A 72,089-nucleotide genomic window follows, 5' to 3' on the forward strand; every position below is an offset into this window, starting at 1 on the left:
AAATTACTGGAAGGCAATCTGCGTTAGACTTGATTATAAGCAAAGTGATCTGTAATAACGGAAAGTATATTGGAAAGTATATTGTACTTGGTCCTTGCTATGATTTTACTTACTGGAGGCAAAACAATCCTATTGGGTTTATTTAATGTTTAAATTATTTAGTAGCAGACAAAGTATGGTGATCCAAATTACAGAAAAATCCCTTTCTCTAGTAAACCCTAGGTCCAGAGCATTCTGGACAAAGGTCCCATACCTGTATCAGAGACAAACAAGAGTGTGTAATGGTACATGGAAATGCCTGTACTAGCAGAGTCAAACCATGAGCAGCAGCTTAGAGAAACCTTAATCTTATATCAGTTAATTTTTTTGTAGCCATTAAATATATAATATACAGGTGTTTCCAACATTGGTAATATGCACTGTTCTTATGTTAAGCTGGCTAGCAAAAATGTTACTCTTCTACATCATATTCTAAAGACCCAGGAAGAACATTATTATTCCATTCCACAGCAGACGCAAATATGTTGTAAGAAAATAATAGTATGAACAAGAATAGTATTATTACTATTATGAAAAGTATATGTCAGGAGCCGATGCTTAGAGGAAATTGCTTTTTAATGATGCCGTTAAAAAAGGTAAAACTAGAAGGGCACAAAGCCCATTGCTTTGCGCATGCACACGCATTTTAAAGCAAGTATGTAAGTAGGCTTTTCCAGCAAAGGCTCTCAACATATTCAAGGCTGTTGATATAGCAACAGCTGCTTCCCTTGCTTTTTATGACCATGCTGAGTGCATTGCAGGCACTGAAAGTACATATAAATCCTAATCAGAATCATTCTGAGCCATAGCCTGCTGCTTTCATTACCCCTGGAGTGCTGTTAATAATGCTAAACAATAAAGCAATTGCACAACATGCAGGTGTAGCAGGAGTCCAGTTTACAAGCCATCTTATATGTTAATTCACATCATGAAATCCTGAGGTTAATGTAAGTAACAGTTTAACAGTTCAGAACCATTAATATTTAGTACAGCACACAAATGTCACATCTGGACAGCACTTTTTGTATATCTATAGCTCCAGTCATGTTTTTTAACATATTCCTGAAAGATTTTATGCACATTTCTTTCAAACTACAGAACTTTTTGTGGTTTTATCAACCACCCTGGCTCTTGATATTTTTTGGCATTGTTGCACAGCAGTATCAGGTGCTCAAAGGGTAGGGGCAAAGGGTGTTTTAGCACCTCACACTCACACAAAAACAGAGAGATTTTGCCGTTGGGCTCTTTAATGACTACTGAAGCAAATGGATCAAAACAGAACCTTGGACACCAAAACAACATACTTCTGGTACCACCTTTGGTGCCATCTGTGGATACACCTACAAAGCTGGGCTCTGTAATACAGAAACCTGTATGGCATTTCTGTTACAAATGGCCTTCTACAGTATTTAAACAAACAAATATTTATTTTTAACTGATTTGCCTTTTATCTGTAATAGAGAACAGAAATTTCACATTGCAAGCCATGGTCAAGCCAGATTTTATTACCCAAACCTGGCCAACAGACACTACAAAAATGGTTAGTTTGCTCGATGTTTGGAGCCCACCTGCAGAAACTCATATGTGGCGTATTTTTGGTTTAAACCTACCTGATCTGCTGATAATCCACAGGAAAAATCCACTTGAATAAAGACCAGTGTTGGTCTGAAACATTGCTAGTGCCCAGGTCAGAACCCTTAGTTCAATAAAGGCTTTTAAGAAGATATTGCCTAGGTGGTGCTGTCTATTCAAAGAATACTGGACAAACAGAAGGATGTAGCCATTATGCCACTTGCACCAAAAATCAAGTTTATTGTCTCAAAGGTGCTGATCAAAAATTTTCTGTTATAATGCACAGGGAAACCTATGTATTACTAAAAGTTGTATTTTTAAGGGGCAGATTTATCCATTATTTATTTTGAAGATCATTGATCAAGGCAGGGGTTAAGTCCTATTCCATATTAGGTCTAATAGTATATTTTAAAAACATTCAGACAAAATAGTCCCAATTACAATTTGTCAAGGGAAAAAAAGAGACACACAAACGAAAATCAAATTTTTGCATTTGCTTTTAATGAGGCTGAAAATCTTGACTGTTTTAATAAACCATCAGCACACATGCATAGTGGATTTTGGCATGGAAACACTTAAGTATGCATTTTGCACTGAAATCCTCTGTGTGTGTGTGCAGTGACTGATCCTGTGCATGTCAGTGCACACATATTTAAGTAAAACAGCTGACAGGCTTTCTCCAGAGAAGAAACAAAGCCAGAAGTCTAAGAATTAACCTTGGTTATGGTCCCTCAGGGGCGCTGTTGCCATGAGGCAAGTTGAGAAACTGGCTCTGCCAGGGGCAGCAAAAAGCTGTTCCTAGTAACTTGAAGAGCTGAAATTTTGGCTCTTCTAGTGCAGAGAGTGCAATATCCCACCCCCTTTCGACGGCATCCCCTAGGCCTCCTCAGGGTGGGAATGAAACACCCCTAGTGTCCCCATTATATTTGTTTAGCAATTTCCTGCACTGTCACCATTATTAACATGAAGACCCAAATAAGTATACATGAACTACAAGAAAGCAAATAACATTTAAAGTTTTTATTTTGAAAAATAAAATACAAAAAGTCATTAAAATTGTAAATGTACATGATTTTCTTAAAATTATGACCCCCGCAGTTTCTTTGGAAAATGTTATTAAATAATTAAAAAGAAATCTTTTTTTTCCACAATCAATTCTTTAGTGATCTTCTACTACCTCTTAGGACTATTTCAGTTATGTTACCTCCTTGTTCTTATAAAACCCCTAATAATTCTTCCAAGCACAATTTCAAGGATTGTTAAATTGAAGATGCGTGGCACTGTACAGCACTGCACAGCAGCGCCTGATGTATAAGCAGAGCCTCTATAAATTCTCACTATATGCAAAATAACTGGAAGCCACTGATGGGCAATTATTCTTAATCAAAATAATCCCCAGTTTGATGCTTCTAAAAAATAATTATGTTTCAGTTATTTGAGAATTGTTATAGTCTCTGCTGTTATCTGTGTAATATTAATAAATAAAAATAGAATTTTATCCTTATTTATATGCAATCAGTTCCTCAGGAAAACCCATAAATGCATTATACTGGAAAATGTATTCTACTAGAATTCTGGTTACATACATTTTTAACACAGTCTCATACTGTGCTTCTGTATAACTGCCATAAGTAACTCAGCACACAATTTTTATTTTCTAATAGAAGTTGATTGTTTCATAGCTCAGCCTTACACTGCTATGGTTGGTGACTGAGTGAATAGTATACTGGTTTTAGGTGAATAATGCTGAGTAGATTAATAAGTACTGCAGGTCAGTATTTAGCTACATAGTCACTGCTGGTGAAAACTGTTATTTACTGTGTGTGTGTCTGATATATACATCTGTTCACAGCCTCACAAGAGCTAGATATATATATATATATATATATCTCCACACATCTTAAAAGTGTATTTGAATCCAATTATTTGCAGTTCTGAAACAGAGATTTCTTAAGTACTGCAAACCTATACCTGATAGGCCTCTGGGAGAGAAGAGATAAACAAAGACTGCACAACATTTTTACAGATAGTTATTATTAAAATGTACAAAGAGACAAAACACAGCTGGTAAATACAGTACTACACCACTGCAAGGGGATGGGTGGTTCCAGCCACTGAGAAGTGCCTTTACTCATACAGGTGACTCCATATTAATTGGGGAGACATAGCATGATGCAGGATAGAGATGTCCGACTGTGCACCATTCACCACTTGCAGCAAAGAAATTGCACCATGTGTCTGTCACAAGGGCCAAATGGTCTGTACTGTAAAAAAAATATAAAACAAAATGTTGAAATTGAATCACACCGATATGATTTATATTTCTCTCTAAAAATAGGCATATTTTATCAAGGAGGGGCTGTTGCATCACTAGTATGCTGAATCTATTCATACCTATGAGATTAAACAAGAGTTGAGATCCTGGTTCTGAACATGGATAAGCTTATGGCATACGAGGTAGCATGACTAAGTAGTGGTGTCCAAAACCCATAGCCTTAAAGGAAAAGGAAATCTATACTCCCAGAAAGAATAGTTAACCAACAAAAAAAACAGTGCTGTGACCACTTCCTGTGGGAGACTGAAGCGACACTCCCATCTTTCATTTCGCTCTGGATTCTGATTTGTGAGGTTGTCTATGCAGCTCTCATATAATGACAGTTTTAGGTGGTAACATGCTTTCAAAACATCTTTCTTTCTGCATCATTTCACATTTTGAGGGAGGATGAATATTATAACTGAATATGAACTTAATATAAAATGTCTCCTTTAAGTGGCCTATTAATGAATCTTACCAAAATGAAATATATATCACTAAATATTGCCCTTTTAAATCTTTTAGCTTGATTACCTCAAGCCAGCATTTTGTGATGAGCTGTGAGCACCCTCAGAAATCACCTGACAGTAAATAATTCTGTCCAGCCTAATAAGTAGCACTCTACCCAAACAAAAACAAAAAGCTTAGAAATGAAAGAAACTATAATTCTCAGGAACTTCCCTATACACATTCATTAAAAAATTATTTATTTATAAGTGCATCTGTCTCTCCCAGCCAAGACCATTCCCATAATGCATTGCATGATTCTCCAATTCTTCTTCTTCACAAATTGTTGGAAAAGAAGCTTAGGCTGTGACATTGAACACTGTGACATTGTTTTAATGGTGCAGATAGTCAGGACAAGCAGTGCAAAGCACTTACATTTACAAACAAGATTTACTGACATTTTTAAATTATCATATATTAGAACATTCCTTGAAAACACTTTTTTTTCTTCTCTCTTTAAACTGACATTAAACACTGTCCCGCAACATGAACTTTGTTACCTTAGTGGAAGAGTCGGCAATGCTACTCCACAGCTGCAGTCTGCAAAAGAGGAGACGTATTTTAATTACAATGCAAGCGGTATATAGTTTAGAAATGGCTATAACAAAGTGAATATGTCCGTAGCTTTGGTTGTTATTAAAGGCTGAAAGTTGCAGTGCAGTTAACGCTGGTGTTCCATAAGTGAGCCAACAGCAAAACTTACAAGCAGTTGTGGTAATTAAAAGCATGCAAACTTGTCTTATGTTTCCACAGGAAAATATAAGATTGTTCTGTACGAATACCTTTCACTTACTTAAATTCTAGCCAGTCTTAGTGGTGGACATCATTGCATTTAAAATAGAAGTTGTATTAGAAGTTCTAAAATAAATTAGCTGTAAGCCAAAGTGTTTCCGGTCCAACCTGAAAGTCAGTCCCCAACCCTTTTAGGGTGATGTCCCACAGGGTGGAATATGGTGGCAGTCAAAAAAAAACAAAAAAAACTCTCACCACCTGTCACCACTTCCCATATAAATGTATGGGAAGCACTGTGCCTGAATCACTTGTATTGGTGACAGGTATACAGGCAGGGGTGTTCTGTCAGCCCCTGGTTTCTGCCTGATGACAGTGCCCACCAAAGGTCTGACATGCTAGAGCTTGTGAAACCCTTATGGATAAAGGGAATAATTAACATCCCATTCTAAAATATCTTATATAATTGTAAGTTGGCTAAAATGCTATTTTAGATTCTGGAATTTATTGCAAGAATTGCCAAGGAGAAAAAAAAACACATTTCATCCAATGAAATTAGTTCCTTCTAGTAATAAAATATGCAAGCTTTATTCCAAGAAAATTGACTTCTGAATTGTTGAAGTGAAATAGCACCACGTCCCAGCAGTTTCCTTCAATATGTGCTTTAAATACAGCTATGGAAATAATGCTCAACCTACATCATTTTTAGCAGATACACATTTCATATTTCCTGAACAAAGCATATGCAAATAGCAATTTACCCCCATATGTAATAAAAAGCACCAAGTTAGCCCAGGAGCAGTAACCCATAGAAACCAATAAGATGTTTGCTTTTAAACAGGTGACCAGTAAATTCTACCTGCTGATTGACTGCTATAGGTTACTGGTCCTCTGCAAACTTAGTGCATTATATTATATAACTCTTCTCTGATTAAAGATATGTTATGCAGTTATGTAGAAGCATGCAGAAAGCCAATGGCAGAGTGAATGGTTAGGTTTTTTTGTAACAGAATACATTCCACATATATATCAAAGGGAAAGTATACTCATAGGGGCAGATTTATCATAATGTGATAAAACTCACCCACGTTCTGTTCATTTCTATGGGATTTTTAGAAGTGTATTTATCAATGGATAAAAGTTAGAACTTAACATTTGATAAATATGCTTCTAAAAATCCCATAGGAATGAATAGCATGTGGGTGAGTTTTTATGTACTAAGCTTTAAACTCACAATTTGATAAATCTGCCCCATAGTGTTCAGCCTAATAATATCTTACAAGCAAAATTATTGGAACGGAATAAAATGCCCTCTTCTGGTTTATTTTTTTTTTTTTTTTTTTTTTTTAAATAACACTGGAGCTTATGAATTTTCATATTTATAATGCTGACCACACCAATATTGAGGTTTATAAAGCCCTGAATGATACATTGCAATTAGGTTAAAATATTCTGCTTTTGTCTGACCTGCCAAATAAAATCCACTATGGCTATAAAACTACATTGATACAACATATTTTCATCAGTGCTGAGTAGCTAGTGCTCTTCTTTGTGCGCTACAGTAAATTATATGTAGTGTGAATGGTAGGTGGAAGCAAACCACAGGAAAGAGCTAGGTGCTGTTGGGCAGGTAGAGCAGAAAATGTTTGTTTTAGAAGCTTTTTAGTATAACTGGTCATATAATTACTTAGAAGAATAATAAACATTGCACATTAAATGTGTATGTGCAGGTATGTGTCTGTATAAATTATGGTTACTACAATTTTAAAGCAGGTAAGTGGGTTACCAATGCATCATTAAGTTTGTTCTGACTAAACCTCTAATTGTTCCCCTCTGTATGTCAAATGCCATGGAACTATGGACTAACATTTATTTATACTAGGTGCTTCAGAAGTCTTCAGTCTAATAAAATAATCATATCATTTCATTTTTTTCAATGACAAAAACCAGTACTGTCTTGTGAACACCAGTCACACTTTGTGCCACAGGACCTTAACGATCCCTGGCATCCATAGGATTTATAATATATTCTAGGTAAATTCCACTACGGTTCAAGCATAGTTAAATCTTTGATATGCCCATCTCAAGTTTGACATTCTGAGTATACTTTTCCTTAACAAAGGATTCTCAATTTTAAAAAAAATAATTATCCATGCACATATATATTCTTGCCTCAGGGATTTCCTTCCTTTGTCTTCTTTGGCTAAAATGGAAGAAATGGATTTTATATATATATATTTATATATCAACACATATAAATATATACAAAACAGTATCTTTCTCTTAAAAGGGCATGGTAAAGCAAAAATACACCTTTTTACCTATAATTGAGCATGGCCTATATATATATATATGCACAATTTTCATTTCTTAATTAAGACTTATTTTTTGCTTTGAGCAACAAGATTTAATTAAACTATGGATATACATTATGTAAAGCAGTGTGAAGGCACTGTAGGAACATTTTGTTATTCTCTGAAAATCAGAACATAATTATGCAAATCCAACATAATTTCTTGTTTTTTGCCAGCATTATAAATACTATAAAACAGGGCTCTTCAGCTGGTGGCCCTCTTAGGTAGTTTTATGTTCCACAGTATTCTCAAGAGCTCCACCAACTTATTTGTATGGCTTGATCATTTTAATATAATCTTGCCCTTGCCCTTGCAGTGGGGTGAACATTGTAATTCAGAAAACCGTTCCAGGCCAGTGCTTCTATATTTTGAACTGCACGTGCGGTGTAATTGTGTGAAATCCTACACAGGAACAGTATAAATCTGAATTTGTGCAGCCAAAAGGGCAGAAGATGGTGGCGTGGCAGGTGAGGAGATTTGTCGTCTGCAGTAAATGTGCATATCCACAGCCAACACATGTCCCATATATGCCTTCCCTTCCAGAAAGCTTCAGATCCCTTCTAGTAAATCACATTAGGGGACCTGTCACCAAGGCTGTATAATAAAAGTCCTTTAAAAAAAAATGTATTAATTAAATTATCCATACCTGATATAAATGTATTTAAAAATCACAGCTCAGATTTTTAATAACAATTACTTTAACTTTCCATTCAGCAATTCCTGAAGACCCAGATGGCAAATGCATAAGATTCTGGGGTGATACAAAGCTTTTTGATAACAGAGTTCACAAAATGGTGCCAGCCTACTTGCTGTGACTGTGAACTGAAAAGAAAAGGGACCCCTTTAGACGAGATGATGGAATATGCAAAGGGACAAATTCTTCTAGGATTAAGCTGGATTGCTATGAATAATGTGTTTTACTTGCGGCACTCTGAAGCTTTCTGAAGAGGATGGCATTTTTAGGAGATTTCTCCTTGTGTGCCAGCGCTACTGACAACAAAAAGTATACTTTTCTTTACTGTATACCAAGACCACATAGTCTAAGCAGCATCACTTAGGTGTAAACCAACCTCAATAAAAAAGTGTAGCACTCTGAGCATATTTAAAAACTGTGTAAAACACATCATAACATGCAGTTTATATCACAATTCTAACACCATGGCATGCTCTATAAAATGAGGCTCAGCTATAAAGATTTTTAATAATTTTATGAGGCGCAGAGTGTAAAATTCTGTTGTAAACATTGGTTTTAGCTTAAAAAAAGAAACACATAAAAGAAAATGTTGCCAACCTCTATTTATAAAGTACCTCAGCACCTGTCACACTAAAAAAGAACTTGCAATGCAAGTCATAAAGTCTGTGTAATTGTCATCTGCAACTAAATCATGTGTTTTCAGTGTAGTATCAATCCCTAAAGATCTAGTCATAAAATCTGTGTACCTTTTAGAATATCTCCTGCCCCTCTTTGTTCCTAAATCTACACCCAAGCTTTGGGTGGGAAACTGAAACAACTTAAACTAGCTAAGTATTCATTTGATGAAAGTTAGCCTTGTAAAACTGAGAATGGTTTTAGACCAGGTAAATATTACAATGTTTTTGATATTTTTAAAATATGTTCAATGGCTATCAATGGCTAAGCATCAGTGATAAGTTCAGATAAATTATACACTACCTGAGGTACCTCTTTCAGGAAATCTGGTAGCTGAAATTCACCTTTATAAACCTTAAAAAACAGGATTGTGACAATATTTGTTTTGATTGTAAGACAACAGTGAGGTAACAGACAGGGGTGGAGAGAGTAGGAGAACAAAGGAGAAAAGGAAGGTTGCATATTTATTTATATAAAAACAAAGGGCCAAGGTTCTACCATATGAAGTAATATCAAAATAGCAATTATAAATTGCTATTTATAATTAAAATTATAAATAATTTCTTACAAAAGCAGACCTTTCAGTGAAAAACGATCAACATGACCTATAGGGAACTTTTAGTGTTTTTTAGTGTCAGTATCACTTTAAAGTATGGTGATCAAAATTAAGCAATAATTATTTTAATAACAATTTGACAGCTTTAACATAACTATACATAATCATGAAGCAGGAAGGTCCAGCCTGTTAAGCTACAACCTGAAATGGGGTGCTCTTTGCGAATATTGAATAAAATGTAATCGGTAATATAAACGTACCCTTCTTGTATTGTCAAGAACCTTCTGATCTGGCTTTCCATAGTTGGGTGGGTTTGCATATGGGTCATAACCCAGTTTAGCTAACATTGGTGCAATGACAGGCATATCTCTTAATACATCTGCCGGTATTTTTCCAACCCATTTTGACAAAGCTTCAACATTTACAGGCTTGATAACTTGGTCAGTGGATCTTTCAACTCTAAAAAGAAAAATGGGCAATTAATAAAAGCAATGCACAAGACCAAACTTTTAAAAGATGGTGATGGAGAGTTTCAAAAGATGACCAGTAAAACAAACTTTTGACTTTTAGTTTACTGCACATGGGATGACCTCTAACATAGAGAACACTGAAGAAATAATCTATAAACCCGAGTTGCTCTTGATTTGAAGAAGGCAGCTACTTAATGGGATTGTGTCATCTCTGCTATAGCAACTGCCTACAAGGCTTCGGATCACTTTGCTCACACTGGTGAGTATAGTTCCAATACAGGTCACTTTTTAGTGGAAGCTACTGCAAAAGAATAATTACAATCACCCCTACTGTATAGAATATTATTGTAATTGCTTCCATTTTATAGTTATGGACACTGCATATGACATTCAATTCACACACAGTGAGTAGAGTATCTATGCACGTCACTTCTTACTGAAAGCTGTGTGTAATGCAGCTACTAGCCCTTTGCAGGTGACTGACACCAGCTGTAAGCAGCAGTCAAGAGTATTATGAAAAGAGTTAAGTACTATTAGGCATTACTTGGCCTCAAGCCCACTCTCCACAGCCCCGTCACCAACCACCTGCCCCACTGCTCCTGGGCCTGCACATTGTGTGCCACAGAACAAACCCTCCTTGACAATCCTCCTTGAAGACCCTACCTAATGTTTCTCTTCTGCCTACCCCTTGTTCCAAAAAATCATTGTTACAAACAAGTAAAAAACATTTTTCAATATTTTTATTGTTTTTGCAACAATACAAAGAAAAATGCTTACCATACATACTAGTTCAGTAATTTTACATTACAAGGACTATGGCAAACGTGGGCTTCACATCATGGTGCTGTTCTGAGCCCCAAAATGCTTACATCTGAAAATCACTGTACCAAAATTTTCATGCCTTTCTCATTCAAGTTAATGCGAGCTGCAGGAAAAGGTTTTCAGAGCTTTTTAGCTGGTCAAAGTGTATATGGTTTAGAAGTTTCATGCTGTTTTTTAGGAGCATACATGTGCCATTTAGCTTATGTGTCTTCACAGCAATTTGAAACAACATAATATGATTACCTATGAAATAGATATTCTGAAAAATTTTAAATTCATCCATTAACTTCTCAAGGGTTGTGATTTAAATTTTCTTAAGTTCGTTTTTTATAAACAATAAAATAATGGCAGTTCTTGTGGATATGCCACAGTTTATATATGCTTATCGATCGCATACATGCACACAATAATTTATATCAAATTACCAAGCAGATTTATGGCCACATAAAAGCAGCATAAGCTGAGGAGAGTACTTATTGAACTTCACTGTGATTTCTAATATTTAAAAATGAAATAAAGTGATATATTAAAATTGACATGTATTACACTGAAACCTATGAATTGTTCTTGCTTTTTTTAAAAGTTACATATAAACAATTTATTATTTTGCTTATAAAATGATAAACAAAAATTCATATTGCGATACATTAGTATTTTTAGATCTTCTTTTATTAAGACATTCCATATATTTTTTTAGGTATTTAACACAGTAAGTGGTGTGGCTTATAACATCTCTACAGTGTCTACATTTAGGGGCACATTTACCTATCCACGAACGCTCCGAGCGTTCATTCGATCGGTTCAATTGTATTTTCCGCGACTTTTTCAACGCTTGTGCGACTTTTTCGTATTTTTAGCGCAAAGAAAGGATCGGTTTTGCCGCTGTTTACAATCGTTCGGTACAAAAATTTTGTGACTTTCGGATCACCAATACTATATATCGTGATACGATTCTTTCGTAAGCATTTTCATGATATTTGCGATCTTTTCGTTTCCAATCCGAATTTTTCCCATTCGGGATTCGAACTCGTGTTTTGATAAATCTGCCCCCTACAGTCAGATCTTTGATCTATGGCACATGGATTATGTGGCAACATGTAGCAATTGAGATTAAATACTACTATAGACAGTTTTTCAAGCACTATAGGGGTTGGCGTAATTCAAATGTTGCTTGATAAAGCTGTTGTTTTTGAAATCCTCCAATGTTGCCTTAAACTTAACATGGCGTTGCTAGGCCATGTCCTCTATGATTTTTTCTGCAGGCTGTAAAAAGGGTTCAATGTCTCTGCTTGTTAGTCATCTGTTCAAGAGCTAGCAAAGGTATGACAGATCTTTGGCAGTTTTTCTTTTGTTGCTGTAAACATCAAAGAAACAAATCTGAGTGGAGGATGACATTTTTTTTTTGAAACAGCCTCATCAACCCTCTTTGCTCTTGCTTTTCAGATTTCAAATAGGGCTGGCACAGCTTTGGTGCACATCTAGGACCATATTTGTTATGGTCACCACACAAACAGAACCACATAGCCATGTTTGGCTGTACAAAAAAAAAAAACTTTCATATGTAAAGAAAATGTTGTAGTCTGATTAATGTTTGGATATGTTTTGTTGTTAAATAATGTATTCAGAAACTCAGAAAGGTTTTGTTTAGATGGATTTAAATTATTGATGCAGGTTTAGTTCTGTCTCATTAAGAAGATAAAATGAAATACAGTATTAGTCTTTAGATACTGTGGTCACTTTCAGTCTACCTGGGATTTCATTTAGGAAAAACTATATAGTCTTCATATGCTTCATCAGGAAAACAAATATACTACTAACACACATTGTAATACTAATGTCACATTTGATGTTTCCTTTTACAGCAGAGAGAAAGCCAAAACCACTCAATTTCACTGCGCATGAAGACAATGACAGGAATGGCATCTGCCTGTCACTGCACATAAAAGGTGGATTTTTAGTTAAAAAAAATAGATGAAAAATCTTAGCGTCATGCTAGCCAAAAGTTGTGCCTTTATGACACCATTATTGTTTATTGGTCCGGTCAGTGTAACTGCACTTTCCTCTGAATAAACATTTTCCCAGTGTCCCCATCTCTATGGGAACGACAGCATTCCAGTCCTACAACTAGGTGTCATCATGCTCCAATATCTTCTTATCTTCTGATGATTAAATACAATTCAAACCTTACATACATTATCAAATAATACAAGCTTAAAAAAACAGCCTACAACTTAATCATAAATATCAGATCTATCATATAATAAATATGTCATTAATATGTCTTTAATATTAAAGGGGTTGTTCACCTTTGTGGACCATATTTCACTATACGGCGCTGTACTTTATTTATACCTGTTTGTCTGTAATCTCATTAAAAATTGCAACAATCAGAACCTCTAAAACCTTATACTTTACTGAAAATCAGATCTTTTTGTGTCTAGATCCCTAAACCGAACAGAAAGGCAGGAGAAAATCTTGGTTCGATTGATAAGGTCACGTGGTCATATGATGACATCACTTTGCATTTACTTTCATCTGATTAGTCTAAAATTCTTGGCCACACCCCTCCACTTTACATTTGGACTTACTTAGAGTTGCAATCCAAGCTGCAGTCAAAAGCTTTTGTTATGGGCAGGTTATGTGGGCAAATATCGAAACAATGCAGTTAGAGTAACTATGCGATTCAAACAGTGGGTCAAACATTTTTATTTATTGCAGGCAGGCTTGACAGTCCTACATATATCCTGCAGCCTCTCGGACCACCAATGATTATTTATTTATCCAAATCATTGCCTGGATCGGAAAGGTTTTATAAGATGATTGTGCCACATTTATGCCTGCCTAGCCTGCCTGTAATAGAAAACTTTTGACTGCAGCTCGGATTCTCTATGTGCAACACCATACGGCTCAGCTCTGCATTTAAAGGTTAAAGGTTTTCTATTACAGGCAGGATAGGCAGGCAGAAACTGCGGCACAATTAAGTTTAGTCTGGAAATGTGACCGTTGTCCCTAAGCCCCTCTGACCATCAATAATTATTAGCACTGCAATTGTAGGGAGGCTTAACACAGAACAGCCAATGGGAACACAAAATGCAAATTAAGGCAGAAGTAACCCACACACACAGAATGCTGTGATGCTTAGAATGCTCACACACTACATTAAGTTAACTAGCTGTGCACTGCTGGAATGAAATACTGAAGGGGTCTGTAAAAACACAGACAAAGTGAATCATTATCTTTGGAGGTGATTATCTTACAATCTAAAGAAAACTGGAAATGCATATATATTTGAAATATGAATCAATTTACATTGTTAACTGAATGGAAGTTTTTTGTGAAGGTGAACAACCCATGATAACTAATATTTAAAACATAAATCTTTTTGGGCATTCCTCACTACATAGACTATTTTCCCCTAGTATGCCTTATGCTAAAGCAAAACTTTTTGGACTTTTTCTCCCTTTCCGAGTTTCAAGTTCAAAATGTGTTACGGTCTGTTAAAACTTATACAATACTGTCATAAAAGTGTATATAAATGTAGAATGTAAGGTGTGTGGAAGTTACTGGTGTTGCACGGGCCAGCTTAAAGAAGGTAGATTGTGCAGTGCTTTTCCATCAGATTGTGGGCAGGTGGCAGGCCAAATTCTTTCCATAACCCAACCGTTCTCACCACGGCAGCTCCCTTTAAATCTGCCTTGTTATGGCTGGCACTCATTTATATACTCATGCCTGCCCCTCCCTGTGGCACAAGTGACATTACCAAGGGATGGGGAGGTGTTGGTATATAAGCAAGGATGACATGCCAGGTCGAGTGGATTGGAAGCGGATGGCTTTGAGTCAAGAACGGGTGGGGAATCTTTTGTAAGTCACCTTTACATTACAGCTTTTCAAATCACTAATTACTCAGTCTGCTTACCTTACTAAAGTTAGATAAAGGTTATTTGTTGCTATGGTGTCCAACTTGGGCTATTATATTTTTTATAGATAGTGCCAACCAGGAGCATTTCTGGAAGATGCTGTCCCTTTACCTGCATTGTGATTACCTCTTTCAAATGGAAGCAGGTCTAGGGGGTGCCACATCATTACAGCAGAAAGTGCAATTGTGGGTTTTTTTTGGCATTAAACAGAAACTGGCAGGCTTTTAATGCCCCTTTTAGCCTGACATACACTGCTGCCTGAGGCAGCCTCATAGCTGGAGCAGCCCTAGTGCCTGGTGCAGTACAAATCACAATGATCATAACATCAGCTCGCTCCACACACACAACAGTCAGTTTAGCAATGGCCATTACTCGGGTCTAGAGGGGCAAATTAAACAAAACAGCAGTCAAATTGTTCTGGTTGAGAACATATATAAAATAACATACTTTTTCATCCACGAGCATCAGACTGTAAGCCATGCTGCTATATTATACAAATTACAAACCCACCACAATATCTAAATGCATGCTTTTATTGTATAGAAGCCTGAGTAAATACTTACTTAGATAATGATACACCGCCTACTTTGCCAATCATGTCTTCATGATGCAACACAGCATCACTCCATGGTATATGAAGAAACTTTAGAAGAGTTCTCATCCAGCGTTCTGGATGCAAAACCAGTTGTTCATAATGTACTAACATGCACTTGTCATAACCCACTTCCATGCATTGATTATACATGGTTTCAATAGCACGATTCCACTTTGTCAAGCAATCTCGGTAACTATTCAGATCAAATCCAGCTATGGTGACTTTCCTTGAAATCATGGAATGTACAGAGGCACGTCCATCCCTTACCATCAGAAGAAATTTGGCATTGGGGAATATTTTGGCTAAATAAGTTAATGACTTTAAAGCAAATGGATCTTTATTACAAAGATAAGGGGCTGGTTCTCCATGTTTCACTATGATTTCCAATAAAAATGCCTGCATGGCTGAATCTAGCACTTCGTCCGTAACACCTGCTTCATCTAACCTTATTTTTTCCTTGCTTGATCGTGCCCACATTTGTTTGACTGCCAAAATGCGAGGGATAACCCTTGTTTCTTCTCCACAACGCACCTCTGGGTGGGCATCCAGCATGGCACGCATTAGTGTTGTTCCACTCCTAGGCACTCCTCCAATAAATATCAATGGCATGTCCTTATCATATGTAATGCTAGAATTTCCTTTGATATCAGTTCTTAATGTTGTCTTTGCAATCTCAGTTTTAACAGGCTGACTGCGTTCCTCTATGCGATGATGACACTCCATTGCATGCTGCCCTAAATAGAATACAGTCACTGAACTTATAACAAGACAGGCCAGGAGCAGGTTTTGCTTTAGTTTTCCAATCATCTTGAAAAAGTACTTCTTAATGAAGCTGATGGCAATGATAAAGTTTTCCTTAAAATGCCATGCTGAAAAATCTCTACCCCAAGGACGTCTCTGGCACCTGCAAAAGAATTGAATTTTAGTTATTTAACAAATCAAAATAAACAAAGGATTATTATTAGGTTCAAATAAAAGAACCAAACACAGAATGCACTCCAAAATTTTTGGTATACGACCTAGTAACAAAAATGCTTTGACTTTGGATCTTTCTGAGTAAAGGATCTTTCTGTAAAGCAGAACACGGTGCTTGAAATCTGATAACATACATTTGAAACACAGAACTGTTTATTTAAACAATACACCATATAAAAGTTTTCTTTATACCAGATTCTACCACCAATACTACCTATATCTGACAAACAACAAATAAGAATAAGACATTTAGGAGTATATTTATCATGCTGTGTAAAAAGTGGAGTGAAGCATTACTGGTGATGCTGCCCAGAGCAACCAATCAGCAATTAGATTTCAACAGTCAGAAAACCAAATCAAAGCATCAGATTGGCTGCTATGAGTAACATCACCGGTAATGTTTTACTCCACTTTTTACACAGCATGGTAAATATACCCCTTAAGGTCAAGGATTATTAATAAGGAAAAAGAGAAACTAGAAGAAGAATAGTATTATTGTACTTGGTGAGAGCAACAAAGAAAATAAGTATTTAAGACATTTCTGTAATATATCCTGTGAATGAAAAATACTGGAACACATACATAATGTTCTTACCAATGTTCACTAAGCCTGATAGGACTTGTGAATGAATATAACAAATCTTGACCAATTCACTGTAAACAGACTGCTGCTGTTGGATTTTAAAATTTTATGGAAGTGGACATAACAGTAATTGACAAGGAGAAGCAACAGTGAGTCAGCTATCTGTTCACTGTGAAAGCGTTTACATTTTTATGTCACAAAACAAGCTAGCAGCGCTGCAATTCAACTCAATTCTATTATCTTGGAGTGACGCACACTCTGTATTTATAGATTCTGTCAATGGAAGAACAGAAGGTCAAAGAGATTCAAATTACGGAAAGTAATAGTTGAGTCAGATCATGGTTTTAAATAATAAAAAATAAAAGTGAACATGCTTATTTTAACTAGTCATATAGGTACTTCAATATAAATTAATATAAAAACATATCTTAGCATTATACCAGGCAGTGAAAGATTCTGATATTCACAAAACCTATAACAGGCAGCTACAGCTTTTTTTAATTGCAGATACTTAACAATCAGACAATAAAGAGTGATGTAACAATGACCCAAGCTGGTAGTATATACATATGTAAACCCATTTGTTTTTGTTTTTTAAAATACCAAGCATTCTTAGCTTTTCTCTGACTTAAACTGATAATGGTATAAACAACTAAGAATGCAAAAAATCTTGCATAATAACTTGCCCAAATACTAAACCATTTCCAAACTCTACTTTGTATATTTAAATTTTATTAGTATCTAAAAAAATATCTTCTGAATAAAAATTTAACTTTCATGGTTCAAAGCTTTACATTTTCAAGACAAATTCTGCAAAAACTGCTAGGATTAGACCAAATCATGAACTCAGCAGTGCAAATTGCTTAAATTAATAATATACTGCTGTGTGCCTCTCAAGGCAACATTGGACGACTTCTGGAAATTGTAGAGGCGCGCATGCCATCCCACCAGGGCAGGAGGGCTGCCTGTGTTAGGAACTCCCAGAGGAGCTGGGGGTGCCACCTGCCACTGCGAAGGAGCAGAGGGAGTCGCGACCAGATAATTGAGTGCTGAGAGGACTCAGCAAGGCTTAATGTGAAGCCTGACTGTTCCAGAGTGCGGAACCAACCCTGGGAGGTGAGAGCCCTGAAGAAGGGACCAATCACATCCATGAACTGTATGTTGAGGAACGGTGTGCCTTTAAGCTGTATGTGGGGAAGAATTCACCCAAATAAACCTGTGTTTTGCCTGAAGACATGGTGTCCCTGTCTCTATGCTCCAGATCCTCTGCATGCCTGCCTACCATTGCTAATTTCCCCAAAATTATGTGTACAGGCAGTCAGCATGTCACAATAAATATAAAAATATGTTCAGATTATACTCCTTAAAAAAAAAAAACATACTATGTAAGTATAATTCAAAGTAAAGTACAAAAGCAAACAGATATATTTAATGAAGGAAACATAGTAATGCAAGCCTTCAGAGCATAAAAGCCTTTCTTTCAACTTTTACAAAGGTCACTAGTATCTTTTTCATAAGAAAGAAACTCAAGGTACCTTTTAATAAAGCAAGCTCTGTCCTTTTTACTCTATTCAGAAAATACCCTGTATTTATCTACGCTACATAAGGACAATGACATACTAAGTGCTTTTTGTGCTAAAAACACTGTATCCTAATGCGGTAACTGTACAAGCTATGTAAAATGTATTTTCCTACTATAATAATTTGTAAATTGCCCACAAATTCGCTAAATTTGATAATTTTTTTCAAATCATGCTCACTTACGGGAAGATTTATCAAGTTTAGAATTTAATGCATAAAAACTCACCCATGTTCTATTCATTCCTATGGGATTTTTAGAAGTGTATTTATCAATGGGTGAACGTTAGAATTCATATACGCGTATACGCTAGATATTCAATACGCTTCTTAAAATCCCATAGGAATGAATAGAAATCAAATTTTGATGAATCTACTCCTTAGTTTCACAATTAGAAAAGATACATGACATGAATTACTGTTGCAAAGATTTATTAAATATGTTTACAGAATCTGAACAAAACGCCAGACTTGTTCAAAATAAGTACATATGTTGTACTGAAGAAAGAATCAAAGAAACAATCCTAAATGGCAGAAACCTTGGCTATGTGATGTTAAAAGTAAATATAAAACCAGACTTCATAAACCATAAAACTTCAAAAGACTCTCACGTGATGAACAATCTTGTCTTGCAACAGTAAGCACCATAAGAAAACTAATTCATAATTTTTACCTTTCTTTCTGCTTTAATATTTTTTTGCCACACAGTACCACCAGCTGTCACCTATATAATATGGCTACTTTGAAAAAATATGTCGCCAAAAACCAGAGGTCCTCTGATTTCAACCATTATCTATATACAGGATAGTAAGACATTTTGTACATTAGAGCAATGGCACACGGGGAGATTAGTCACCCGCGGTTAAATCTCAGCTACAGTAGGAGACTAAGCTCCCTAAAATTCCCTCCCACCAGTAATAAAGTAAATCACCAGTTGAAAAGTACACACACTGTTTTCTGAAGTCGCTTAAAATTTCCTGCACAGAGATTGCCCTTAAGCTACTAAGAATGCCCTCACCTTTAAACAACACTAACTTTAATATGATTCAATAAAAATTTTACTGCTTCTTTATACATTTTACACAAGGACTACAACTACCTGAAACTTAACTGCTGCATTCCAAGGTTAGAACTCCCAAATGGTTGCCCTTTTATTGGCCACCACTGGGATGACTTACTTTTTGGCTATAGTTTAAAAGAATATATGCACAGACCAGAGCTGTAAATAATCCACTACCAACCTTAAATGCAACTGTAGAGAAATAATCTAGGGCCAGATAACGACGTTTTTTTTAAATGACAAGTTTAAAATAGAAAATAGTGATAAATATTCACCATCTATGCACAAAAAAGCATGAACAGCCATATTATTGCTAGTAGATGCCTGGAGGTCCTCTCTCAATAGCCTAGCACAGTGCTGTCCAACTGGCGGCCCCCCACCTGTCTGGCTGCTTTTATGGCTTAACTTTGTATAAGCTTTAAATGGTATCAGTACTGATCTTAACTGCCCCCCTGCATGGTTCTCACCTCAGATTCAGGCTGTAATCCCCCTATATTGTTTAAAAATGTAATCCCCTGTACTGTTCAACCCTTTTAATCTCCGCATTGTTTACCCACTACAGTGTTCACACCTCAGGCTCAGGCTGTAACACCCACCCACATTTTTCACCTGTTCACACCTCAGACATTGTATGTACTGCCTGGCCTATGCTGCCTGTGTGTAGGCAGCATAGGGTAGGCAGAGTATGGCACATAGGCAGCATAGGGCAGGGAGGGTATGGCACACACAGGCAGGGTAGGGCAGGCAGAGTATGGCACACACAGGCAGCAAAGGACAGAGAGTATGGCACACACAGGCAGCAAAGGTCAGAGAGTATGGCACACACAGGCAGCATAGGGCTGGCAGAGCATGGCACACACAGGCAGCATAGGGCAGAGTATGGCACACACAGGCAGCATAGGGCAGGCAGAGTGCTGCCTGTGTGTGCCATACTCTGCCTACCTTATGCTGCCTGTGGGAGGTGAACCTGGCAGGGGTTTGTTTTGGGAGTTTGTTAGCAGTTGGAAATAGCGATTAAATGGTCCCTAAGGTGTGTAATTATATGCTGGGGGTTGCTGTGCTATCCACAGGGGAGGCATATGGATTTAAGGGTACGTCTTAATATGACATAATATAATTCAAATATGAATGGTGGTTGATATCCCTGCAGTGAGGACGAAGCATTTGGGTTTTTGCTGCACTACCACCATTGTGCTAAAATGGGTGTGGTTTAAAGGGGGTGTGGTTTAAAGGGGGAGTGGTCAAAACTGGCTTCCATTAGAGGCCCTCCACCATGTATGAGCTAGAAATTTCATCCCTCGGCACAGCAGAAGTTGGACAGCACTGGCCTAGCACTAAAGATAACACTTTTTTTCCCAACTCATATTGCTCCTGCACTGACCATATATTACCCCTGTTTTTTATTTTATTCTGGCTATGAAACCAATATTGCTGTCATACGCTTAAAGATAGGCTCTACAGAACATAAGCAAACGCTTTTTGCCAAGGACCTGATGTTAATACTTACTAAACCATTTACGTCTCTACCAAACCTGTTTGCAATAAATTTGTCTCTCTCTCACTTTAAGATTTGAAGGTAAATTTTGCAAAGTTTTAAACATGTATTGAAATCAGTTTTTCAAAAACACAAACATATTTTTATATATTTTATTTTGACAGTTCACATGGGGCTAGTAATAATCTTCATTCTGCAGGGTGTCACAACCATGTGACCTATGCTCTGATAAATTTCAGTCACACTTAACTGCTGAGCTGCAAGTTGGAGTGATATCACCCCCCTCCCAGCAGCCGATCAGCAGAACAATGGGAAGGTAGCAAGATAACAGCTCCCAGTAGATATCAGAATATCGCTTAATAGTAAGAAATCCAAGTCTGTCTTACGACTCCTCCAGTTACATGGGAGTAGGAGAAGCAATAGGTTACAAAAGCAGTTCTAATGTGTACTCACACAAAATGCACTGAGATGGCGCCTACACACCAATATTACAACTAAAAAAAATACATTTGTTGGCTCAAAAATAAAATTTTATTTGCTATGTAAACGGTGTAATTTAGAAATAAAAAGTATACCATAAAAATCATGACAATATCCCTTTAAGAAGCCCAGATAGCAGGTAGTAAATTGAAGCTGAATTGATCAAGCCTATAGTACTAACAGCTCTACCATGGCTTATAATGCACGAAAGACCAACCTTGCTTACACCAACAAGGAAATTGCCACTTTGGGATAATGTTAGCAAGTAAAGCTAAAGTAAAATCCTCCCATTTGCCTGCTTTACTGATTTGCGGTAACCACAAATTTACTTCAGGCTTACAAGGCACAGACTTCCAAGGTGGCAAAAGCACAACCTTAAATATATGGACCAATTACTTGGACTACAGGGAAACATTGTACAAATTGGTGAGCTGTTGGTTCATGGTCCCAACTAAACTGAACAACTGCCGTTCCCTCTGCTTCAAATGCCATGGAAACAGATGTAGGATGCTCCATATATGGTGACAATGTAGGGAGATTACCAGATTATGGTCTAGAATTTATACTGAAATTGGTAAAATTATTGAGAATATTGTAACAAAAGATTAGAGTGCGCCGCAGAGGCCCCATTGAGGAGTGCCTATGAAGTGCTGAGTGCTCTGGTCAAGTTAGCAGCGATTTTAAGTGATGCCAAGTGATGGCTGATTTGATAGACTGAGTAGTTTAATCCATCTGGCGATAGTGTGTTTTAAAACCTTTGTCCCCTTGCGAGTAGACCCATAGAGTACACAACTAATCCAGCCTAAAGTGGCATCTGACCAGACCAAATCACCTATGCCACCCTCTAAATCATCAGATACACAATAAAGCAAGGAGACAGCAATGGTCTCACCCAAGAGAACATATAAATGATCCAAAGAGACTCAGAGTCAAACATCAAAAAAGTGCAAACCCTCAAATGCAACTGAGGAGCCTTATAACCAAATAACACAAATGGCAGAGTGGCTACATGATTTTTAAACAACCACCCTAACATGACAGCTTCTATAGATAAGCGAACTGTCCAACGTATACAAGACATGGTGCCTAGGCCACCCACAACTCATGCTCCTAACCCTTCAACACCACCACCAGTGGACCTTCACAAACCTTCATCGTAAGAGGAAGGACTACATAGATCTCAATCAGAAGTGGTAAATGCTCTACTGTGAGATATGATTCAATCTCGTGGTACCCAAGAAGAACAGAAATCAGGATGTTGGACACATTGCATTACATTAAGGATGTCTTTATGGAAGTAGAGCTAAGATGGTCATTGCGTATGGGGTGAGATTAGGATAGGCGCAAAATTAAAAACCGACAATTAAAACAGATGTTATGCAAGCAGTTTTGTGCAGGGAGCAGATAAGGATATCTAAAACCAGAGTTATTATGCTACAGCATACCAAAACATTTTGGGGTGTAATATATATATATATATAGTAGCAGAAGACAGTGCTTCACCATATCATTATGGTTCCTACCAGCTTTCTCTCAAGCAGCAGCACATCACTATGTGGCGCCAACGTGATATTGCACCATCTTGCCAATGAAGTAGAGGGCTCCTAACTAGGGATGCACCGAACACAGATTTTCGGGTTCGGCCAAACCCCCGAATCCATGTTAAGGAATTTGGCCGAATACCAAACCGATTCCTAATTAGCATATGCTAATTAGGATTTTGAAGAGTCAAATGTCGCAAAAAGTGCGGTGAAAACTTTTACACTTCCATGTTTATGCGGTGGTATTAACCCTTCCTTAATTTTGTGCATCATAGTGCTATTGAACTTAGCACAAGGCAATAGTAACTACGCCTTGTAAGGTGAAATTAAGTGCACTTGCAAGTGATTTCTGCTTTGTCTTGATCTACCACTTTCCTACATTTCTACTATTGCAGTATTGTTTCTAGAAAGGACCCAAGGAAAACATATACAACAGCTGTGGTCTAAAAGTTTGCATATCCATGCAAACATATGCAACATAATAGCAGGCAAAAAAAGCAAAATCTCAATGCTGATCTTGTCGTAGTTTACCAAAGAGTCAGCCTTTTGCTTTGGTTTGCTAAACAGATGATAATCTAGCTGACAGCGTGGCAGATATTTCTGAATTTTACAAAAAGCCTGTCCTTAAACAAATTATTTGTTTAGACATTCTTTCTAATGTAGCTCAGATCTGACTAAGCCCAGCTGTCACCAAATTAAACTAGAAACATTCAGAGTTCTTTAGTCTAAAAGGTCTATAAGCTTTTCAAAAATCACATGTGTTTAATTATACAGGTATAGGATCTATTATTTGGAATGCTTAAGTCCGATATAAATTCTTTAAACATTAAATAAACTGAGTAGAACTGTTTTGCCACCAATATGGATTCATGCAGCTTAGCATGTTCAAGCTTCTGTTTTAATATTACAGAGGAAAAAAAAGTCATATTTAAAAATTTGAATATTTGCTTAAAATAAACCACCCTGTTTAAATGAGTAGAATGAAGACCAGCTACTATTACAAATGAAGGAGGCCTCACAACTAGGTCAAGTTGTTATCATGGGGGACTTCAATTATCCGGACATTGACTGGAGTAATGGGGTGGCCAAGCAGAAAAAGCTAGCAGGTTTGTAAATATGCCAAATGACAACTTTTTATTTCATGCAGTTCAAGAACCTACTAGAAATGATTCTCATTTGGACCTGTTAACTAATAATGCTGAACTTATCTCTAGCATTTGCATGGGTGAGCATTTAGGGAACAGTGATCATAATATTACTCTCTATAAGGGAGTAACTAAAACACTAAGTTTTTTAGACATGCTAACCTGCTAGTAAAAAGTCATCTCTGCAATGTATTAATTGCTGTGAAAAGCCTTTCACAGTGTTAAACACAGAAGGGAAATGGAATATCTTTAAAATGTTGCTTAACAAGTATACATGTCAGTATATTCCCCTTCTAGGCAAGAAAAGACATTGCAAAGCAAAACCTTTATGGTTTGAGAACAGTGTTAGTATTGAGGTTGGTAAGAAAAAAAAGCGTGCTTTTAAAGCATTCAAGCAAGCTAAAATAGAGATGGAAAAGGGTACTGCAGCAAGGAGAAAAAAGGAATCCAAAATTATTTTTTAAAGTATGTAAATAGTAAAAAATATTAAGCAAGAAGGGATGGGAACCTTATTATCACGGGGAGCTTAGTTGGTTAATGAGAACAGGGAAAAAGCAGAAGTTATGAACTAATTTTTATCTGTCTACACAACTGAGGAACCAGCTAATTAAGGTTTCCTTTTTAACTGACCCAGTTCTAGTAATATAACTACTGATGCATGAGTCACTCAGGAAGAAATTAAAGAGACTTGAACATGTAAAGGTAAACAAAGGTCCAGGACCGGATGGTATTTATCCCAGGGTACTAAACAAGCTTAGCTCTGTGATTGCCAAACCTCTTCACTTAATTTTTCAGGATTCATTGAGGTCTGGCATGGTGCCCAGAGACTGGTGAATTGCTAATGTGGTGCCGTTATTCAAAAAGAGATTCTGTTCTCAGTCTAAAGCCTGTTAGTCTGACATCAATGGTAGGAAAGATTTTGAAGGGCTAATAATGGATAGGATACTTAAAGGAACAGTAACACCAAAAAATGAAAGAGCTTTAAAGTAATAAAAATATAATGCACTGTTGCCCTGCACTGGTAAAACTGGTGTGTTTGCTACAGTAACACTACTATAATTTATATAATAAGCTGCTGTGTAGCCACAGGGGCAGCCATTCAAGCTGGAAAAAAGGAGAAAAGGCACAGGTTACATAGCAGATAACAGATAAGCTCTGTAGAATACAATAGTGCTTTATCTGTTATCTGCTATGTGCCTGTGCCTTTTCTCCTTTGAACGGCTGCCCCCATGGCTACATAGCAGCTTATTTATATAAATTATAGTAGACTTTCTGAAGTAAACACACAACCTTTACCAGTGCAGGGCAGCAGCACATTATATTTTAGTTACTTTTATACACTTTCATTTTTTGGTGTTACTGTTCCTTTAAATACAGTACAAATCACAATACTTTGAGTTTGTTCAAGCATGGTTTAATGTGTAACAACGGGTATAGAAATGTATTCCACTAAATATCTAAAACATTCTGGATGTCAGTGTGGAACTGTCACCCAAACAGCTGAAGCTGGAAATGGGCTCCTACAATAAGACAATGATCCTTAGGGGCATATTTATCAAAGTGTGAAATTAGAGCTCACTGCAGAAAAACCCACCCACTTGGGCACATGTTACATAGCAGATAACAGATAAAACACCATTGTATTCTGCAGATCTCATCTGTTATCTGCTATGTAACCTGTGCCTTTCTTCCAGCTTGAATGGCTGCCCCCATGGTTACACAGCAGGGTATTTATATAAACTATAGTAATCTTTCTGAAGCAAACACACAACTTTTACCAGTGCACAAATATTGCAATTCCTAACAATAAATATGCAAGGTTTAAAAAAATTGCAAGCCATGTTTTATAAGACACATAGGAAGCAGGTTCCTGCATAAAGAGCAAGCAGGGTAATATATGCTTCCCTTTACAATGGCTGTGCCATACGCTCGTAAGTTTAGTTTCAAAGAGGCTATGGGAAAATTAGTCACAGAGGAATTCAGGGACAGAATAACAGATATAAGGAGTAGCAAGAGAGCAGATGTCAATGGATGATGTGAAAAGGTTGTGACCAGAGGCATTTGGAAACACAACACAAGGAAAGATATGTAGTGAGGTAGAGAGAAGTGAAGGGCTTTGTAAGCCAGCAGAAAGATTCCCTTTGCTTAATGGGTACCCATAATAAAAGTTTTACCAGGAGAGGGTCTAACAGGAGAGTTTAAAGGGAAATTATACCCTGAACATTTAAGGTCCCTTTTGCATTGAAATATACTTTTCAGGTAGCCTGTGCCATTGGAAAATGCTAAACAGAATTTTTAAATTTTTAAGTACTATATGCCACACCCTGTGTTCACACACCATCACATACGGCAGGGAAAAAAATTATTGCACATATCAACGTTTTTCTCAGTAAATATTTTTTTTATATTTACTGAGAAAACCATTGACGTGTTCAATACTTATTTTCCATTCTGTATATGCTAGTTTACATCAGCCAATGAATGGACAGAACTCTGTCCCTTACTCTCACATCTCTTGGTACAATTAAAGGAAAACAATACCCCCAGAATGAATTTTTGACCATGCCTATTTTTGCGACCACACCCCCTAAATACCACTCCCATTTTACTAAATTTGCCAGGTTATTTAAAGTTTGAACACATTTCTGGGGGTTTTGTTTTATATGTTATTACAGTTTTGCTAATGAGGGTGAAATTGCCCTATAAGCTGCGAGTCTCAGTTTCCCCCAGAGACGTCTTTAGTTTATTAGTTACAATTGTATCTAAGTGCAAGTGAAGCTTGTTAAGATTTCTAGGCTCTCTGCCAAAAGCTACTTCTTAATTAAGTTTTTATATTTTTTAGCATTCAGTGCAGAGGATCAGAGGCAAATGAGGGACTTTTCATAAGAATTTGGGACTACAGGCTAAGCTGTTAAAAGAGGGACTGTCGGAAAATTGGGATGGTTGGGAGGCATGTGTTCCGTGAGCTATTAAAGAATCTTACTAAACTATTAAATATATATATCAGTAAATATTGCCATTTTACATCTTTTTCCTTGATCCACCATTTAGTGATGGGCTGTGAGCTCCCTCAGAGATCACATGGCCAGAAATAATGCAGTTTTAACTGTTATAGGAAGAAGTGTGGAAGCAAAAGACAGAACTCTGTTCTTTAATTGGCTGATATGGCCTAGCATGTATGTGTGCTTTGGTTTGTTTGTGTGCACTGTGAATCCTTTAATCCCAGGGGGCGGCCCATAATTCTTAAAATGGCAATTTTCTATTTAGAATTACCTTATAGAACATACTATTAAAAAAGTATATTTTTATGAAAATGGTTTATTTAGTTGAAGCAGGGTTTTACATGAGCTGGTTTATTCAATATATTTTTATACAAACCTACATTGTTCGGGGACATAGTCTTCCTTTAAAGCTTTATTATTTCGGGTCATGTGATCTCAGAGGGAGCACACAGACCATCATAAAATGTTGGCTCAAGGTAAAATATGTAAAACGGCAATATTTACTGATTTTTACATATATATTACCTTGAAAAAGGTCCCAAAAGGGACCGAAACGTCGGTTGTACATGCAATTATAATACACAAGAGATTTTTTGAAACACAAAGACCCTTGGTGCTGGCTGTTTTATTTTGATTATATATATATATATATATATATATAGCACAGAATCCGTAGGGTAGGCACTCACGATTTCCAAAGGTTAAACTTGCCTGGGTGCAGTCCTCATGTATATGTACAAAAATCTTTAGAAAGTAGGCCGCTCCACACAGGACTTATGATGAATATAACAAATACTTATATATATATGCCAATTTCTTAAGATTCTTTAGTAGGCCACCTGTAGCATGATATACATTGATAAGTATTCATTCTCACCATATAGTTTTCCCTTAAGCAGTGGTGGAATTGGGGATGGGATACAGTTTCATTGTTTAGTGATATATGTTCTTCATGTAATGGCACTATTCCATTGGCTCTGCAATTAATCACAAACGTGAAACTACCAAACAATATGTTCCAAACGTAATACATTTTTACCCAAACATCTCACATAAATGGCCCCTTTTTTACCCATATGTAAGAGCTCTTAAACATTGCTTTGGTAAATATGTCCTAAGAGGCAATAACTTCCCTTTGAACAGCTCTTTCATACTTGTGTGGTGGAAAATCCTATTTCACAGCTCAACTGTTGCAAGACTTTGCCCTCTGTTGGCTTGAACTGCACAGTAATAAATAATTGGCATTGAATTTCACTTTGTAATAGACTGTGTAATACTTAAAATCCGTTCAGCGGAAAATCAGTGTCAGTGTTCAATTTTACTGCATTTGTGAAACAACCCATTTGTTGCTTTGAGACGAAGCAAAAAAAAAAAAGCTTGGCTGTCTAGCAGTGTACACCCAAGATGCATGTGTGGGTTAGAGAGAGGACCCACAACTGCACTGGAGAGGTGGCAATAACGCCAAGCAACAGAGAACCTATATATCTGTGGAATTCACATGAAAAAATAAAAATAGGCATACATATACGTATGCTGATTTTCAGTACATGACAATTCCAATTTATATCTTTGTGCCATCGGTTGGTTCGCCTTCAGGCAGGTATGGAAACTTCATCTGCTAATGCAGCATACTGGCCAGTGCATGGTGCATAGGGAGATGATCTGCAGTTCCACTTCACTGCCTGCAATTATAATCAAACAACAGCTCAACAGCCCAAAGGCCAATAAGTCAGAAACCAGTCAGCCAGTATATGACCAATTATATAACCACTGCCCAAAGGGGCAGTTCACTTTTAAGTTAAATTTTAAGTTTGGGGGGGTTTAACCCCAGCAGCCTAAAACAATTGTTCTGTGAGGCAACACTTGTATTGTTCTTGTTACTTCCCATTACTTCAATATTTCTCCTAATCTGTCATTTACATTACTGCCTGGCTACTTGGGTAAACTGAACCATAGCAACCAGATAGCTGCTAAATTTCCAAACTAGAAAACAGCTGAACAAAAGCACTAAATGTAAAAAAAATAAAGACCAAACTGCTAAAAATACAAATATCTACATCAGACTAAAAGTCAACCTACTAATTACCAAACTAACAAGAATATTTTCTTTGCCATCGAGTTGTTGACATTTTAAAGGCTGACACAGCAGTGAACCAAATCAAACAGATTCATAATTTTGATACTTTGAGCTGCTCTATGTTTTATTTGATGCTACAAGCATTCCAGATTCAATTGTACTTGCATAAATTCACCAATGCAGGCAGCCCATAAGCTTCTTTTCTTAATTGGTTTAAAGAATGGTGTTTGTTTCGCCTTATTTTGCAATAGTGAAACTGCAGTATATTTTGCAGCTTGTGAAATTAAAAAAATTTAGTGTTACATTTCCTTTAAGTAAAAAAGCTATTCTACCCTGTACCAATAACTGCCCTATCCTGCAAACCACTTAGGGAATTCGCCGCAGAAGAAAGAAACGTGGAAGAAGGAAGCGCTTACTACAGCTACCCCTGGGGTACAAGGTAAGCGAATTAAGTCTCTTGGGGGTGCCTAACATTTTGGCACCCCCAAGTGACTTCCCCTTTAATGGGAAGCGACAAGCAGATTTCCTTCCAATGGTAGATATTGTGTTGTCAAACAGGTATCACACAGGATTGCAGAAGTAAGCACTACGGCACATTAACTGGTTTATAGCACGTGCCATAGGCAACACTTTTTCTGAATCATATGAATAGAAAGTGGATACAGACAGGGAAAAAGCTTTTTATCACAATAGTCAAAAATATTGGAACATGTTATGATTTACAGCCATCATGAGCACAGATGCAACATTTCTGAACTTAGCTTGTTGGACAGCTAGTTATTTTATAACATCTTATGTTCATCCCCCATAGACATCCCCCAATAAGGCTATTCACCATAGACTCTATTTTAATCAAATAATTTAGATTTTAAAAATGATTTCATTTTACTCTATAATAATAACACAGCACCTTGCACTTTATCCCAGGTGAGAATGAAATTAATTTTTTGTAGGTAAAACAATCCTACTGCAAGATCCTTTATCCAAAAAAAACCCAGGTCCTGAGCATTTTGAGAAACTTGACTTCCAAATTACTAGTCTGCTTACATACTTGCAACATTTACCTGTGGGTTACATATTACATTGGTAAGGACTACATGCCTTCAAAAATATTCATGACTAACATAGACCACAGACAGCTAAGACCATAAATGGCAGCAAAAAGGTCAGAATATATTTCATAAGAAAAGTATCTAATTTTACATAGCTGCACATTCATATGACTCATGATTACAACTCTCCAAAAGCTATGCAATTTTTAAGGCTGAATTCTAATATTTACATTTGAGATAATACAGAGATAACAATACACAAGGACCTCTGAAACAACACAGATCTCCAATACGTAACTCTGCACATGCCAGTGAGAGCAGCAATACACATTCAGATTTTAGTCTTCTTCCAACCAGATATCGGTCATACGTTTAAATGCAACGATCTTAAATTAACATTCAGACTGAAATTGTAGGATAAAGCCCTTAAAATACAAATCGGAGGACGTTCTGAATATTAAATTGTTGGCAGACACCAATCATACAAAAGTGACTTCCATTGCAGGTCCCCCAAGGATATCATCCAGATTTTATCGTTAGTGACCAAAATTTTCTAACCAGCCCAATCGTCATGGTACGAAAATTATTGGGGCGATAATTCGGAGCCCACACACAATCGTATGAAACCTACCAAATTGGTACGTGTGAGGTCAGCTTTACATTTATTTCTTGAAACTAGAAACAATACATTTAGGGGGTCATTTTTTCTATCGCTTTTTATGGCACATAAAAAACACAAATATGAATTATGGTTCAAAAACTTGAATGTCTGGTATTTATTAAGTGCAGAAAACTCGAATGTCAAAAGTCAATGGAAGTTGTCATAGGCAAAGTCAAGCCATATGCATCATCATCATTAATTTAAATAGCGCCAGCAGATTTCGCAGCACTTCACAATAAATTAAGGAGCTGGTATATTTTTTAATTTTTTTCATTAAAGGAGGAGGAAAGTCATTTTTGCATTTTACTCCCAATAGATTAGCCACAATAGTGCAAGTTTGAATGATATATTTATTCTGCAGAAAGCCTTACCATACCTGAGTAAACAGCCCTAGAAGCTGTTTAAGATAGCAGCTGCCATTTTAGCTTGGTCTCTGTAGCAGATCTAGGGGCTGGTAGCTCAGATCACACATTCTTATGAATTCTTATGGGAAGGGGAGAAGGAGGGGGAGAGGGAGAGAGCTGTGCAGACTCCGGCCCAGGAATGAAGGATTTTTCTGAGAGAAGAAGTCTGATGCGGAAGTACATGTGTACACAAAAGAAGATAAGAAATCTGGTGTTTCTTTTGATAGAGGACTTAGTGCAGCTTTTCTGTGAGTGCTTACGGTTGTATTTATTGAGACCTTTCTGATAAAGCTTACTTAATTTTTACATTTCCTTCTCCTTTGATACATTACAATTACGTAGCATCAGCCTGTCACTCCTCACAAAATGCATTTTCTCCACCAGAGGGACAAACATTGTGCATAACATAAGCTTTACTACAACTTTCTAACTTAAAATTAAATCTATAAGGTTCTGAAAAAAATATAAAACTAGGGGAAAGATCTTTTTCTGGATTAACACAACATTGTACTTCAATTTTAAGCAAACTCCACATTTATAAATCCCCCCAACAGGGTTTTTAAACTGTTGACTGAATCCAAAGGATTAGGAAACCTCCAAACCCTCCTTAAAACTCTTCATCTAAGCCAAAACCTTATACAGAAAGTAATATTAATTTCAGTCTGTCCCAGTGCAGATATATCAGAAGTCCAAATTAGGACTACTGCCCAAAATCACTGCTGTTAAGTATAAAGCCGAGACATTTATTAGTTACAGAGATTTACACTTCCTCTTGTTACAGGCTGGCGTTCAAAAACTAGCTCTGCTTCACTATTAACCAAGATATAATTCAGCTAAAAATGCCTCACCTAAACTAAATAATAAGTGTGCCAAACTATTTTACTTTCTGCTGAACTGTACACAAAACAACTAAAGTGCTGATACTGAAATTGTTGTATTTTCCGAATGTATTTATATTATGAAAAGCTAATTTTTTTTCAGCATAATAGACAAAGAATTCATTGGTATTGACTTGGATCAGACATAAAAATATGAACTTATCTTGTATTCCTAATATGAATTTATATATGACATAAGCCAGATATACATGGAACTGAAAACAGGATCATTCAGGTGAAGTTATTCACTCCCGTCGCAGCATGCAAGCTAGGCTTTATGCCTGAAGTGCAGGAACTTGCTTAAGATCACAGGAAGTCGACTACAGCTCTCTGGACATTCCTTCCCTAATGTTTGATTCAATAACCATCTGGCTGCTTTAGAAGACTGAATGGTAGTTATGCCAACAGAGCAAACAACTGTTACTAGCACTGGAGTCTAGAATTTGATTCTGATCTGGGCAGTCAGCAATGTGGGATTTCCACTCAAAATCGACTTTAGATTGTTTGTTATGTGAATGTGATAGGGACCTTAGAATGCAAGCTCCACAAGGGCAGGGACTGATCTCTTCAAATCTCTTCAAAGCCCTTTAAGGCTCTGGTACACGGGGAGATTAGTCGCCCGCGGCAAAACTCCCTGCTCGCGAGGCTTTTTCGGCGATTTCCCGAAATCACCCCGCCGCGTCTGCCATCCCGCCGGCGACTTACATGTTCGCCGGTGGGATGGCAGGGGGAAGGCAACTCGGGGAGATTAGTCACCCGCGAGCAGGGAGTTTTGCCGCGGGCGACTAATCTCCCCGTGTACCAGAGCCCTTACAAAGGATAAAGTGATGGTAAGGCTTCTTCTGGTAAAAGCGCAGTACCTCCACCTTAAACACTTTCACTGAACATCCAAAATGATGCAGTGCTACCCACAGAAACTTTGCAACTGATGAATACAACTTGGCATACAAAATCATGAACCAGTCGTCTGATGAGCATGCTTTGCAACAGTACATCAACAGATACACACTGTTTGGCATCAACTCATCCAAGACACTGGTTCTATAACCTTCCACTAGATAAAAAGTTGCTTAGTACTGAAAAAAAAAACCTGAATGCACAGCTATACTGTGCGGTTTTCTTTCCAGTAACTAGTTACCTGATATACAGTGACTGTCAATTACTTTGCATGAACAGTGCTTTACACTTAGCCATGCTCATTAGTATCATCACATAACCTGATGAATATTGATGGATTATTAGACCTTTATCTAAATCAAACCTGGCACAAAAAACTGCAATAATATCACAACCTAATCTTGCTCAGAATTAAAGGGGAAGCTTATATTTATACTCGTTTCTAGCAGAAACTTCACACATTTTTCAGATGGTTTTCATTTTTTATTGTTTTGTTTTTGAAATTATTTGCTTGTCTATTCTGTCTTTCTCCAGTTGGTTATTGGCATCACTGAACCCTGCAACTAAAAAAAACTCACATAAGATAAAGCTACATTTCTTATTGTTTATCTTTCTTCATAGGCCCTTTCCTACCCAATTCTTTTCCCCTTGAGTTAACTTTTGGTATGATGTAGAGGGTAATGTTCAGAGACAGTTTGCAATTTGTCTTTAATTTTTATTATATGTAGTTTTTTTAATTAATTCAATTTATATTCAGCAGCTCTCCAGTTTGGAGGATCAGCAGCTATCTGGTTGCTAGGGTCCAAATGACATTAGCAACCGGGGAGTGGATTGAATAAGAGACTGGTAATAAAAAAAATAATATTGTAGCAATAACATTAAACCTGTAGCCTCACATTTCAATATTATTTTTTGGTTGTTGGTGTCATTAACCCTGATTTGAAAGCTGCAAAGAGTTAGAAGAAAAATGCAAATAATTTATAAACTATAAAAAATAAATAATGAAGACCAATTAAAAAGTTGCTTAGAATTTGCTATTCTATAACATATTAAAACTTAACTTAAAGGTAGAACCACCCCTTCAAAAGCCATTGCTGGTTTACTAGACCAGAGTCACAAAATATTAAACAGTTTAAAAATATTAAAAAATCAATGCCAATTTCAAAATGTATGAGGATACAATTTTACAATTTTCTACAACATACTACATTAATTTTAAGAGGAGCTTTACCAGAACTAAACTCGATACAGAAAGCTTGGTATCAGCACTGACGTCTGACGGTTGGACAAAACCTACACCTGAATACGCATTGATCAAATACTAAATACTAAAGCCCAATGTGATACAAATGATTAGGACGGTACAACCCTAGCTGGTAAGTAGCTCCTGTTGAAAGGGTTCCATTTTTGTTTTCTTTTTTTTGTCAGAGCTAGTCATTAGCCCATTAACACTTTACTTACTACTGTTTAGCAGCACTATGCCATTTACCAACTAACACTGTCTTTCACCAGACATACACGCTGACCAGTGCTAGGTATGGACAGGGGTGGGCTGCAAACCAAAATCTAAAGCTGTTCTGCATTAGACCTGGTACTTGGCAGTAAACCTATATACGAATCTCCATGACCACCTCCCAGCGCTAACTCTCACATACCAAGCTGCATCTCTTCTTGAAAAGCAATGAGGTCCTCCCCCCCTCCCCTTAATACAGCTGTGGTTGCTCGTCGGCTTCCTTTGCTATGTGGGGAGCGCTCAAATACCAGGTTACATTCCTTTCCAGCGAAAACCCATACAGCGTCACTAGTAAGCCTGCCTGAAAGCAGTTGCGCAAAAACTGCTTTTCTTGTTCCTACCTGTGTCTCTGTCCCGGGAACACAACCGCTGTCAGCTCCGGTTCCCCCCACCCCCCGACATCCCAAGCCTCCGGCGCTCGCTGCCTCGTTTCCCCGGTTACCCGCAGCGCGCACACTGCTTGGTCCTGCCAGGGACCAGGGAATGTCATCTACAAGGCCATTGGACAATAGAGTAGATAAGGGGGTATGCGGTGTGTCCTAACATATGATTGGCAGAGCTTTCAGAAGGCGGGGTACTGCTGTAAAGTCAGCTGTTAGATAAACCAGGAATACGTGAACTTCGGATCTTTATAGTGTTCATAGACTAGCTAGGGTTAGATTCATCAAGCGATAAGCAGCATATATTGTTTGTGGAGTGGTGAAAGAAACCCGCGTAGACACAGCGAATAGGTAGTATCCAGGCCTGAATCAAACAGGACTCCATCTAGCAAAGAGAAGATCCAATCTTCGAGCCACCACATTCGGAAACATAATTCCAACAACAGATACATATCTGCCACTGAGAACTATGTAATAGGGGAAGGCAGGTTCCCGTATGAACTGACCAGTAATTTGATACCAGGCACCTTGAGGTGCTTTGCACTTATAAACTCGTACATAAAGGTTAAAGGTACACACCTTGTATGGCTCAGCCATGCATACAGCTTTAGGGGGGAGAGCCTCTGGTGCCTGCATAGATAAAACAAAAACTATATAAAACAAAACTTGCCCACCAGCAGACATTTGTCTGGTTAGAGAGCGGATACCCTGGCACAAAAATGAGAATGGCCCAACTTTTCGTCTAAAAGCCTTTGTGAGGGGGAATTCTCCAAGGCAAAGGATTTTTGCCAAAATGTTGGGGCATTCTCATTTTTTGCCAGGGTATCCACTCTCTAACTGTGTTTTTGTGTTTGCCTATCTGGTATATGTATTATAACAATAAAAGAGCAATATTGTGCTGTGTTATGATCTTTTTTTTTTAAAAAAAAATACACTTTCTAAAGATATTTTTATTGTATAATACCACTGGTGTGAATTGCTTTATTTAAGTACAAGCCCTGTTTTTCATAAAGGCTCAGTAACCAATCAAGCCCAAAATATTTTATACAGCAGGGCTCCGAATTATTACAATAGCATGGGTCATTCTTGTAGATACTGCAGGCGAAGCCTTACATAATTTTCTAGTACATGCAAGCTACACATTCTTTAGGAGGGAGTAAGCAGAATACTGGAGGGGAGACATTATTGGTGAAAAGGCTGAAGAAAGTAAGATTTCTATATACGCATTATCACCTGAGCTTGTGAGTTGCAACTTGTGCTGCTTAAAAAGATATGGTATATAAATTAGTAGGGAAACCTTCAGTCTGGTTTTGACAGGTGTTGTCCTTTTTTGAAAGGGCTGTCTTGTTTTTCAATAGTCTGAAAACCAAAGGGAAAAAATATAGGCAACAGTGCTTGAACAATGAGACACTGCCCCAGATGTGAAGACTTGGTGAAAATGTCCTTTTGGGAATGTTTTTGCATGGGTTCTGTGGGGACATAGTATGGATTCTATCTAATAATGTCTTTAGTTATGTTTGTTTGGCCAAAGACTATGCACAGAATGGCTTATATTACAGTGCACCTAATTAATTACTGCATGATTTTGTAAGTTTGTCCAATGACAAAGAAATGAAAAGTCTCAGAACAGTATCATTTCAATGGTAGGTTTATTTTAACAGTGGCAGATAGCACATCAAAAGGAAAATCGAAAAAATAACTTTAAATAAAAGATAGTGGCGGGTCTGACGATCATTTTAATTTATAAATCATTATATTTAATTTATATAATATAAAAAAATATAATTTATTATATATATTATATACCTGTATATTTTTTTTATATTTAATTTAGAAATGTAGGCATAGTCTTTCATTTCCCAGGGTGCTACAGCCATGTGACCTGTGCTCTAATAAACTTCAGCCTACCCCCCCAACAGCCAATCAGCAGAACAATGGGAAGGTAGGAGGATAGCAGCTCCCAGTAGATATTAGAATAGCCCTCAATAGTAAGAAATCCAAGTCCAGCTTGGGACTCCTCCAGTTACATGAAAGTAGAAGAAACAATAGGTTATCTGAAAGCAGTTCTATTGTATAGTGCTGGCTTTTTCTGAAAGCTCAGAATCAGGCACAATGGACTGAGATGGCTGCCTACACATCAATATTACAACTAAAAAAATAATACATTTGTTTGTTCAAGAATATTATTTTAAATGGTAGGGTAAATTATTTTATGCTATGTAAATTATATTATTTTATGTAAACAGTGTAATTTAGAAATAAAAAGTATACCATAAAAATCATTATAGAATCCCTTTAAATACATTATCCATATTCTATAGACAGAATATCAGTGACACTTCTTAAATAGCAACATGTATATGCTACCATTATACTTATTATACTAAAATAATACTAATTGTATATACAACATGTATACAGCTAATTAGTGACTTGGAGGCCAGGAACAATGGTGGCAGTGGCATAACTAGATGTTACTGGGCCCCACAGCAAATTTAGCTTGGGGCCCCTAAGGTTGACCTATTCTACAAAGATCTATTGAAATTACTCTCTGAGTGGAGATCCACAATGTAAACGCTAGATCAGGGGTGCCCAAAAGGTAGATCGCGGTCTACCAGTAGATTACTTTAAAGTTCTGGTAGACCTTGAGGTGGAATGCAGTGGGATGACATCCCGACACTTCTTTTTTCCCCCCCCCAGCATACTGGAGCTTTTGAGTGAGGCTGCTCAAGCCATCCGTCTTTGTTTCATCCCAGTATAGAAGGTTGTCCCCACTGGGTCTCTGTATATATTTGTTCCCACTTAATATATGTTTCTGTGTGCAGACTACAAAGTGGGCCATGAAGAAGGGAAGTAAAAACTACTACAATCCTTTCACATTAAACTTGAAGTTGGCACTTGAATAATGTTATGGGTATTAAATGTGAATTTGGCACTACATTTATACATTGCTATGTGTACTTGTTAAGCATCGGTTGATACTTTTTCTTGCTTATTGCGCCAAATAATAGACGTTGCACTATTTTAACTGTGGTAGATCCCATGACGGAGGCCAGGTTGCAAGAGTAGATCACAGGGTGACAAAGTCTGGGCATCCCTGTGCTAGACGCAAGTGCGTAGTGTATGGGGCTCTAAGGACTAACACTTGTGGTCCTTATCACCCCTCCACTTGTACGAAACCCTTAATAAATGAGCACTTATCTGTCAAAATGAGCAGACTTAGCGCCAGCTAAGTAACTTATATCAAAAGCTGGAAAGTGGTTATATGACACGCTAAGCATTCACAGTAAAAGATTCTTTTTTCCTTAGGTCGTTTGTTATTGGAAATAGCAGCTAACATGTATGTGCCTGTCTGACCTCCTGCTTAGTGTATTTGCTGCAAGAAGGTCTCTTATGTTGGATCTAGCCAATGCTTATAATATAATATAGGAGAGGATTGGTGGCTAGAGCAAAATGCCCAAGAGATTTTTGTTGCGTTGGGTTAACAATTTTGCATCTTTTTTGGAATTGCCCCTTTGCTCAGGAGGTTTGGATAACAGCTGGTCCCCTTTTTAAACATATTTCTGGTCTTAAAGATTTTAATGATGAATATGTTTTATATGGTATTTTTACCTGATGGCTTTTTCCAGGACCACATAATGTTGTCGGGGACATAAAAGCACAGGAATTTAAAGGAAGTCTGAACCAAGGTCTAAAGCATACCTGCAGCATTTCTTAAAAACAACTAAAAATGCCATTTGAATTAAAAAGTTTAAAACAGAAATATTTTACATAAAAGAATAAAAAAAAGACTGGGAACATCTTCCCCCCCCCCCCAAAACATTTATTTTTGTACATATAATCTCAACTTTCTAAAAAATCAAGGAAACAATACCTCTTCTCCATGAAGGAGGTAACTCATCAACCTTAAAAACCTCCTGATATAATAAAAACAAGTCTTTTTTAAAAACATCCCAAAATTTCAAATAAAATGAATAAGGAAGGCCATCCTACCCAGGGGCCTTCCCTGGGAAACTGTGCTTAATGCTTCCAACTATATTTGCAGAAACAATGAACATGGAAACAGATTTATAGATCTGCTGGGATTCTTATTGGAGGATTATTATGCACATTAATGCAGCTGCTGGCACTGGAGATTGGGGGCTCTCTTACATGCATGCGCATAATAATTATCTCTATATGTAAAATAACAAGATGCCTACCATAGTGATGAGAATCAGCATTGGTCAGTTCTCTTACACTTAAAATTAGGCTTTTGGTCAGCAGAATTCTCATTGGTGATTTTTCCTGCATCTATAATTACATCTTTAATCAACTTCAGGGCTGCCATCAGGGGTCACAGGGGGAACAGTTGTCCTGGGCCCGGCCATGCTACAGTTTTCTGATTGGCTCGGGCCCTGTTTAATCTATTATGGCCGGACCCTGTCATCCAATTGGTCACTCTTTCTTGCGCTGCTTCTTCTCCTTGTGCGGCGGCGACAGGCCCTTTTATGTTGGCGCAATCTTATAAAAGTGCCTGTCGCTGCTACACAAGGAGAAGGAGCTGCACAAGAAGACAATGACAACGACTTTGGGGGGCACTGTCTTTGGGGCAATTGGGGGCACTGTATATGGGGGGCACTGTGTATGGGACAATTGGGGGCATAGTCTATGGGAGGCGCTTTCTATGGGGCACTGTGTATGGGGGGTACTGTCTATAGGGGCAAATGGGGGCACTGTGTGGGGGGCACTGTGAATGGGGGGTACTGTGTATGGGGGGGCCGTGGCCAACATAGTGTTAGGGGGCGATTTGGTAGGGGGGCCCTAATACTTTTTATGTCTGTGTGTCCTTTGTACTGATGGGAGGGGGTCTGGGGGAGGGGCCCCATGATTTCTGATGGCAGCCCTGATCAACTTAACTCAACCCCTTTAACATTTCTGTGTTTCAATAGAAGAGTATCTAATATATTTAAAGGAAAAAGAATTGCAAGAGGCAGTGGCTATGGATACATTGCCAAGGCTTGCATTCTTTTCATGCTTAATCTGATTAAGACCTGAGGATATATTAGCTATTATGCAATGACTATTACAATGAATGCTAATTATGCCATTGCTATTTTAATTATAAATGCATAGCAAGTGAATAAAAACAATCTGCTCCGCAAAACTAAGTATATCAGGAATACTTTTCAGACAAAGTTTAAGTGCACCACCCACATATGCAGTGATTTGCAGTTCAACACTAGTGGTGTGCCAGGTAGTTAAATTAGTAGTATGCAAATAGAATAAAAAGAAAAATCGGAAAAAATCGGAAAGTGCAGGTTAATAGACCGCACACTGTGGTTGAGAGAAACAATACCGTTTGTACCAAAAATACTTCTAATAGGCACTATGCCACCAGCAACAAGAAGGCACTTCCAGTGCAGACAGCCATGTTGTGACACTAACATGCAAATGATACTTAGTGCTCCATTTTGCTCATTATGCGCATGCATGTGAGAGAGGGCCAGCAGCTGCATTAATATGCAGAATAATCCTCCAATGAGAATCTGGCTCTGTGTCCATGGCAACCAATCATAAGTCTTCTTTTGCTGTTATACCTGTAGCTTGCTGAAAAAATGTAATCACCAGTTGGTTGCTTGGTCACTGCCCAAGTGCAAATTTGCCCAGTGTTTATAAATTCGCCCTAGCTGCGGGTAGTTCGGCTGGAAGTCCTTTATGGCATTATTGGCTACAATAACCATTCAGCTTTCTAGAAAAGTCCAACCTGAAGGTCAGTTGGTGTGTAAGTTGAGGTGAATATGTATTTGCTGTCCTAATTATTCCTGGAACTATAGATGAAGGACTGATACACAACTGACATTATCCAATATGAACCTATTTCATAAGCTAAGCCCAAAAATTGGACCTTTGAGGGGGAAGTCCTGACCAAAGGTTGGACTTTTAAAGGGGGACTAAAGCTGAAAAAAGTTTGACAACCACTACCCTAAACAACCAAAATATTGCTATGTAAACACAGGCTGTCAGAGAAAACCTAGCTGAAGTAAGATTAGCTCAAGAAGGTCAGTGGAATATTCATTGGACCAACCAGTTATTTTATGTATTTCTCATAAACATGTATTAGAAATTACATTCATGAATTATTTATTTCCATGCTAAATGGCTGGTTTAATAAAAACTGATCTCTCCCAGAGCCATTTATGTGCTTTTCAATATTTGCCAAGAATGGGTGTACCAAAATAAATCTGAAATGAAAAGGTATTGCAGCTTTTAAATGTAACACAGACATCTTGGTTATTTGGATCTCTTTTCAAAAAGCAGCATATGGTAACATCATACATAAAAAAGCAGGAAATGTATAATTGTTCTGTTCACTGCTATGGTAATTCATAATCATTTATACAGGAATGATAACTTCCCTGGAGAGCGCTTCGTCTTTCATATTTCCAGATGTATTCCCATGTGTACTTTCTTTGCAGGAGCTTTATTAGAAACCATATCAACCTCCTGTCTTCTGTCAGTGTAGTGAATTAACATTCTCTTTGCTCAGCTCTGGAGAATTTAAAGCCTTTTCATTCAAGAAGATGTCATCATAATGAAAACATTCTCTGTGAAACTCTTTTTTTTTCCAAAAACAGAAACAAAAGGCTGATTTACATCCATAAAATTGAAAAAAGTAATTGTGTGAATCAAACATTCATTAAAGTTACTTACATCCAAAAATGCTTATTACACTTCCTTATAGTTGCCCTCAGTACCATTGTGCTTATCCCTCCTCCTGTGCAGTGCAGTTAAAGGGGCTGTAAACCAATGATAATGCTGTCCCTCTGTGCCCCCTAGTTTTAATGTAGAAGTTGCAGAAAAACATAATGCATAGATGCATGGAAATTCACCAGTGATAATTCTACTGACCCAAAATATCATTATAAGTGCAAGAAACGTGACCAATGAGAATGCTGATTCCCAGCACTATGTCAGGCATCTTGCTGATATTTTACATATAGAGATATTTATGGGGTTTTTATCCATCATTATTTTTTTATTGAAAAATATACATTATATATATATATATCTGGTTTGTCCCCTCATACGCCAATTTGTATATGGATTCTTTTGAGTGCAAATATATCTATCCTGATTATGCTGACAATCTATTTTTGTACTATAGATATATCGATGATATCCTGATTATCTGTCGTGGGGACCACATTGGAGTAGAATTGTCTGTTGCCAGTCTGAATAATTTACCCACTCCTGTGAAATTTACTCTAAAATATGCCAGAGATATGATTGATTTTCTTGACGTTAGGATTTTTCGTACGCTTATGGGGGTGGGTACCACACTGTTCCACAAGGATACGGATCGCAATACGGTCCTGCATGCCCATAGCTTCCATCCACCCTCAGTAATTAAGTCTATTCCATATACACAATTTTTGAAAGTGTTTAGGATTAATACAGACTTTGCAACTGCATCACAGCAGGCTAATGATATGCGTGACCGTTTTGTTGAAAGAGGTTATTCTTCCTTAATGTTGAAATGGAGAGCGCTAGAAGAAACTCATGTACTGGCAACCTGAAGGCTACACGGACTGGAACCCAATTGGACCGGATGGTGTTTGTGACTGATTTTACTCCGGTGAGTCATGATGTTAATATGTATGTATGTATATCTTTATTTATAAAGCGCTACTTATGTATGCAGCGCTGTACAGTAGAATACATTAATACAAATGGGATTATTAAGATAATAATAGATAAATACAAAGTACAACAATAAATACAGATAGATACAAGATAAATACAGTTGCAATAAGTCAAAGACACAAGAGGATGGAGGTCCCTGCCCTGTAGAGCTTACATATGGGAGGGTAACTTACAGACACAAATAGGCAAATGCAGTATAAGTGCTGTAGGTCACAGTGGGTGACACTACAATATAAGTGCTGATTCCCAGATCAGGTGCTGAGTGAGTGCACCTGATCTGGGAATATGACAATAAAGAAACATTGGCCAATTTACAACTTGATGCCAGTTTACCTTTTACTCATATGTCACCTCCAGTTTGTGCTTATCGTCGGTAAACCAGGATGTTATAGGTGTGGCAATTGCAAGACTTGTGGATGTCTGATCACAGGAAATACATTTGCTTACCCACACACTGGGAAAAAGTTCTCAATTCGACATAGACTCACTTACATATCTGAATTTGTCATATATTGCATCATGTGCCCTTGTGGCTTATATTATATTGGAAAATGCATTACTTCCTTCCGTACACGGATGAATAACCATAGATCTGTGATCCGTTTGGCGTTGACTACTGGGAAATCTGATGTCCCTTTGGCTAGACATTTCGTAAAACACAAACATTCATTGCCTGCGCTGAGAGCAATTTTGATTGATCATATTCCCCCCTTATCACGTGGGGGTGATATGAAATATATGGAGATACATATATTTGGAGTATGAATTGATATGATTCTGATGCACTCCTTTGGACTATATGTTTTCTACTATGATCTCTTACACTGGCTTCTATTTATGATCATTCTTTTAATTGATGTTTTATTCTGTGATTCACACCTATTATTTATATCACTAAAGAATTACCACTTTTCATATGTTTAGATTGACTGGTTAAAGGAGACATATCCTATAAAAATTAACAATGTACCAGGGAATTGTACTCCTCTAGATATAGAAGGATTGTGCTAAAAAAGTTGTGTTTCAGACTGATTTATTGAGAAATTCACCCAAAACCCCACTAGCCCTGCCCATCCGTTCCACTTCCAGCTGGCTGAATTCTCTGAATGTGCAGAGGAGCCGGCAGCCCTCAGTAACCTGCACTGTAGGATAGGATCCAATCAGCAGCTAGGCTGACCTGATAGGGAACTGAAGCCTGTCTTTGCTTGTGGGAGTGCAGGGCTCTCCCCCTCCTACTGTGCTTCTGGAGGGACACGCCCACTCTTCATTTCACACTGGAGGGAGAAGTGATACGATCTATAGGGAGCTTCAATAAAGGGGCCATTTTTACAGAGAGGATTCATTTTTAGCACAAAGGGAAACCAGCACCATATATTATTCATAATTGCCTACAAAATAAGCGTTTTTCCCATTTATCCAATATGTCTCCTTTAATATATTGATGGAGGGATACTCTATATTATATTCACTATGAATTTTATTCACATGAATGGTGGATTTTAGTGCCCCTATACCCATTGGGAGTTACTATTCGTACTTGATCTTTTAAAGATGAGTACCTGAGTTACTTTGGTAACATAACATGATGCTTTACAGTACTACTAACCACTTTGGGGTTATCTTGTATTACTCTATATATGGGTTCTATTATAGATAAATTGGTTTATTTTTATTCATATTTGTTATATTAATTTCTTCTGGTGTATGTATTTATGTTTTTATATCTTTTTAGGACTCCTCTGGATACTATTGGGGTAATTTAGAATATCACCTGGGATATTTTGGGGATGTTTCACTGTCACTGCTACAATAGTGGGATTCTTTATATATATATATTGGGTTAATATATGTTAATAGCTGGTGTGCACTGATTGGGTATGTTCTGTATTTAAACTTGCACCTTACTTCCTTACGTCTTTATCCTGGTGACGGTCCCGTAGGGATCGAAGCGCGTAGACATTATGTCCAAATAAAGAATTTAACTTTGAGATATCTATGCCATGAGTGCTTTCTGGAGCACCCGGCCGTTGTTTTGATTGGTGAGTGCAGATAGTGGGACATTTTATATATATATATATATATATATATATATATATATATATATATATAAATATATAAAAAACAAGACATATCGATAAAGGACAGACTTGTTCAGTGCTGGGAAACTGTGCTTAATGCTTCCAACTCCAATTGCAGGAACAAAGAACATGGAGCCAGATTTACACAGATCAGCTGGGATTCACATTGGAGGATTTCTGCATTTTAATGTAGACGCTGGCTCTGGAGATTTCGGGGAAAAGTTTTGGAAACGTTTTATTGTGCAATATTCCTTTAAGAATACAACCCTGATGTTGGTGGACTACAGCTTTTTACTGTTGCTAATAACCCTTTGAGACAGCAGGGATTTGTGCATATTATTTTTCTCCTCGCAGCCAGTCACTTTATAATCTCTCCAGCTGTATACTTTTGTCTTCTGAATTAGGTTCTTCAGTCTCAGCAGCAGACGTCTCCACCTTGTTTCATATTCCTTTATTAACAGTTATAATAGTGGATTTTTGGGTGCACTTCATATACATGTTCTCAAGGTCTGCAAATACATACATTTTGTTACAAGTGGTGTAACTAGAAGTTACTGGACTCCACAACAAAATTAATTTAGGGCTCACAAAACATTGGAAATAAGACATTATTCATAAACATAATAAAAATTAGTTTTCAGTTAGTGCCCCACTATCCCCCACCAGTTGCAGGGTCTGCTTACTCTATAATTATACCCCTGGGTCCTGACTAATGGCTCTTTATATGAGTAAACTGTAGAATATCGTCCTTGTATGGACCTTCATACATATTGAAGCTGCTGTGGGTGTTACAATTGTTTCACCCTTTATAAAAATTAGAGAGGATTATCCTTATTAGTATTGCTACAGTTTGGATTTCACACAGTCATAGTTTTGCAACAGTTTCAGTTTTTACAATTTCAACATACCTAACAGTGTTTTTCCTGAGGGTGATTTGCAACTGGATCTGAATAAATCTCTTTTGTAGAGGATATTGCTATATGTGACTAACTTGAAGGAAGACCAAAAGAGGAGAATGCAAAAAGTTCTTGGCACCACTCTAAAACATAGTAACATAGTAAGTTAGGTTGAAAAAATATATATGTTTATCAAGTTCAACCTAAATGACCATATACTGTATATAACCTGCCTAACTGCTATTTGATTCAGAGGAAGGATCAACTAATTTACCTCAGAGGGGAAAAAAAATCCTTTCAAGATCAACTTCCCTGGATCAACTTGGACTAAGAGCTATCTCCCATTACCCTCTATTTCCTCACTTGCTAAAAAATCATCCAAGCCCTTCTTGAAGCTATCTAACGTATCAGCCAGTATGACTGATTTGGGGAGGGAATTCCACAAGGTCCATCTCCATTATGGATTTGCCTTGTGCAGTTCCATTAAGGGTATAAGTGGCTTGTATATTTTGACATCCCAGGTGCATGACCTTACATTTATCCACATTAAATCTCATCTGCCACTTAGCCACCCAGATTGCCAGTTTGTCAAGATCCTGCTACAAGGATGCCACATTCCGGATAGAATTGACTGGGGTGCAGAGTTTTGTGTCATCTGCAAACACTGATACATTATGTATATTACCCTCCCCTAAGTTGTTAATGAACAAGTTAAACAAAAGAGGTACAGAACCCTGAGGGACCCCACTGAGAACCTTATTCCAAATAGAGAATGTACCATTAACAACCACCCTCTGTACCCGATCCTGTAGCCAGTTTCCTATCCATGTGCAAACGTTTTCACTAAGACCAATAGACCTTAGTTTAGAAAGCAGCCATTTGTGGGGCACAATATCAAATGCTTTGGCAAAATTCAAATATATCACATCTACTGCACCCCCACTGTCCAGTTCCTTACAAACCTCATAATAAAAAGCAATTACATTTGTCTAACATGACCTGTCCTTCATAAAGCCATGCTGATTACTGCTCATAATGCCATACTCCAGAACATAATTTTGTATGTGATCACTTAACAAGCTTTCAAATATCTTGCCCACTATGGATGTCAAACTTACTGGCCTATAATTGCCAGGCTGAGATCTTAATACCTTTTTAAATATATAAATGACATTAGCTTCCTCCGATCCATAGGTACCATACCAGATGAAAGAGAGTCTGAGAATATCAGAAGCAGAGGTCACTGTAAAACTGAACCTAGCTCTCTCGGTACCAAAGGGTGTATTCCCTCTGACCCTGGTACCTTGTTCACTTTAATCTTAAGTAAACCTTTATGCACCTTATCCTGCATCAACCACTGACTAGATTGAACTGAGCCAACATTGCAGCTATTGGGTGATCTTGGTGGTCTTGGTACTCTGGCTCCTCTTCTGTATACCCTGAATAAAAGAACTGGTTTAGCACATTTGCCTTTTCTGTATCCATTGTAACCATATTGATACTATCAGCGAACGTGGCCACACTCTCAACCTGCATCTTTTTACTATTAATATACTTAAAAAACATTTTGGGGTTAGTTTTAGCCTCTGCTGCAATTTGCTCATTTTCTTTCTTTTCCTTCCGGATTGCTGTTTTACAACACTTGTTATAGTGTTAATATATACATTAAATGCAGCTTCTGTCCCCTATGCTTTTCCTTTTTTTCTTTAACAAATAGGTATTGCCTATTATAAAATACTGTATGCTTAAGCATTTTGTTTCTGCCAGAACATATGTAAAATAACAGCCTGTATAAGCGCAGGCAAAGAAATAACCCCTCTGCTCATGCCTCTGGTTTTCTGAGTCTGCATCTAAAGCCACTGCATTGGCCCAAAGGAAGATACACGAAGCTGATTTTGGCACCAAAATATATTTTGCATTTTTCACACAACCTTGTGTTTGTAAATGAGCCCTTTTAGAATCTGTTTATTTTTTATTAAGGACAATGCAGTGAAAAACTACCATTATATCAGGAAAAATAATAACTAATGCAGACGTATTCAAATATTGAATTAATAATTCATACAAAGATGATAAAGTGCTGGCAGTTAAAGTTTATAAATAGCTCACAAAGTTAATCACATCATGATGTATATCATCACTCACTTATGGCAAGGATACGTCGGTCTGGTGATCACCCTAATGCACTAGTCACCTTGTAATATGTCATGTGTGGGCTGGGAGGCCATATCCTTAACTGCAACCCACATACATTGCATCTGCTCACTATTTTCAGGCATTTGTGCTGAAATAATACGAATTCTTAAATTCTGTAAAAACAGCATGAAAGTAGTAATTGATCGAAATACCAATATGGAGACATTTTAACATCAGTCAATGCTAATAGAATTTTGTATTGAAAAATGCACGCCTCTGTTTGGCCATCTGCAAATGGACACTGGCCTTTGGATCCAGTGCTGACTGCACTGTCAGCACATTATCCAAGAGAGGCGGGTAGTGGCGGGAAGCACTTAGATGCACAAGGTAGGAAGTGGCAGAACATGTACTGACTTAAAAGGCTGCTCAGTGTAAAAAAAATTGAAGTCAAGGAATTTAAGAGTTTGTACTCTTAAATGTTTATCTTCAAAATATATATCTGTATAGGTTTGAGTATGCTGGGTTCACTTGAACTTGATGGTCTTTTTTCAACCCAACTTAACTATGTAACAATCAAATGTGGTTTGGTGTTTTCTTTCTCTGATATTAATATCATTAAAGGCATTTTTCACTTTTGAGTTATTAGTATGATGATGAGAGTAATATTCTGAGACAGTTTGCAAATTGTCTTAATTTTTTGTGGTTTTTATTAATTTCTATTTTTGTTTAGCAACTCACCAAGTTGGAATTACAGGAGTTAACTGTTGCTAGAGTCCAAGTTACCTTAGCAACCAGGCAGTGGTTTAAATGAAAGACTGGAATATGAATAGGAGATGGACTGAATAGAAGCTAAGTTATAGCAAGTAACAATAACAATAACATTGTATTGCCTTGCAGAGTAATCGTTTTTGGCTGCTTTTCAGATTGGAAAGCGTAGAAGGTATATAATTCAAAGACTATTAAAAAATAAATAATGTTGTTTATAATTGGCAGTTTTATAACATACTAAAAGTTAACTTAAAAGTGAACCACCCCTTTAAAATATGTGTCTTTCTTTGGTTAACAAAGCTATGGATTTTGTTGCAGAAACACTGATATTTGGTCTAAATGTGCACTTCAGAACAATAACTGTGCTGCAAGCCAGAAAAGGCAGACACATTAACATTTGCATCTTTTTTCCAGAGGGAATTAGTGGCTGAAGGATTTTATTTTATATTCATGGCTTTTATCTTTGCAAACAGCAGGAGATGGTTTCCTTCTTGTTATTTTTATTCTTTGTGGCTCTGTTTTTTACATTCTTATTTACTTTTTAAGTGCATAGTCCAAATCATTTACTGGCAGTAAAAGAGTTTATAAAAATGGATAGAAAATAAGAATTTAGCATTTCTTTTAGCATTGTTCTGGGATTTGTAGTCCTGCGACAGCTGAGTAACTTTTGGTTGATCAGTGCAGTGCAGCAGGGTTTAGTACCACTTTAAAAACAGGAATGGGAAGTGTTTAAAGGGACACTAAACCCAACCATAAAGCTGTCCCACTGCGCCCCCTAGTTCTCTATAGAAGTTGATGAAAAGCTTAATTGCACATGGAAACCAATTCACCAATAAGAATCTACTGACTGAAAACTTCATTAAAGCTGCAAGAGAATTGACCAATAAGAATGCTGATTCCCAGCACTGTGTCAGGCATCTTGCTGTTATCTTACATATAGAGATACATTTATCATTATTTCCCTTTATTATATGACACTGGAATCAGACATGGGGATAAAGGGACAGACTTGTTCAGTGCTGGGAAACTGTGCTTAATGCTCCCAAGTCCCAACTCCAATTGCAGGAACAGAGAACAGGGAGCCAGATTTACTCACATCAGCTGGGATTCTCATTGGAGGATTCTTTTGCATTTCAATGCTGCCGCGGGCACTGGAGAGCCTGAAAAGTTTTATTGTGCAATATTGCTTTAAGAATACAACCCTGATGTTGCTGGACTACAGCTCCCAGAATGCCTCACCCTTCATTATATGTTACATTATTCTGGGATTTGTAGTCCAGCAACAGCTGAGTAAAGTTTGGTTGAGCAGTTAATAGAGCTTCTCCAGCAGAATCCTGCTGTGATATCCTTTTTTCAAAATGAATGGATATTTAATATTGACATTTCACATGGGGCTAGGCATATATTTCATTTTCCAGGGTTCCACAGCCATGTTACCTGTGCTCTGGTAAACTTCAGTCACACTGCTGAGCTGCAAATTCTTTATTGAATATATTTATAGTTTTACCATAAAGAAATCATGATATAAGGTTGCATTAAACTGGGTCATCACAGGACTACCACATAATTGAAGTGGAGGTTAAGCGCTAGGATTTTTATCCTACTTTATGATACCTGATGAAAACCAAAGGGACCCCCATGATTAAAATTAAAAGAGCTTTCTCTGTATTTTTAGCATTGTAATGAATCAGCAACAACACCAGTTTCCTGTTGTATATTATATTAGTAATGAAAAGCTTCAGAACATCCAGAAAAATAAACACATGACACAATGAATTTAAAAGCTTCAGTAAAATGAAAGAAGATCTAAGCCTGCTTAGTATAAAAACCTCTGATTTTAAAGTAGAAAGTCATACATAAACACATTTTGCAGAGTTCACATAAAATGACTTGTGTTTAGCTGGATGCCAGACAGGCAGCATCATGGAAACATTGTGTGATGTAGGCCTTCTAGGAATGCTTTGGGAAGGTTCTCCTTTCCTGCTTCCAACAGGTTTGTTGAAAAGAGGAATTGTACTAGAAGTCTTACACACATGATATCCATTATACTGTTATTGTGTCGCGATGCAACTGCTTGTCCTCAAGTCGTCTGACAGTGCATAATACATTTCTGTGTGCACTTAACATGGGAAAGAGAAAGATAAGAGAGTAATACTTCCTACTACAGTTAGCTGTATTTCTATGGGCCACATAAATAAAGAAATAAAATTATATTAAGACCACCAAGGTTTTGCAGGCTTTGAGGAATAACTGGATCCCTTAGGGCTTTAAATAAGTAGCAGAGAATAGTGCATGTTTATTTAGAAATGGTGGCAATTAGGACCTGTATAGTTTGGAAAATAAATAACCCTGCTTTTTTACTGAGCACAGCCCATACAAATCCCATGTGTCTGAATAAGTTGCTTCACCAGAAACAACTTAGAAATTGCAGTGAAATTGCTTATTTGAACTAGAGGTAACAGACTGAAATAGCACATTCAGAAGGTAAGGAAGTATTTTATTTAAAAAATGTTTTTTTATATCACAATTACATAACAGCCAAAATGGCCAGTCACACTAGCCTCAAATCAGGCCCATACGAAAGCCTTTTCTTCCACTTCCAAAGCACCAATGTGAACTGCCAGTCAGTGTGCCTATTGATGTTAGAAACCCTGATGCTACCAACTACATCGAAGGTAATGGTCTTGGATTCCTACAGAGGTATGAATGAACACAATTCTAAAGAACCATGTGCCAATTAAATATTGTCGCTAATCGGTTGAAATTTGAAGATTTTCAGCATAATTGTGTCTGGTTCACAATGAAGCATGTCGTTCACACTTTATTGCATCAGATGGAATTGCACCAAATTATGCTGACATTTTGTGCACAAAATTGCACTTTGCAGTTGTGATAATAAATCAGCCCTTAAGTCTGTGGTAGGGATACCTGCGAAATGTAAGAAACCTCTTTTGCACAATGCTGCACACCATTTTTTTGCTTATCTGAGCGCCAGCTTGTGGGGCAGAAATGTAGCAACTGAATTTCTTGGGTGGTGATTAATATATTAGCACCACCCATGTGAAGGGCAATAAACAAAATCAGATCAGGCCAAAGCAGATCCGCTCCTTTGGTGACCTAACCAAGTATATGGCTAGGCTTAATCTTATATATAAAGATGAAAGCTTATCCATTTATTTGTTTGTGGTTTCATTATGTAGGTGTTTAGACAGGGCATAACCAAATACAACAAAGCTTCTTAAGGATCATTCTTTCATCCATGAGGAGGTCAAAAACCACTTTTAGTGAGAAAAACATTGGTTATCTAAGAGCTTCTACTGCAGTTTACATTCATTTAATACAACACAATGTCAACAACTGCTTTTTGTCTAAATCTTCCTACAGTGGCCAAGTAGTCTATATGACTAATCACAATCAAGTGGCCATTCCATATGGTAAGATCAAATGCAACAATACTTGTACCTAGGTCTTTCCAAAGGTGCTTCAACCCATCATCTATTTAGGGCTCTGACACACGGGGGAGATTAGTCACCCGCGACAAAACTCCCTGTTCGTGGGCGACTAATCTCCCCGAGTTGCCATGACCCGCCATCCCGCCGGCGAACATATAAGTCGCCTGCGGGATGGCACACGCCAAAATCACAGACTTGCACATCTGACCAATGAGAATTTGCCATTTCATTGTATTGGAAAACATATAACTGGAGTACTTCAGTGGTGCTAAGTTTGGTTATGCACCCCATTGTTTTTTCTGGCAATGCATGGTACAGTCCTGTCTACCTATCTAACAAAGGACACTGTGGACATAGTACTAAAGAACTTTTCTATATGGCTCATGTTTTGCTAGAATGCTTATTTTAAAAATGTATTATTGTTATGTTAAGGATGGAACATAAAATGTCCTCAATGCTGGGTGCCTAAGCTAGTAATATATAAAAAAGTACAATGCAAGATCAATACAGTCTGTGATCTATTATCAGCTTCCCACGCTGTCTATTTAATTAATATTTTTCATCTTAAAAGCCTAAGTGACAGCCCTCTGGGAAAACCCTACCACTAAGTTTAAATCCCATAACTGAACATAAAGCTGAATCTAGAGTAGAATCTAACAATGAGCAGCATGCCAGTCTTCTTTTTCATATTACAAAAGAAACAAAGTAAAAAGCAGTTTATTAGATCTCAGTGGACCCTAGTTTAGCCCTTGTGTCACTTTCTGTTTGGAATGATTACTAAGACAGAATTTGGTTTCATTTAGTACAGTTCAAAAAATGTAAATTGAAAAAATATGAACCTTCTATTCTTAAAGAACTTCAGAGAAGCCAATACCACAGTAATTGTACACATATTTTCACAAAGCTGTTATTTTATTAAATGACTTTCCACAAACATCTTGTACTAAATATGCATTGTTGTCTTTAATGGTGGCTGTTCTTAAAGCAAAGCAGAATTTGGGGGGGGTTCTTTTTTTTTTTATAAAGTCATGATGTTAGCCTAAATTATGTCCATTAATTCTTTGCATAACTACAAATATCATCACTCACTGCTGAGAACTGAACAGCGACTGAAGGGCCATAAATTGGATTATTTTGGATTATTGGATTGGATTATTTTATTTAAACAAATAATGGATTTTCAGTCATAATATAAAAGGGGGTGATTTATTAACATTTGAGTGTATTTATCACTAAAAAAGCGCACAATTTCAATTATGGCTCAAAAACTTGACTGTTTGGTATTTAAGTGCAAAAAAACAGAAACTTGTTTTATTCAAGTTTGTAAACTCAAAAAGTTACCACATTAATGAATAAGCGAGCATTTGATTTGCGAGTTTATTCAATTTAGAAAAGCAAACTCAAATTCAGAAACTGGAAAACTGATAAATAAGCCCAGATGTGTTGCTATCACCATCAGAGCCATGTTACCCTATAAATGTGTTGCATCAGTGAAAATGTGTGCCATTGTGGCTTCCCATCTTCTACTACAGATACTGCTGCACTTTCAGCTCAATAATATGTGTGCTGCATTAATGACCTCCCTATCTACAGTTCTTACTTTATTAGCTCCATAACATGTAGGACCATAAACGTTACCCCTGTCTGGATACACTACTGCAAACTCAAAACAAGGTTCTCAAATGAGCCATTAACTCAAGAGGGTCAAGAGTAGAACACATATTCTAAACTTTTCATGACAACTGTGCTTTGATTTTGGGACTGGCAGCCTACAGGAGACCTACACATTGCCTTTATGCCTCCAAAATTTGCTTCCAAGCCAAAAATGTAAAACTAAGCATCTGCTATGAGGCCACCGGAAGCAACATCAAAGGGGTTGGAGAGCAACATGTTGCACATGAGCCACTGGTTGGTGGTCACTGATTTACAGAATGCTTTTGCATTTCTCACCTAAATTAAGTCCCAAATGCTCTGAGGTGCCCCATTATCAGTGGGTGCCCAGGACACTCATCCCTGCATTAATCATTTCCTTTGCCCAGTGCTGTGTGGGTGGCATATAACTAACAAGGAGTGGGCATAAAATATATTTATAGAAAATGAGTTTTGTGTGGGTTATTTTATCTTTAAACATTACTGCGTTCTAATCAAGATATCCTTTGGAAATATCAGCTTCTTTAGTAAGATACTGTTTGCTTCCTGTGCGACACACAGTTAATATATAACCCCTGTCTAAAGAAAACCCTGTAAGTTATAGGCAATTCATATTGGTTCAGTGATCTGCACTTTATGATCCAGTGTAAATACAAAAGCACCACCTCATAATCCATGATTAGTACATGCTGCACCTTAAGCAGGAAAAGATGGAGATTTTCCAGCACGAATTCAATACAACCTCAAAGCTATGAGTCATGTGTCTCTGTAAATGTCACTTGCCTGGCGATTAAAGAACAGGATGACTGATTCACAATATGGTTTAGCATGTAATTCTTTAACTAACACTTGCCTGTCATTAGACCTTGTTGAAAGATTATACTCAACAAGTAATTTTGCACTCTGTATAACCAGTAATTATTTTAAACACATCAGTATATTGTAGCGTACAGCATAATGTAAGATTTTCATGGGTTTAGTTAAAGGAAAAGAAAAGCTTAATCACTGGGGGGTGGCAAAAGTTTTAGTCCAGAAAACTACATGAGTTCATGGTACTTCTGGGCAAGCACCACAAAGCAATCCTCATCTTCCGATTCTTCTTTCTTCAAAATTCCAGGCCCAACATATGTGAAGTAGAGTGAAAAAGCCATCTTTTTTTATTAAAGTTAGGATTTTAACTGGTGCAAAGAAAGAAACAGGAAACAGGATCACTTGCACAGACATACCCTGGACCAGTGCAGTGCATCAGGTAAGTGATTATAATCACTGGTGGGTGCCTAACATTTTGCATCCCCCAGTAATTTAAGCTTTCCTTCTTCTTTTAAGTCTTTATTATTTATACAACTTCCTTCCCTTGCAGTTATGTCTGTTACAGCAGGTGTGCCAGAAAACAAATGTGTTTCGATGGCCAAAAGTGATGTGTTTTGCTGGCCAATAAGCCTTCCCCAGAGAAATTTTCTCTGAGGAAGCTCACTGGCCTGCAAAACATGTCAGTCTTGAAGTACTGCATTATATTCGTATTTGTATATCCATATTTTTTTTCCAGAGCCTGGTGGCACTGATCAGATTCCTTTAGTACAGTGTAGGGTTGCTACCTCTCCTGGCTTTCTTAGCCAGACAGGGGTCAGGGGACGTGGTCACGGGGGGGCCGTGACATTGCAGGGCAGGGAAGAGGTGGGGCCATGTCATCCTGGGGATGGGGCTATGATGTGGCCATTGGCCAATCGCCTTGTCAATGTTGGCGAGTCCTGCCCGGTTTTCCTAACTTGGGAAACCGGACAGGTGATAACCCTAGTACAGTGTCATGAGCAATAGAGATACTGTGCAATAAAAAGCTCTCTTTTGACTTAGTCCAACATATTTTGCACTTCTCCAAAATATGTCTTATTATAACTTGTAAGAAGGTGTGTGGCTATGTACCCATGTGTAGTTTGTTATCTAGACAGGACCTGACTAAGTTCCAGTCTATACTTTTAATAAGGCAGGAATAATTAAATGATAATAACTGGTTCATGATCTGACAGCAGAAAAAACAACAAAATGCCCTGTTACCGCCCATTTAATTTGTTCAGTATATGAATGAATGGGCACTCTATTGATGGGCCAGATTTTGGCCAGAAAATGCATACTTACATTGCTATTCAGTATGAAATGAGTCAATTTACCAGTCAGGGCAATGGATGTTTCATTTGTGAACTGTGACTGCAATTTGGGACTGTGCACAAGAAGAAGTTAATAATTTATATTGTCATTGTAATAAAACAGATTTTGGGACCAAGGGGGTGATTTATGAACCTATGTGCTAAATTGGATAAATACAGTAGCCAGCAGCTCACTAAAGTGACAATTAAAAGCGGGAAAGGAGGCAACATAGTAAAGAAAATCATTTAAAAAAAATAGAAATTGAAGTCTAATTGCAAAATTGTTGAAAATATCCCATTCTATAAGATTTAATGAGGTCAATTTCCAAACACAACTGTGAGTGTGCTAAATTGGACTCAAGATTGTGTATGTATTGATGCTATTCATTAAAGGGGTTGTAAAGTCAATCATAACACTGTCCCACTGCACCCTCTAGTTTTGCTATAAAAGTTGCTGAAAAATGTAATTATAGATGCAAAAAAATTCAACACTGAGCATTATGACTAAAAATCTCATTAAAAGTGCAAGAGAAGTGACCAATGAGAATGCTGATTCCCAGAACTATGTCAGGCATCTTGCTGTTATCTTACATAGAGATTATTATGTCATTTATTTTTTTTTCATTGCATGACACTCAAATCAGACATGACAGACTTGTTCAGTGATAAGAAACTGTGCCTATTGCTTCCAAATCCAATTGTAGGAACAAAGAACATGGAGCCAGATTTACACAGATCAGCTGGGATTCTCATTGGAGGATTTCTTGCATTTTAATGCAGCCGCTAGCCCTTGAGATATTAGGGAAAGTTTTGGAAAAGTTATATTTGGCAATTTTGCTTTAAAGGGGTTGTAAACCCAATTATAACACTGTCCCACTGCTCCCCCTAGTTTGGCTATAGAAGTTGTTTGAAAATCGTAATTATGGATGCATGAGAATTCACCACTGAGCATTCTACTGTCCCAAGATTTCTTGCATTTTAATGCAGCCCCTGGAGATTTGCGGAAAAGTTTTGGAAAAGTTTTATTGTGCAATATTGCTTTTAGAATACAACCCTGATGTTGCTGGACTACAGTTCCCAGAATGCCTCAACCTTCATTATATGGTAAATTGTTCTGGGATTTGTAGTCCAGCAATAGCTGAGTAACGTTTGGTTGAGCAGTGCAGTACAGCTGGGTTTAGTACCCCATTAAGATAATGTACTAAGGCTAGTTTTCATAAGAGGGCTTGAACTAGCAATCAAGAATGACAATGCTGATAAATCCTCTCATTAACTAAAGGCATTGTGTCAGTAATTATTGTGACAGGAAACAGAAACAAAGCTGCTTGCATAGTTACATACTGCTAGTGCTGATACTAAACAGCTTTATATAACATAATGCTACCTCATGGGAGGAAGCTGTAATCAGAAAGGAAAATAATGAAATGTGTTGATTTTAAACCATTATTTTTGTGAAATATGTCTGCTTAGAATAGCACTCTGAGCAATTTTACATTAATTCATTTTAAAGGTTTACATTTTCCTTAATCATACTGAATAGCATCTCTGTAGTGTAGGGGGCTCAGTGGGGCCCTGAATAATGTCATTCTACATATGTGACACTAATGCTTTTCCCAAATAGTTTAGGAACTGTATTCTGGATCTTGTTAACCATACCGTCCATACAAACATCACACTAACCCTTTATAGGCTGCTTTCAGTCTATGATCTGGGATCAATTACATGGAAATAGACGATGCTCAAACCACCAATCATGCAAATAATGAATTAGTTGTGCCTGGCTGCTCTCTAGACTCATTCATATAGATATATTGTATTCAAGGATGTCCCAATAAATAGTAAACATTAAATAAGAATTCCATTATATTTTTATATAAAAAATATTTTGTACCAAGAGAAAATAACAGACAAAATAAATTAGTTGGCACTCTAATTTAATAATCCCTGTATGGCAGGAACAGTATAAAAATATGTCATAAAGGCAAAACAATTAGCTTAATCTAACCAAGAATGCATGTGGCGTAGAGAATTAAAAAAAAAACAACTGCAAGTATGATAATTTTTTCTGGCCTTCAAAGTCGTATAAACTCAACATGGTATTAATTCAAATTCAACTTGATTGTTGTTTTTATAAAATGTCACAATAATGCTGTTAACAGTCGTACAAAAACTTCAAGTTTACGTTTCGAAAATCACAAATTTTTCAAGCTAGTATTGTTAAAATTCAAAAAATTCTACACATTAGGGCTGATTCATCAAAGTACAAGTTCGAATGCCAAAATGGGTAAAATTTGGATTAGATGCAAAAGTCAAAAATTTTTTCGTATCCGAACGATCGTAAACTGCGGGAAAACATATCTGACTTTTATCCTTCTGTGCATGTTTTTTGAAGCCTTCCATAGGACTCAATGGCACTGTGCAGCTCCAACCTGGCCAAAGGAAAGTCACGATACTGAAGCTTGAATGAATCCGAAACTTTCGTACTCGGCACAGCAAATGCGATTTTGTCACACAAATTGACACGCTTTTTGTCGCAAAGTATGAAAAAGTCGCAAAAATATGCACAGTACGAAAACTTAAAACACGATTTTTTTTTGTATTCGGAAGCGATTATACTTTGATAAATTAGCCCCATTGACTTGAACAATTTGAATAGAAAACAATAAGGTGATAAACTTCCCCTTGAAAATGTGTCAAGGACAGGCTGTCACTGACTATTCCTCTACTATTCTAAGCCTCCACAGAACTCAATGGTACTCAACAGTTCAAACCTGCCAATTTTTTTTTTTGTCAACAAAAAGTTAACTAAACGTTAAAGATTATTGCACAATAAAACTTTTCAGGCTCTCCAGTGCCAGCGGCAGCATTGAAATGTAAACGAATCCGCCAATAAGAATCGCAGCTGATCTGTGTAAATATGTACCTAATGCTCCCAACTCCAGTTGCAGGAACCGAGAACATGTAGCCAGTTTCCCAGCACTGAACTAGTCTGGCCTTTATCCCCATGTCTGATTCCTGTGTCATATAATGAAGGGAAAAAATTACATATTCATCTTTATGTGTAAGGTAACAGCAAGATGCCTCACGTAATGTAGGGAATCAATGTTTCCATTTGTCAATTCTTTTGCAGCTTTAATTTTTGGTCAGTAGAATTCTCATTGGTGAATTGGTTTCTATGTGTAATTACGCTTTTCATCAATTTCTATAGAGAAGTACGGGGCACAGTGGCACAGAGTTACAGTTGGGTTTAGTGTCCCTTTAAGTCAACGATTCAAAGTTGTCTTTGCAATTCAGGAAATTAATAACAGAGACAGGATGATGAATGTATCAGCTGTAGGAGTGGATGAGGGATGACAAAACTGGAAAACCTTAGTTGTTAATAAGAGGAAGATTTGGAGAATTCTAAAACAAGAGGCGAGATGTGCGTAGGATCAGGACCATGTAAATGGGACAAGCCCATGTAAGTGGGACTTTTCTAAGAGCCTAAAGGAATTTGTTCCCAGAATCCCTTTTTGACTTATTTGCATATGTATGAGGCGGTCTCCTCAACCCTTTTAGTTTGTTCGTGAATCCCCACTCCTGGCTCTACCTAAGCTGATCAGAAAACCCTGCACTACACTGATGAGCCCCAAGAAGGGCAAAACAGGTATGTAGTTGGGAATCTGATCAGCTATTATCCTGGCTTCTGCTTTAAAACCCAGTGGGTGAGCATTAGTCTATAGAATAAACCCATGTAAATGGGACTTTTCTAAGATCCTAAAGAAATTTGTTCCCAGAATCCCTTTTTGACTGTGGAAGACAAATATTAATTTAAATTTGGAACAAAATAATATCTTATTATTATGTAAAACCTGAAGAATTATGGGTATATTTTAAGATTTGCCAGTTCAATCAGATTTAGTATTCTGAATGTTACACTTTTTTCTCTGCCCTTGAACAAATCTAGCCAGATCCTCCTGCAATAATAATGTTAGAATGTCTTTTCTTCTGTTTGCCATCAGCTAAACATTATGGCTAATTAGTCTGTAAGTGCAGTGTGCAAAATGCAATTTGGAGTATAATTACTATGGTTTGTTCTTTTTGGGTTTTTTTTAATTTCTTCTTTATTAAATACACAATGCAGCATTTTTTCCCAGAATACCAGTGACATTGCAGCCGCAAGGGGGCATGCTTGATGCAATTGCATTGCCTGGAACACAACTATAGTTCAAATTGATTCACAAGTTATAATGTTTTTATTATTAGATGTTGTTGGCCTAATGCTCTCAATATTCATGCTGTCACTTCAAAAACAGCATGCACAGTGTCAGGCACATGATGATCCACTGAAAATGCCCTGTTGTATACACCGCACCCACTGTTCTTCTTTACATATAAGGGTGCATTAGGAAGACAGGTATCATTGGCAATAAACAAGAAGAACTTAGAGGCCATCTTAGCATACCATTCGTCCAGTCTGTACATCCCATCCTTGCTCTCTTCAGGGCCTCTATACATGCAGACCTTTCCAGCCAATGTTGCAATTTAGCCATTTACCAAAACCAGTAGCATTCTAGTATACCTAAACCATGTATCCCACCCAACATACTGCCCTACACCAGTGTAGCTTGCTTGCTGCCAAAATACCCTGCCAATCAATCAAGCAAGTAAATAGTGGCATATATACAGTATAAAGTGTATGGTTATGGGAATCTATCCTGATGCCTTGGCTAAGCAATGCACCCGATTCCTGCTCTCAGTCTGACTGTATAAGGAGCGAGCACAGTGGAGTAGACTGATAACTGCTGCACCACCAATGTAATATTTCAGGGGGAGTCATTCAGCCATGCAGCCTGTTCACCCTGGGACCCCCTGCCATCTAACTTCTCCCATCTCCATCAGTTGTTCTGTCATGGGAGATGTTTGGGAGGCTTTTGGTCTTGTTATTTCACCACACGAACTTGCAAGGCAGCACTAAAAATTCACTTTAGTGTATCAAAGCGCAATTAAGGGGTGCAGAGAAGAACATAGGAAGACAAAAGAATAGAATGCTTAATGGTCCTAAGCTAAATTACAGAAAATGTATTTGTTCTTTTAAAAAACAGTTTCCAGCACATGATCATTTTTGAGGAGTAACAATACAATGTATTTTGAAAACAGATACATCACTATGGAAATATCTTTAGAAGTAAGTCTTCTGATGACTACTCATTTAATGCCAATATCCATACATGTATGTAATGGACTTGAACAAAATTACTACATAGAACCATCTCTCCTTGCCCTTTTTTTTCAACTTTCTGACCAACTGAGAGGAGCAAGAATCCGTCCTAACCATGATGTTTAACTGATGTTTTCTATTATGAGGGATTTTATGTAAAAAAAAAAAAAACATTTGGCATCATAAATGAGCCTTTAGGGCTGTGACACATGGGGAGATTAGTCTCCCCGAAATGCCATCCCACCGGCTAGAATGTAAATCGCCGGTGGGATGGCACATGCGGTGTAGCGATTTGCCAAAGTTTGCGGAAGTTGCCTTGTGAGGAAATTTACATTCTAGCTGGTGGGATGGTGCTTTGGGGCGATTAGTCGTCCGCCGACTAATCCCCCCCGTGTGTCACAGACCTTAAAGGAACAGTAGCATAAAAAAAAATATGTATAAATAAAAGTCTTTTAAAGTAATTAAAAAATGAAGTACTGTTAGCCTGCAATGGTAGAAGTTGTGTGTTTGCTACAGAAACACTAGTATAGTTTACATGAATAAGCAGCTGTGTAGCCAAAAAGTGCAGGTTACATAGCAGATAACAGATAAACACTGTACAATACAGTGGTGTTTTTTCTGTTATCTGCTATGTAACCTGTGCCTTTTCTCCTTTTGAATGGTTGCCCCCATGACTACACAGCAGGGTATTTGTATAAACTATAGTAGTATTTGTGAAGCAAACACACAAAATGTTTACCAGGGCAATAGTACATTATAGTTCAATTTCTTTAATACATTTTCATTTTTTGGTGTTATCGTTCCTTTAAGATAGCAGTTCATAGAAACAGACCCAGTGATTAAAAATAGTACTTTTAAAAGAAATGTTTCACAATTATTTCCTCTTTAAAAGTCAATAATATTCATTTGCATTTCAATTTTTGATTTAAAAATAAAAATATTTAGTTTTTTAACCAAATTAAAACATAAAATAGTGAGCCAAAATAATCAAGAACCGAAGAAATCATAAATAACCCGTAAATATTTTTACCTAATATAATGGTAAAAAAATGCAATTATTAAAAAGCCACGTATGCAAAATGTAGGACTTTAGCCATAAAGGCGTTACATACAACTTTGTAAGCTTTGGCAACAGCTACTATCTGAAGAATGTTATATTTCCTCTCTTTTCAGAGGAAGCAAGAGGAAAATGTGAGGGATACAAGCTGTGTCAATGCAATTAAGCAATCAACTCTCCTAGAGTGCAGAGTTTTAACTTTTTCATGGCTTCATTTATAAATGCTTCATTATAGATAGAGAAAATTAGGCCGAAATTTGGAGTAAAATGTTCATTTATGTCAGAACATCATCTAACAATAAATTCACAAATATCTTAACTCCACAAGAAATGTCTTAACCTTCAATTTTTTACATCATACTATGCCAAAATGGTCTTCAAACAGTTAACTCTTTCTAAATATACTCAAGCAGAATCTTGTTAATAATGCCAAAAAATAACACAAACTTCAGATTGTTGTAAGCTGTTCTGACAGATTTGTATGATTTCTATACAGTGCTCCAAGGCCAAATTCAAAAGTGGTGTCCAGTATGACAATTTAGAAAAAGTTGGAATTATATATATATATATATATATATATATATATATATATATATATATATATATATACTGTATATATGTGTATATAGTGCTTTTATATTTATATAGCGCTTTTTTCCTGTGGGACCCAAATCGCTTTTACAGTACTGTGGCAAAGTAGATAGCAAATAAAAAAAAAAAAAGTAATAGTAAATTACAATGTATAGATTAAAAGTGCTTTATCTAAAAAAGCGCAAAGGACATATTTGAAATAACCCTTTTAGGTCTTTTTCTGCAGAAGCGTATGAAATGAAGAAATGTCCCAGCCCTGATATCTAAAGAATCCCAGAATATTACCTTTACTCTGAAAATGAAAACAAAGACTTCTTTGTTGTCTCATTGTTTCAGAGACTGTTTGTCTAAAATGAAATTGCTATGACAGTTATTATGTTTGCAAGCAAAAAGGTTATCATTTATACGAAACAGTCCAAAATTGAAATGTATTGATGTGTGTTGCAATGAATTCCATGAAAACAAAGTGATTTTGATTCGAACATAAGCTACACTATGGGGCTGATTTACTAACCCACGAATCCGACCCGAATTGGAAAAGTTCCGACTTGAAAACGAACATTTTGCGACTTTTTCGTATTTGTTGCGATTTTTTCGGCTTCTTTACGAATTTCTCATTACCAATACGATTTTTGCGTAAAAACGCGAGTTTTTCGTAGTCATTACGAAAGTTGCGTAAAAAGTTGCGCTTTTTTCGTAGCGTTAAAACTTACGCGAAAAGTTGCGCCTTTTTCGTAGCGTTAAAACTTAAAAGGTGCAAAGTTTCGCGTAAGTTTTAACGCTACGAAAAAAGCGCAACTTTTTGCGCAAGTTTTAACGCTACGAAAAATTGCCAGATTTTACGCAACTTTCGTAATGGCTACGAAAAACTCGCGTTTTTACGCAAAAATCGTATTGGTAACGAAAAATTCGTAAAGAAGCCGAAAAAATCCCAAAAAATACGAAAAAATCGCAAAATACCGATCATTACGAAAAAAACGCAATCGGACTCATTTCGACCCGTTCGTGGGTAAGTAAATCAGCCCCTAAGACAAAACATTGGGGTCAGCATACATATTTTAATCTGAAGTAGGGGTGCCTTGGAATTTATATTGATAAACATCATCCTTGCATAACTGAGCTTTTGGCCCAGGTGCAGGTACATGGGCGGATTTCATGTTCATGCACCCAGGCCAACCCAAAAGCTCTGTGTGCAGGCACAAGGAAAGGCAGATGCCAACATAGGCACTAATCAGCCCGGTGTGATATTAGCCTATGGCAAATACTGAAACTGGATTAGAAGTAACGTTTTTCTTCTCAAATTAAATCTGGAGCAGAAGTTTTAAAGGAACACTCAACCCAACCATAAAGCCTTCCTACTGCCCCCTCTAGTTCTCTATAGATGTTGAAAAAAAACATAATTAAACATGGAAACCAATTCACCAATGAGAATTGTACTGACAGAAAACTTAATTAAAGATGCAAGATATTTGACCAATGGGAATGCTGATTCTCTACATTACCTGATGCATCTTGCTGTTTCCTTACATATAGAGATAAATATGTCATTTTTTCCCTTCATTATATGACACACAGATCAGACATGGGGATAAAGGACAGACTTGTTCAGTGCTGGTAAACTGTGCTTAATGCTCCCAACTCCAATTGCAGGAACAGAGAACAGGGAGCCAGATTTACACACATCAGCTGGGATTCTCATTGGAGGATTCTTTCGCATTTCAATGCTGCTGCAGGCACTGGAGACCCCGGAAATGTTTTATTGTGCAATATTGCTTTGAGAATACAACCCTGATGTTACTGGACTACAGCTCCCAGCATCCCTCTACCTTCATTATATGTTAAATTATTCTGGGATTTGTAGTCCAGCAACAACAGAGTAAAGTTTGGTTGAGCAGTGCTGTGCAGTGGGGTTTAGTGCCCCTTTAAACAGCTGGTTGCTATGGGCGCCTAGACCAGCAGCAAATATTGCAGCTTTTATGATATCATCCCCATAGAGTTTTACTCAGCATACTTGAATATCAGCTACACAGTATATTACATGAATTACATGAAACAGGCAGATTTACTCTTATTTATAGAATCTTCATATCGTGATTAATATGCTTACATTTAGCAACAGAATCTCCTCCAATGTGGTTTGCAGTCTTCCCATTCTCCTATCACTAGTTAATGTTCAAATGTCCTTCCAAGTAGCATGAAAACAAAAGCTAGATTTGGCAAATATTGTAGAATCACTTCAAGCCAACAGCATTTTTGTGGATGGGGCTCTAGAATACATGGTTTCATATTAAACACGGTCCTGCTGTCTGGGTTTTGTAATGTCCTACTAATAGGATATCTTGATGGATTTATTAAAGAGCACCTATCATAATAAAATTGTTTCCCTCACCAGAGATACGGGCTAATAGAGTCCGCACTCCAGTTGGTGGGTGGCCATGTTGGGGCCCCTGCTCGCTCATTATGGGCATGTGTGTGGCGTAGATTCAGTGGATGCGATAATCAATTGTTCGTCATGCTAATGCGTATAATAAGTGAGTTGACATACTTACTCATTATACGCATACGTGAACCCCAACAGTGCTGCCTCCACCAGGATCTCAGTCCCACTAAGGGCAATATAGCTCTCACCAGGTGATTTTCTGCCAAAATGGTATTGCTTCCCCCACCCGCAATACAGGATCTATTAGCACATACCTCTCATTGACAAAACAATTTATTTATTAAAGATGCCCTTTAATATACTACATTTCTTTACACTTAATATGTTATTCGATATAATTGAATCCAATGGTAATTAGTGTGTTCTAGGTTGTTTTACTCTGCACAGCCCCTCTGAAAAAATATCAGAAAGTAAAGGGGTTGTATGATGATGATGCTGTGCCACAGGGAAGCATGTTTGATTCCAGTGTCATATAATGAATGAAAACAAAATGCGTACTTATCTCTATATGTAGAATAACAACAAGATGCCTGACATAGTGTTGGGAATCCGCATTCTCACTGGTCAGTTCTTTTGCATTTATAATAAAAATTATTTTATCAGTAAATTCTCATTGGTGAATTTCCTTGCATCTATAATTATGTTTTTTGCCAACTTCTATAGCAAAACCAAGGGGCGCAATGGGACAGCGTTATGGTTGTGTTTACAACTCCTTAAAGGGGCACTAAACCCCACTGCACAGCACTGCTCAACCAAACTTTACTCTGTTGTTGCTGGACTACAAATCCCAGAATAATTTAACATATAATAAAGGTAGAGGCATGCTGGGAGCCATAGTCCAACAACATCAGGGTAGTATTCCCAGCTGATATTTGTAAATCTGGCTCCATGTTCTCTGTTCCTGCAATTGGAGTTGGGAGCATTAAGCACAGTTTACCAGTACTGAACAAGTCTGTCCTATATCCCCATGTCTGTTCCGTGTGTCATATAATGAAGGGAAATATGTATGGTAACAGCAAGATGCATCACGTAATGTAGGGAATCAGCATTCCTATTGGGCAATTCTCTTGCATCTTTAAAGGACAAGGAAAGGTAAAGTCACTTGGGGGTGCCAAAATGTTAGGCACCCCCAAGTGACTTTAATCACTTACCTTGTACCCTGGGCTGGTGCCCCTGTTAGGGGCTTTTCACTCTACTGCGCATGCACGGGCTCGTGAACCAGGAAGGCGCGTGCATGCGCAGTAGAGTGAAGAGCCGAACTTTAACAGAGAAGTCGGCTTTTCACTCTACTGCGCATGCGCCTATCGCATAGTCGCAGCTAAACGAAGCAGGAAGGAGGAAGCGCATTGCTCCAGGTACTCAGAGCTGGTGCTGTTCTCTGCCAACAGGGGCACCAGCCCGGGGTAAAAGGTAGGCGATTAAAGTCACTTGGGGGTGCCTAACATTTTGGCACCCCAAACTGACTTTGCCTTTCCATGTCCTTTGATTAAGTTTTCTGTCAGTAAAATTCTCATAGGTGAATTGGTTTCCATGTTTAATTATGTTTTTCTTCAACATCTATAGGGAATTAAAGGGCGCAGTGGGACGGCTTTACGGTTGGGTTTAGTGTCCCTTTAAAAGTTAGCACCTAGTTAAAGTGATACATATGCTACAGTCACAAGTGGTGATCTACTCTCATCCACAGTCCATTGTAGTTGCACTGACACTGAGGTACAGCATCAGGTGAAGACACACAGAGCTACTAGTAGCAGCTTCTTTTTCACAGCTACTAGATTCCAGAATATACCCTGCCATAGACAATACTGGGAATTGCCTCTGCTAAAACACACGTAGAGACAATGAAATTGAATTGAATAAATGATCAGCATTGTCTATTTAAGTAGCCACAACAAGTAACTGCTGCTAATAGCTACATGTGTCTTTACCCTAAATAGTATTACAGGATATCTGATAACATTGTATTTAGAAATTGACATCAACTTTTCTCTTTTCACACCACAGAGGTTCAACTAAGCAAAACTGTCCCGACACTTCAGTGCTAAAGGGGTTGTGAACCCAATCATAACACTGTCCCACTGCACCCCCAAGTTTTGCTAGCAGCAGCTGATTAAGGTTTGGTTGAGCAATGCAATGCAGCAAGGTTTAGTACCCCTTTAAACATACTGTAAAATTAAATTAAAACGTCTATTTAATTCAAACCTTTTGCTGAAACAAAGCATACCTAGCTGATCCTCAAAAAAAACATTTGAAGCTGTCTCTAATTTGCCTCAAATAAGGAAAAAAATATTTGTCTCTAAAGTATTTGGATTAACATTGTGCTAAGTATTAATAACTTTACATTTTCTTACTTACTAATAAGCCGTCCAACCCTTTCATGAAACTGTTAACTAATAACTGTGTTAAATAAGCTTTACTGAACATTTGTAAGAAAATAAAGTAAAAATAAGACCAAGTTATAAATCTACTTTAACATAAATAAAGGTCTCCAGATCTTATTGGTAGCACCCAACCTCCAAACAAAACAAAGGCACAAAGTTAGAGACTTGATGTGGCCTGATGGGGCAAAAAAAAAACGTGCTGAATTCAGCATAAAAATAGCATAATAATGTTTTTAGAGTTACCTTGCCCAGCTGTTTCTAAACCTGGAAAATAATTAAAACCTTGAATGAACATGCAGAACCACAAAAGGGAGAACAGGCTGTGGCATGTGGGATATCCGTCAGTTAGGGATAATTGAAAGTTCCCTTTAACAAACCCCTTTAGCATCTAACTCTGGAACTGTCTTCAAAGTGTACAGTAGTTTGTCATAACACATTCTGCTAGGAGCTCTGAAAATATCTACACATTAAAAATATAAAATGCCTCTATTTGTTGTTAAATAGTGATGATTTCTAGCAGGTTGTGTAGTTATGGTTGCAAAGTACAGTGTGAGAATGTCACAGATACAAGCTTTCGAAACACTATTTATGAAGGGCGTTTGTGGTCTTTCTAGGCAGTGTTGAATTCACAGCATTACTAATGTCTTTACCATCATTTCTGAATTTGCATTACTTACAGTATATTCTTTGTATAATGAAGAATCCTGTGCCAGGGTTATACGTGGCTTCCCTTGCAGCTCTTTTGGATTCTTGTAACGGGTGTCTGGGTCTGTGTGGCCAGAGACAAACTGGCAGTAAAATCTTAGGATACCATTTGCCAAAAGAAGTGAATTAAGAGCATATGTAAATAATAAAAAAGTAACTTGGCTTTTTCATGAAATTAATACATTTATTTATAGTATATTGATTTTGAGTTAAATAATTATTTTGAAACAATTGTGGAGTTATGTCATAAAAGGCACTAGGTTTGCCCAGGAACAGTGACCCATAGCAACCAATCAGAAGGTAGCATTTACTGGTTACCTGTTTAAAAGCAAACATCTTATTGGTTGGTGTGGGTTACTGCTACTGGGCAAACTTAATGCTTTTTAATACACAACCCTCTCAAACCTGCATTTTCATGTTGTATAAACATGCTTGCATCTATGAAGCTGGGACAACAAAAGAATTTCATTAAAATAAAATGTGGTTTTGCTTAACAATTTAGATCAGAGCAGCAGTAAAAAAAATAAGAATCAGTTCACTTTGATTGCTTAAGCCACTTTTCTGCCTGCATATTTCCTAATACATATGAGCCGTCTGTTACTTTAATATTCTTAGTGTTAGAGATAGATGTTCTGAAAATATGCTGCATTAAGAATGTATAAACCTCATGTCTCTAACACCCAGTAAAACTTTTCAACAGTTCTAAATATTTTTTTATATCTTAAAATAAAAGTTGGCAGCCTGACATGAACCTGGCTTAAATTCCAGTGTTGTTCCTGCAACTCAACTTCAGATGATGAAGATAATATTCAATGTCAATAAAAATTATCAATGTGGTTTTTAATTTATTATCTGACTGTAATTAAATATTCATTATCAGTCACATGTGGTTGTTATAGGACTAGAACACAAAGCATCTTCAAACAGTTCCTCTGTGAGCATCATTGTATAAATGATAAAATATCCAACCAGCGAAAGTTGCAAAACTTATATTTAGAAACAATGTGCCAGATGCTGTACACATACGGGATCCAGGGACAGAACTAGGGGTAGGGAGAAAGGGCAGCTACCTAGCAGGCACAATTTGGAAAAGAAAAATTACTGCAGGACGATTATATCCTTCAACTTCTGTTGTCCTTAAGTTTCCGAGAAGGTGAGCAGGAATGGGTGAGCAAGTAGAGGGGCAGAGGGACATAGGTGGGAGCAGTGGGTTCTGGGGTTTGCAAGTGGAAGAGGTGGTGTTGTGTTAAATAGGCAGATAGCTGGCATCCAAGAGGGGGGCCAAGAGGTACTTGCCTTGGTCACTAGTACCTCTTGGTCTGCCTCTAAGGGAATCTATGGACCTGGTGCTTTCCAGATAAAATGTCTTTCCATAATTTTGATTACCATGCCTTAATTGGTTGTTTGATTGATTGATTTACATTCTTGCCGGTGGTATGGCATTGCGGGGAGATTAGTCGCCCGCAGCAACGAAGATATGTGGCGGGGTGACTAATCTCCCCGTCTGCCACTGCCCTAACAAGCAAAAGTATAAGAAGAGAAGGGAATACAGAAACCATGCCAATGGAGGAGTTTGATAGCACTTTGCTTATTGTATGGTATGTTGCACTGCACAATTAGGGTTTTATTGCCCTTTTATCCGAATGTACTATGCTATTTGTTTTTGTTTGTTTGAGTAAATGACTTGCTATGTAAACAGTGTAATTTAGAAATAAAAAGTACAGCATAAAAACCATGACAGAATCCCTTTAGGTGAAAGAAACAGTACTTCAACAAACTGGCTTTCATTAAGACTTCCAGCAAATAAACCAAACATCTTCATAAAAAAAGATCCGTGTTTGTACTTTCCTTACATAATGAATAACCAGTGTTTTAAGAAGACAAATGTGTGTTTGACTGGATTCTGAAGCAAAAAAAATCAGATCAGATACAGGACAAAAATAAAATGTCTGCATGGATATTGTCTTTCTTAAGGAGATGCTACACTGGCTTCTTGGCTGCACCATGAGCTTTTACAATTTTGTGCTGCTGTCTAGGGGTATGCAACTTTGGCTTATGAAGATAATAACACTCATTCAAATGGTATCTTTTTGAGATTTCACTTTAGATCCATTAACTATAATATGGTCCATGCATCTGAAAGACTACTTTGCCGTTCAGTTGTATAACTGCTAAGAGCTATAAAGCAATATGCCAATCCCTTTTAGATAAGACTTTAGGAAACACAGATTTAGCAGATGGTGAGACAGCAAAGCACTGCATATACCAGGGCCAAAACATTTTTGGGCTACTTTGCTACTTCTTTTTTTGGCGACTCTCTGGAAATTCCAAGCCAGTTACTGTGGCCAATTGGTTGGTTAGTCAGCTGAACAATTGTGTAAAATTAGATTCAGCTACCATTGTAAACCACAGTTTTCAAACTCCTCATAACCCACGGTTTGAACTGTGCACATTCTATGTTTTTTCTGTGTACAACTTTTATGTACAAGAGTTCCATAGTGCCCATGCTGGCTAGGGAGCACTACTGTCCGCACATGTAAGCACCAAGGTCAAAAAACCTCTCTAAGAAAGAAATTGGGTTACTATTTTGGAATATAAGAAATCAAAGGTTTGAAATTTGTGTCACAATCAAAATACCCAAAGATGTAGCGGGGCGTATTCTCGGCAAGTGTTTTTCAGCTTGTGAAGCATACGCCTGTGTGGCAGTAGCCTTATGAAAAAAAAAAATGACATAATTATGTCTATATGTAAGATAACAGCAGGCTGCCTACCATAGTGCTGGGACGCGGGCTGTACTTTTATTCACTGGGGACATTACATAATCTATAGAGTATGGCCTTACAACATTTTTCTCCAGTGTTATTATACTGTAGCTCTCATGAGTACTGTTTTCTCATGAAAACATAACAAAGGGTGCTGTGCAGTTCATATGCTGTTTCAGAAAGTAAAGCATCTTTAAGCAGTAAATTAATAAAATTTAGTCAATGTGCTTTCACCTGGAGTGCTATGAAATGTTTCTAAGTAATCTTCTCAGTGTCAGATTGGAGCTTGCAGGGCCCACCAGGGCTGTCAACCCAGGGGGCCTTGACAACTAACCCCTCCCGTAACTTATGCTTCAGCTTCACTGTAATCAGCGGGGCCCAAGAGGGTCCAGGAGACCAACTTTTTTTTCCAGTGTCCCGCCAGCCCAGTCTGAACTTGTATTTAGTACTATTATGTATGTTTCTCAGTTTTAATATATAAATGTCCCATATGGACTCATGATCCCATGATTGCACAATGGGTACTACTTCTGCTAGTATATATGAAGACTGTGGTAACACACATGTAGAATAACCCACTATGGAGGTTTGTGAGCAGTGTTAAAGGGACAATAAACCCTGCTGCACAGCACTGCTCAACCAAACTTTACTCAGCTGCTGCTTGACTACAAGTCCCAGAATAATGTAACATTTAATTGTAACACTATTTTGGCTATAAAGGGGTAAATCCAGGCTAGTAGATGATGTAGAGCATGTGTTACATGCGACCCGCTTTCCCAGGATGGGCCTCCGCTTTGTGGGAAAAAGTAAGATAGGAGCTGAGGGTGTAGTTGAACTACAACTTGCTGAGGCTGTGTAGTGCAGATGGTATAAATGGACGCCAGAGAGGTTCTTATGGTGAACTATAATACAGATTTATTTGTCCAAGACACAAATGTTACGCAGGGTTATCATACTCACATACAGGCAGATTGAAGAGAGGGTATGCACCGTTTTATCCCACCTCTTGGTAGAGTCTGGGCAGGGAAACACACCTTTCAACCAGTACCCCTTGGGAGGTAGTCGTCCAAGTAGTAGGAACTCCTTCAGGTTGATAACCTCTAGTATATGAGTCCTCCGGGTGAGTAGGGATCAGGGGTTATCCTGCCTGTCACTATCTCTACTCCATGGCCCTGCACTGAGGC

At 37.5% G+C, this 72,089-nt stretch overlaps 1 protein-coding gene across 3 annotated transcripts; it reads right to left on the reverse strand.

Moving 5' to 3' along the window:
- Nucleotides 1-2,616: 2,616 nt before the first annotated feature.
- On the reverse strand, nt 2,617-35,073 carry tpst1 (tyrosylprotein sulfotransferase 1). 3 transcript variants are annotated; one of them, NM_001030469.1, is given in 7 exon segments: nt 2,617-3,875; nt 4,933-4,972; nt 7,334-7,364; nt 9,188-9,238; nt 9,701-9,899; nt 15,213-16,148; nt 34,927-35,014. In NM_001030469.1, coding segments are annotated over 4 exon segments (1,119 nt in total). In that variant the 5' UTR covers nt 16,052-16,148; nt 34,927-35,014; the 3' UTR covers nt 2,617-3,875; nt 4,933-4,972; nt 7,334.
- Between the last annotated feature and the right edge of the window lie 37,016 nt (nt 35,074-72,089).

This window comes from Xenopus tropicalis, chromosome 2 (genome assembly GCF_000004195.4).
Source record: "Xenopus tropicalis strain Nigerian chromosome 2, UCB_Xtro_10.0, whole genome shotgun sequence".
NCBI classification, from domain to species: domain Eukaryota; kingdom Metazoa; phylum Chordata; class Amphibia; order Anura; family Pipidae; genus Xenopus; species Xenopus tropicalis.

Coding starts and splice junctions, on each gene's coding strand:
- tpst1 (XM_031896019.1), bottom strand. CDS start 16,051: ATGATTGGAAAACTAAAGCAAAACCTGCTCCTGGCCTGTCTTGTTATA. Junction 9,239..9,700: donor TTCTTGACAATACAAGAAGG/GTACGTTTATAT, acceptor CTGTTTTTTAAG/GTTTATAAAGGTGAATTTCA. Junction 7,365..9,187: donor TCCTGAAAGAGGTACCTCAG/GTAGTGTATAAT, acceptor CTTCCATTTTAG/CCAAAGAAGACAAAGGAAGG.